Here is a 60,948-nt window from a genome sequence, read left to right on the forward strand (position 1 = left end):
ATTCATATACGATTTTTGGTTAACGGGCAAACAAACAAACATGGCTCTTGAATAAATATATAATCTTTGTACAAACAATATCTCCGTGAACTGGAATACATTTTTAAATGAAATCTATTTGATTCGATTCTTTTATCATCAGTTAATATATCAGCATCTCCACATAAAAGTAACTATTTTTGATCGAACTCGTTATATCAAAATTAAAACTCTTTCACAAAATATAAGGTAATGGGTGATCCGATGTGTGTACTTTTAACAAATCTTTTACAAGCACTTTCTCTGTTAACAATTTTCTCAAATTTCCTGCCAAATGTATTGTATTTTGTGATTTGGCTAAAGATTTAAGATCATTTTTACCAATATACTCGTTTTATAGAGGGTGGGTGGGTAGAACAAGGAACCACCATTTTTGTTGTGCCCAAAAATGTTATTACTCCTGCAAATTGGTAAGTGTTGCCTATAAATATAATGATGCAATAATTAGGTATGTAGTTATTACAATAAGAGGTCAACAATACTGATGTACAAATATATTCATAGTGCCAAAATGTCACGTTATTTACAATTCTTTTTTTTAATCAAACATTTATTTGTGTGAATGAACTGCAGTTTGCAATAACAATCAGAGACATGACAGTAAAACCAAATAAAACAGGATTCAGAAATGTTGGTCCACTCCAGAAAAGTCACAATGACTGTAGTGCAACTGAACGGTAGTGCAAATCAACATTTGGAAATTAGACATTTTCAAATGTATTTCTTAAACGTATAAACACTTAAAATACATAAGTAAAATGGTATATAATAAACATTAATTTGTGTGAACAAGAACTGGAGTGCAAATCAACATTTAGAAATTAGACATTTTCAAATGTATTTCTTAAACGTATAAACACTTAAAATACATAAGTAAAATGGTATATAATAAACATTAATTTGTGTGAACAAGAACTGGCAGAGCTGTAGAGCAAATAAGTCACAATGATAGAAGTCTAAGTGAACTGTAGTGCAAATAAACATATCTATGAAATGTACATGTTCAACTGTATTTCTTGAATGTATAAACATTAAAAAAATAACTAAATATAATGGTATATAATAAACATCTATAGGTGTGACTCAAAACTGGCAGAGCGCTCCTTCTGTGCTCTTCTTTCTCTCTTCTGTGCTTCGCTTTCAATTTTTTCCCTTTAGCATCTTTTGATAAGAGGTACATCTCCAGAGGTTCGTCTCGGACTGTTTTCTTTTGTTTAGATTGGACCTTGTCACGGCTGGTGCTGGATGATCCTGAAGACGTGCTTGCTGGGGCCTCCTCACTTTTGCTCACATCATTTTAGCAGAAATATTGCTGTGAACACTGTAAAGATAAATTTAGTTTTCATCAGAAACAATCTTTCACACTGAGGGCCATGCCACGATATCCATGAGGTCAATATTTGATTACAAATGTAATTTAGATTCATGGTATTTTATCTGGCTGAACAAATGCAGCAGATGTTACCTAAACACAGAACACAAATTAACCTCATAAAACCCCACCTTTGGTTTGGCTTGCATTTAAGATTTCTCCAAGCTATTTGGGGTTAGGAAAAAGCAATGAATATAATAACCAAATATTTTTCTTTGAACATGAAGCAGTGTAATTGTCCACTTTTGTGTACAACAGGTTCCAGTTACAAACAATGAAATACTATGGTGCAAACAACAAAACATGTGATGGTATGAAGGGAACATGACATGGTATGAAGTGTTCAATGTCAGTGCATTACATATCGTAATGCACCAATAATAATTTTTTATTACTTGCACAGTTATAATGTAGATTTGCACTACTGGTCTGTTCAATACATTAACGGACTGTCTATTTCATACTCCCTGTTCATTTGCACTGCTGGACTATTTGAATTGCATCGTTTGCACCCCTGTGTACTGAATATTAGAATAACTATTCACAATAACTTAAGCCATTGCACTCTTAACTGTTACAATCCAAATTCATTCATGCACTACTTAAATATTAATTTTTACTACTGTTCTGTTTAGTTTATGTACACATCCATTTGTACATTTCTGTAGATTATGTTCATAGTATTATGTTCATAGTACCACCCGTAGTAAGTTGTTACATCGTATTACATAATCCTGCACCTATATGCAATTATTATTGATATCCTGCACTTTTTATACTGCTTTTGCACTTCTGGTTAGACCTTAACTGCATTTCGTTGCCTTGTGCTTGTGTAATGACAACAAAGTTTAATCTAATCATATGGCACACACAGCTATGTATTGTAATGTTCTAATATATATCACGTTACCTTCGAAATTCAGTCGATGATGTGAGGAACTCCGACACCTTCATAAACCTCCACAGCCTCGATGCATCTTCTTTGTGTTTACCTGTTCCACGTGCCCCGCAAGACCATTTTGTGCTTGAGCGCCGCCAAGTCGTGTTTTACTGGAACTTCAGCAGCGCCAGGCACGTGAACAAAAGCGCCAATCTCATTGGTCGGCCAACTTTTAACGCCCCGCGTCAAACCAAAAAAACGCGTCCGAGGCGTTTTTCTGAAAATGACGCTTTTGCGCGTCGCGCTTTTCGCGTGGGTGTGCGCACTCACATTGGCGCTCGTTCTTGAGTCACGAGACGTTAAACGTCGACGATAAACGCGCCCGAAAAACGTCCCGGTGTGTAAAGACCTTTAATTTGCACTTTCCAACCACAGCACTGCCATTTCCAGTGTTTTAATCCAGAGAGGGAGAGACAGAGAAAATAATTCACAGCACAACTAAGTTTCAATTTCAACAAACCACCATCATGGTGATCTGTGTTTGCACTTCATCCGCTCATTTGCATTTTAAAGGACACACCCAAAACTGCACATTTTTGCTCACACCTACAAAGTGGCAATTTTAACATGCTATAATAAATTATTTATATGATATTTTGAGCTAAAACATCACATATGTGCTCTGGGGACACCAAATATTTATTTGACATCTTAAAAAAAGTCTGGTGACATGGCCCCTTTAACATTTCTTTGTAAACCTGCAATGCTGTGTAGAGTAAGCCAACATTGCAAACAATCCTTCAAACAATTTAAAACATCATTTAAGAAGTAATTATTGATTAATTAATCACTAATTATAATTTCCATACATTAATTATATGAATTCATTATAGATATTTCAAAAAAATATCCAGAAGTGGCACAAATGCATACTTAAGAAATGACTTCAATATATTAAATAAGAAATAACAATAGCTGTGTCATATTCATAGCTGTGAATGATCAGAAATGTATATTTCATTGCAAATAGTACACTCTGACTGCAGAAATGGATGATCTAAAAATATTACCCTAGCGTTTCTACTTTTACCATTAAGTGACAAATCAACCGTTTGGTTGAGCATGTTTTTGAAAAATTATTCAAAACATACGAAAGTTTTTTCATGGCACCAAGTAACATAATTTTGTAAAGTTAGGGCTCTTACAGTGTAATATGTCAAAAAAATATGGTTTCCTTGCAAAATTTCAACAAGAACAGTTCATGTAACTATAACAGAAGTGATTTTTTTCTTTCTAAAATCCACATAACAAGATGTGTTGTGACAAGTGCTATTGATTGACACATTGATATCTAGTGGATTCTTTTGGCAAAACATATCTTACACAAATAGTAGAGATGGCTCAATCAGCTTGAGTTAAGTTAGGTACTCCTCTCAATAAAATATAGGGACTCAAAATGTGCTCAACCGTTTGGTTGAGCTGGCAGTTAAAGGGTTAATTTTTTTAACTTTTTTTTTAAATGTCTGGTCCTGAAAATTGCCTTGTCCCTTTGATCATACATGGAAGTTGAACTGTGAACTTATTATTTAAAACCATGTTATTATTTAAAACAAATCAAATGTACATTTACCTTTAACCCTGTATGAATTTACTACAACACTGAAATGGTAAAAATACACTATTAATGTGAATAATATCAAATAAATATTTGTCCCCCAAATTTATGTCATTGGTGTTACCCTACCCAAAGCACTTTTACTTTGAAACAATGCATCCGCTCTTTGAAGTTTTTCATGGGTCAAGAGGTCAGATAAAGAAGTGGAGGAAGGCAAAAGGTTTGTGAGTTGTCTTACCTTATTTGTCTAAAATATCATGATATATCTAAGAATTTTGAGATAAGATTTTTTGGACGTCATAAGTGTTACTCTTTTTTATAGCTGGGAGTGTTAAGATCTTTACATAAAAATACATTATACTGAATAGTATGTGATTGTTACATCCCTGATGAAATGGCACATGGCTAATGGCAGCCATTTTGTTAAAATATTATTTTTTTCTGTGAATTGTCATTGGTGTTGCCGTCATTAGTGTTACTTCTCTAATGAGTACTTCCTAAGCACTATTCCTTTAACTGACCAACATAAAAGCATACAAACAAAACAAGATGTAAAATGTTATGAAAGTTTCTAAGTTTTATTGTATTCATTATTTATTATTATATTCTAATTTTGTCATTGGTGTTACATTGTGTCATTGGTGTTAAACCAAGTTTTGGTGTTATGAATGTATTTTTTTGTACTTTCTAGTAATATTTTGTTGTTGATATGGGATGCAAGACATTGTTGATATTTCAGTCTTGGCATCAAAGCCTTTTTGAATATTTTTGTATTCTTGTTGGTTTTAAAGAAAAAAGTCAAACTGAGAATCAAATCACAGGTAACACCAATGAGAAAAATAAATGACTCATGGATTCTTTATTAAAATGTATTAATAAGTTAAAAATAGATTAAGCTCCCCACTTTGCGGATTCATAGATTTGACAAGTTAATTAATGTAATTAAAGAAGTTTTGGGTATGTGGAAAGAAGTTCATTTAAGCAAATTTTCATCACCCGAATTCCACCTTTTCTGTAGAATGACCCATCTGAGGCAGTTCACAGTCAAGCTTCACATACGTTTACAAAAGATTTTTACCTCATTATTCATTCGACGATTGTTGAATATGTGATTATAATATAACAAAAATGATGTAGCCTTATTCCTGAGAGTGAGAGCTTTCATTTGATATAAGACTTGCCCATGTTTGTCATACAATATGAAATATGTGAATATTAAATTATATAAAAAATATGGGGGGATAGTGTAAATTAAGTGTAAATAGGTTTCTTACAGTAAAATACATGTCAAAGTGATGCATATCTGCAGAAAGTAGAGATTCTAAGCTTTCAAACAGTATCTCATATGTGATGCTGAGTCCATGACAGACCATTAAAAATTAAAGGAATATTTTATATTAAGTCATAATAATTAATTTTGGACCCGGTTCAGGGTCCACAGAGTTAAATTAGTTAACAAACAGATCTTTATTTATCCGATAAAGGTTTTTTGGAAAACAATATAAATTTCAATTTTTTTTCTATTTTAAAACATTGTCGACTGAGGTGTAAATTTGGGGTTTAAATAGAAAAATAAAAAAACAATACATAAAATGACAAGATAAAAAGATGTGTGGTATTAAGTGATTGGGAAGAACTGGCGCATCATATGCACGCCAAACTGGATTTTGGCATATGCATTGCATGGCTTTTCAAATTTATAAGAAATTCATGAGAATGGGTTCGCATACCTGTTCTTTAAAGGATGTAATGTAGGAGAAAATGATTTTAAACTACACTGTAAAAAATTTGCTGTAATTTTGCAGCTGGTTGCCAGTAACTTACTGTAGAACATAAATATCAAAAAATGTTTCATGTTCATTTAACTTTGAACAAAATGTTGCCAGTAAATAACAAATGTAAAATCTACAGTATTTGCCAGTAATACCCATTAATACTGTAATTTCTACAGACATTTTTACAGTGTATCCATGTGTACTGTGAATATAAAAATGATCATTAAGTACAATAATTACACATACTTTCATCAGTTGCAATTTTTAAGCTAAGTCAACAGCTGTGTTTAATGTAACCTGATTAAATAAACAATATTCCAGTATCTCAAGAGTGTTCCAGAGTTCTGTCACTGAAGAAATGATTGAATAAAGTGTTCATGGAAAAACACTTTCTGAGAAGATACCTGCCCTCAGTTCATGAGCCAACAGGTCAGTGCAAAAGCAGATGAAAGCAAAAGCAGCAAGAAGAAACATCTGGATTGATTTCCAACTACAATTAGAAAAAATCCTTAATATGATTAGTCTTCATGTGAAATTATCTTTTGATATTGCAAAAAAAAAATGTTTTAAAACTTTCCAACATTTCAACAGCCATGAACTTCAACCCACTCCACAAACTAACACGTTGCATTTATCATAAACTTAATGCACTCGTTGTGTTGGTGCAAGTATGACAAAAAATTCTCAGAAAGATGTTTACTGTTCTGAGAAAGCTCCCTCAGTTCTTGGAGAAACTACACACCTGAGGCAACACGCTCATACGGTTAAACCATATATGTGAAAAGAGAAACTAAAAAATGCAAACCGGTGCTTAACAGAAACATGTCTGAACAGAGACTGACCTGAACAAACACTCATTCTAAAGACATAACAAAATAATTCATCTACAGCACAAATTCAGTGTCTTTTCTTTACTCCGATCCCAGAATTGTTATTTCTTTATTTGAATCTTCTTAGTTATTGGTCTAAACTCTTTCTATCTTAAGGATGTACACTCATAATCTGGCAAGAAAACAGCAGATAAAATTTAGTAAAACACTGCAATAAAGTTCCATTTGGTAACGTTATACTGTAGTTAAAGGTGCACTGTGTAACTTTCAGAAGGATCTCTTGACAGAAATGCAATATAATATACTATCATTTATAATTTATTTTATTAGAGGTGTATAAAGACCTTCCATAATGAACTGTATTGTTTTTGTCATCTTAGAATGAGCTGTTTTTATCTACATACATCGCGAGTTTCCTGCATGGAAGTCGCCATCATGTTTCTACAGTAGCCCTAAACGGACAAACTGCTGTATTTTGTCACTATGCTGTGATGACGTGTTTGTCCTGTGGTGGCAAAATGGTCTCACGGAAAGTCGTGTCACGAAAAATATGATACATTTTTTTGTAAAACTCGCACAAAGTTCTAAAAATAGTTTTTCGTGTCATTATATGTATTGTTTTCTCGCTTCCCCCCCTATTTTTAAATAATTATCGTTTGGGTTTGGGGTTAGATTTGGGGTTTGGGTTAGGATGTACTTTTATGTATTTTCTTACACTTTTAAAACTATTCTCGTCTGGAGTTGGGGTTAGAGTTGGGGTTGGGGTTAGGATGTCTAAAAATGTATGTAACAGAAAGTGATTCTGACCCCAACCCCAAGTGACGATGGTAAGAAATTAGGAAAAAACTATGAGAACAATACATAAAATGAAACGAAAAAGAAAGTTGTGCAATGGACACGAAAAACGTATCAGACTTTGCATGACTAAAGCACGACTTTCTGTGAGATCGGTCTGATGGTGGCTACCGTAGCTTCAGTTTGCGTTTTAAAAGGAAGGGGTGGAGCCGTTGGTTGCAATTCACAATCTCACCGCTAAAAGTTCACACAAAATTTGTTAACATAAACCAATAATTTACAGCATTTATCACTGTAAAAAAATTCCGTAGAAATTACAATGTTATTGCAGCTGGGTTGCTGGTAATTTACCGTAGATTAAAATGTATGTTATTTACTGGCAAGAGTTTGTTCAAAGTTAAATACATTTTTTAGACTAATGAACGCTATCTATCGATCTGTGCTCGATTGCTCTTCCTTCATTCTCCAACTACCCGGATGTCTGTCTCAGGCTGAATCCCAAACTGCCTCCTTCCATACTATATAATACGCAAAGTATAGCGCTTTTTACATACTATATAGTATGGAAGTAGGCGGTTTGGGATTCAGCCTCAGTAACTTGAAATTGAATTTGAGAACTGAATCTGAATTATGAGAAGTGAATGTGAAGATATATATAGAGTTTAATTTTCAGTGAGGATCAAATTTGATTAGACTTTAGTTACAAACTAATAAATTCAATTTCAAATGAAACAATTCAAATTCAGTTTTTCAATGCAATTATTCAAGTTTAGCGATTCAAATTGAAATATAAATGATTAAAATTCAGTTTCTGGTGGCACATATTTCAGCCCATAGTTAGCTTATGAAAGCATAACGAAACTAAAGTATGTTTCGAAATAATAATGCTAATCTTATTTTGACTCAATCATTATTGGCTTCTGTAGATGTACATCAGAAATGTTTTGTGCAAAGCAGGGAAAGGGAAGCAGAAAGGAGAGATGAAGAGTTTAAGGGAGGTAAGACAAACTCCTCAACCTCAGGTCTCAAACATTAGAGGAAAAATCTCAGGAAAACCTCTTGTCAAGTCTATAGAATTGCATTGTTGCTGAGAAAATCAACAGATGTATGTGATATACTGTTCTGTATTTTCAGATATGAAATTAATATTTAGTTTACTAATAGTTGACTCTAGGACACTAACTTACATAACAGTTAGCAGTAACTATGACTGAGATTATTTAGTATAGCAGTCATAAAATGACTGGTTTCTTAAAATATTCTTATAAAAATATTCTTATAAAAATAAGTTATTAATCATTGCTATCATTGTATGATGTAGAAAATATTTCTCTGCTGTCATTATTTCCAAACATGTAATGCCATTCATGCCTCCAAACATGTTAATAATGGTATGATGAAGATTACACTTGTATGTATCTTTCGCAGTAACGGTTGCACTGTAGAATAGTGGGTTAAGCAAAGGACATTGTATAGAAGTGTTGCACACTTTTTGCACACAGCAGGTTTTCAAAAAAAGTCAGCAAAAAATGGGGGGCCTGTGCCACAGTAGAGCTTTATGTCTAGCAACGCCCCTGTTTGGACCCATGACGTAAATTCTTGAGATATAAATATATTTACTTAGATATAAAACATTTTCCTTGTGTGACAACTAGCCCCAGTCTCCATTATGTTTCCCCCCTCCAGTCAGTGTGGAGCATCATTCTTACATGCTGCCATTTCAGGTTTTTTTTAAGATGACTTATCTATGTTCCAATCGATAGGTTTCGATGAGTTGCGTGGAAACACGAAGAAGTTGGCCTGACAACAATTGTCACTCAAAATCTTAAACAAATTTGTTCAGTATACTGACGTTTAAAAGGAACAGGGTTAATATTACACTTACCCTCATCTCTTATCACACCCCTTTCAGAACTTCTTCCTTGTTTGCTTTTTTAATACAGTAAGACTAATAATTACAGTATGTAGATAAACAACTAATAAGCATGATTTATAGGCATTGTAACAACTCAGAAACATGTTTACAGACTCACAAAGTTTACCATAGCTTCAGATGTTATTCGAGCGGACAAAAGCCTTCTTGTTTTATTTGAGTAAAGCTGTTCTGTAAATAAACAAAGTCTGTTGCTCTTGGGAGCCGGAGTATTTCATCAGTATCGGTAGAAATGTAACAACACAATATCAGTTTGTCATTCTTATCTTTTGACTTGTGATGACTGTACACTATTTATTCGATAAACATATCGAAACCATCAGGTGTTTATGATTACGAAAAGGGCCATTAGATAAAATATGGTCTAAATGCATGTTTATATAATGTTTTCTTTCTCATTTTCATGTTATTTATATTTTCAGTCTCTCAAATTGGGAAACAGTCATAGGCTTCTCTCATAAGCATGTATTTGTTTTATTTTGGTGAGGTTACAAAATTTGTTTTAAATGATTATTTGGTGGCATAGAATGATTGAACGTATTTATCCTTGTTCTGTGATGTGACATGTAGACAAACTTTTTTTGTTTGGGTCTGTAATGCCTTAGAAGCTTCCTAAAAACCTCTCTAAGAAAGCTCTATTAGGGTGGGGGATTTTAAACAAGTGGTTTTGCACCTATTTGGCTCCCCCTACTGGCTTAACTTGCAATCTCATTACTGATTGGCTGACTTTGCTGCCACTCAAAAAATGTAGCCAATTATTTTAAAGTGGAGGGGCAGTTAGCTGCCTGTGATGTCATAAGCATCAGTTTTTCAGATTGGGCTGTTTTCTGGCTGACATTTCTGAAAGAGGAATTTCTATGAGACTAAGATGTTTAGCATGTTTAGCACTTTTTGTATGTTTGTGAATGTGGGTAGACTACCATTATTCAACAAAGACAAGGTAAAAATGGTTGTTCATTCTCTGTCCCCTTTAAAGTCTAATCAAAGGGAAACTAACAAACTAACAGGGAAACGCTCCAAATTAAAGCATTGAATGTTAAATCTGATACAGATGTGGAGTAAACCTCTTCCTGACCCTCATAAAATACATCAGAGTGACTCATGCTGGGTGTTAAAATTGAAATAGTGCTTGTGCACAGCCTCAGGTCACTGATTTACAAAGCTTCACTTTATTGGTTTTCCTAGCTTATTTACTGCAGCAGATAATAAATAAGCATTTCTGTTAAAAAGATTCATATGTAGTACAGTAGGCAAAGGTTAGGTTCAAATTTGATTTTATCTCGCTTTGCCTGCAACGTTTTTTTTAAATGTGTGTATTATGTGAAAAAGCAAGCTTCTGTTTAAAATCACGACCACAAGCCATGGGGATAATAAATAATAACCCAATGACAAAAAAGAAAGCCCTAGTAAACATGAAGATCAATCCTTGCTATAAGTTTTTGATCTCTTATATACTTTTATCCTCTGGCAGGCTCAGAAAAATGTGTTTATCTCTGTTTTCTGGAACAGAAATGATTTGTGAGGGATTTCAAAGACAAAAGGAGTGTTCACCTGTTGACTTTCCTATTGAAGAGAGAAGAAAAAAAATGAAAACATCTTGGTTGAATTGACATGGAATTTCAACGGGCAAACAATATCAGAGAATGACACGAGGCATGTGGCTGTTGCTCCTCTTTAAGACAGAAAAATATACATGTTCAGACCCCTAAACTGTGACACCCCTCATTTAAAAGCGGGGGTGAAAAGGTGATGTGCACCTACAAATTAGTATAGGCTAAAGGGCTCGTTATAGTCGTGCGTAGGTCCTACGGCGTAGCAGCGACGGCGTAGGTTCCGCGTCGGTTTTCATTTATACTTTTGCGTCGTCGTCCGCGCCAACGTGCAAACACACGCGCGACCGCTGGTGGGCAGTGTAACCACAGTTGTAGCGTGACCGTCAGAGAAGAAGAAACCGGGCAAGTTAACCCACAAACGAAGAAGAAACAGCAACTTGTTGTGTATAATTTGAGAAGACCAGCAATGATGGAAGTAAATAAACAGTGACTTTTGTTGCAGTTTGAGTTAAATCACTCCTCAATTTGGCTCATCTTTGTTTTCACCGTCGCAAACAGAAATACATATGACGCAGTTTTTTTTACCTGACGGGAGGGGTTCTGGTGGACCAATCACAGCGCTTGCGGTCCGCGTAGAACTGACGCGCTGTTAAAAATTTTGCGAGGTGCGCATCAGGCTACGCAGAGCTACGCCGTAGCTACGGCGTAGAACCTACGCACGACTATAAATCGCCCTTGAGAGGCTGATCACACCAAACACGTTTATGGCAGTTGCAGGCGCCTTTTTTGAAAGATTTTCCATGAACAGTGAGCGTTATGCGCGCTGTTTATGCGTGCCGAATGCCTTGCATTTTTTGCCGCCTGTAGCAGCATGCGTTTTTTAATAAAAAAATATTGCAGTAAAGTATATATTTTATATACAGCAAAGATAAAAAAACACATGTCTCAACTAATTTTGATCCAAATTTCAAGTTTAAATCACACACAAATTTTTTTATTGTCACACTTTTAGTGGTTTTACCAACAAAGGCCACTAGGTGTCATTGGTTTACTGCATAATATTGTCACAAATTAATAAATTACTGTCACTGCATTATTATTACTGCAAAAAGGTTTTGAAATATGAAAACTACATTCTAAGAGCTTTCCAATGACATATATGACGCGTGCAAGCGAAATCAGAATGCGCACATTGTAATTTTGAGCTACAGAAGAAAGAAAGTATTAAAGTCGATTTTGTTCGAAATTGAGCTTTTCATAAAAAATAAGTACAATAAGCTCTCGTCTAGCGATCCCAATGCTCTACATAGTCATTAAACATCTAAAATGTTCTTTATTTGAGCATTTTATGAAACGTTTACTGTCCTTAATGCTTAACCTCAGTATACAAAAGACATTGAAAACGATCTTCCTTGCGCTAACTGACAGATCTGAAGTATGCGCACATGCGTGAGCGCACAACCCCATATATGCACAAAATTATAGTTTTAGAAATATCTAATCTGTTATGATATAATCTGTTATGTCTAAAGTGAATGTTTGGTTAACTGTTGAGGAAAAATATCTGATGTGTTACATTATATACAGTAGATTTCAATGTCAGTTAAACAATAAAAGAAAGAAAAAAGTTGAACATATATCTTTCCTATAGTATTGTTTTTGACTTTGTGTGTGCTAAATCTATTAGTTTAACCAGTGATTTAAAGCTATGGATGTGGTGATTTTGCTTTTGTACCCCGAAAATTCTTAAACTCAATTTTTATTAACCATATATAATTTAGATTTTTATAGAAACGTCAAAAAATAAATAACTTATTTTTTATTATTTATTTGCTCTTTCTGACTCACGAGTCAAACAGAGTTGGTCAAGATTATGGTTTAGAAAAGGGTAGTGTTACAAGTAAGGCATAATAGGCAGAAGGTTAATAAAAAACCTGACATTGTGATCAGGACCCGATGCGAAGCAGAGAGAAGAGATGCTTAAGGCACATTTACATTATAAGCGAATTTTGTTGCTGTGTGTTGCTCATCTCTTTTAAAAGAACACACCCAGATTTTGAGAATTTAGCTTATATACTGTATCCCCCAGAGTTAGATAAGTCCATACATACCTTTCTCATCTCCGTGCATGCTGTAACTCTGTCTGACGCAGCCCCCGCTAGCTTAGCTTAGCACAAAGACTGAAAGTTAATAGCTTCAGCTAGCATACTGCTCCCAATAAGTGACAAAATAACGCGAACATTTTCCTATTTATGTGTTGTGATTTGTATAGTCACATCATGTACAAATAACAAGGTGATATGAGACACAGTGATCTTTTAACAGTATACATTCAGGGAACTATATTCTCAGAAGACAAAGCACTGCTACTTGGGCGGATCAAAGTCTGTAGTCAATGTCAAGCAAGTTATTACACGGTTATTAACCTTATAAGGAAGTTAAGGAACATTAAATATTGATTTGAAATATTTAATTTGCTCATTTTTAACAAATGCAGACCTTTTGCGATGTTAACCTGTTTACTTCAAATGTCACAAACCATTCATATGTAAAGCACTTTGAGTACTGAGAAAAGCCCTAGTAAAATGTAAGGAATTATTGAAAGACATATTTATATTTAATTTATGCACTGTAAAAAAATCTTTGGAGCCTTACATTTTTTGGTTTAATCAATATTGACATAAAGTGAAGTTGACTAATTATAACTATATTTTATAAGTTATTACAACTCATCATAAATAATAGTAAGTTAAAAACATTTAAGGCAGCAAATTATTTTTACACTGTGTGTAGTATAAAACTAAACCTGTCAAAATGATTTGCAGCATCCGGGTGATCGTATGTTATTGGTTTCAGGCAGTTGTTATCTTGGAATAATATACCTTGGGATTTTGCAACTGGCCAATCAGAATCAAGCATTTTACAGTGCTAACAACGTGATATAACTTTAATAACCGGCGCATAACATTCACATTAAAAAAATTATCAAAATGAAAATGATCACTTCAGCTAACATTTGATATTGCTAAACAAAGCACTGCCGCCCTTAAACAATATATAAACTTGCATGACAAATCATTTTCCTGCTAACAATTTGTAATAATTTCCTGTAATAATAGACAATGTAACCACATACATGTAAGTCATGCATGTATAGGTCAAATGTCAAACTGTTGAAACTCTGGTTTCCCTGTTATATGTATTTAATGTTTATATACAGTACAAATGTATTTGTATGCTCAAGCAGTCACGGTGGCAAAACTATAAAAGGCTCTTGAAGGACCTGACTTAAGTAAAAAATTATCTTTATCAACTTCATAAATAAACATTTGCATGTACTAAGAATGAAAATGGGCAATCTTTGTGCATAAGTTAACAGAGATTTCCTGATAAAACATATCTATTTGTCTCAGCAAATGAGTGTCTTGATCAGCAGCTGAAATGGTGTCAGTTTGTACCAGTCAATCAGGTTTAGCTATAGGCTCATACTCGGGTGGGTGGCAGATCTACTGTAACTGTCATGTTCAAGGATGTGTCAAGAGATTATTTGCATGAAATTCCTCGATTACACAATATGCTGTCTGTACATTGTATTGCTGTCGAAAAGCAGAGCATATGTATTCATTGCATTGCAAAAGATGTAACAGTTCAGCTGCAATACATGTTTGGCAAGTATGGTAACCCATATGTAAAATGTGACCTTTGCATTTAACCCATCACAGTGAGCAGTGAACATACAGAGCAGTGGGCAGCACAACATGGGGGCACTACAGTCACAACCTGTCAGCTGTGAGACTTAAACCAGCGGCCTATAAGCGAACTACTAAGCTATTACTGATTTATTGTGTAATAAATTAATCAACAAATACTGTCTAAAAGAACAAAAATTCCTGTCACTTTGTTCTGACCAAACATAATAACGAGGTAAGACATCTTTATAATAAAGGCCAGAAGAATGTGAAATATCTGTTTAAAATATCCAAGAGACCTGAATAACTCAAAACATGATTAAAGCTGATACAAGATATCTGTTTTGAAACCTTCAGGGAACAAAAGAAAGAGATGAAAAACGTAAGAACTTTGCAATGAGGTATTTGGAGGTGGGGATTTGTGCGGAGTCAAGTGCACATTTGAAATAACACAGAACATGCAGTTCAGAACAGCAATGACTAAAACACACTTTCTGGGTACATTTGCACAATTTTGTTCCTGTCAAGGGAGTACAGTATAAATTATAGATAGTGAGTAATGAGATATAAAAAACAGCGCAAAGTAATCAAATTAGCTAAAGGGGTTATTCTGTGTTGGACTAAATTAAAATGTAACTTTTTTTGTGAACATGCTCAGCTAAGGAAGATATGTTTCTTAATCTCACATAACTGAAGTCTGTTACATGTGGCCAACATGATTAAACTGAATCTTATTGGCATAATGGCATTACAGAATGGCATATGGAATCGAAACCCTTGTTTCCAAAACTTAAAAACAGTGAAGGAATTGGATTATTATATTTATATAATTTATAATTTTTATATAATAAAACAAATCTATTTATTTATTTATATTATATTTATATTAACTTTATAGGCCTGTTATATTTTCTGTTAACTGTATAGACAAGTCTATAATTTATTGAAATCTCTGATCGATTATTCAGATTTAGGGGAAGTAAATTTTTTAATTTTTTTTGAAGGACTGACTTTTAACTATATTAGCAGCTAGTCATATACTGTAAGGAGTTTCATGAATTAACTGTCAATCATAGATGTTTTGTCTCCCCCTTCTGGTTATTTTAATGTGTGCAACTAAACTGTACTGTGTATATTTATGTATGTATGTATGTATGTATGTATGTTATATATATATAAACTAGTCAACATTTGAAATGGATCAAAACCTTTTATAAAAGTTGTCCTAAAACCAAAATGTGCACCAATTCTTGTCATAGGACAACTTTAATGAACCTTTCAATGATCCACTTCAAATGTTGACTAGTATACAGTTGAAAGAAAAAGTATGTGAACCCTTTGGGCTTACTTGGATTTCTTCATAAATTGGTCATAAAATGTGTTAAAGTCACAACAATAGAGAAACACAGTCTGCTTAAACTAATACCGCACAAACATTATACGTTTTCATGTTTTTATTGAACACAACATGTAAACATTCATAGTGCAGGGTGGAAAAAGTATGTGAACCTTTGGGTTTAATAACTGGTTGACCCTCCTTTGGCAGCAATAACCTCAACCAAACATTTCCTATAGTTGCAGATCAGACCTGCACAACGGTCAGGAGAAATTTTCGACCATTCCTCTTTACAAAAGTGTTTCAGTTCAGCAATATTCTTGGGATCTCTGGTGTGAATCGCTCTCTTGAGGTCATGCCACAGCATCTCAATCGGGTGGAGGTCAGGACTCTGACTGGGCCACTCCAGAAGGCGTATTTTCTTCTGTTGAAGCCATTCTGTTGTTGATTTACTTCTATGCTTTGGGTCGTTGTCCTGTTGCATCGTCCATCCTCTGTTAAGCTTCAGTTGGCGGTGGTCTTAAGTTTTCCAGCAAAATGTCTTGATAAACTTTGGAATTCATTTTTCCATCAATGACAGTAATCCGTCCAGGGCCTGAGGCAGCAAAGCAGCCCCAAACCATGATGCCCCATCCACCATATTTCACAGTTAGGATGAGGTTTTGATGTTGGTGTGCTGTGCCTTTTGTTCTCCACACATAGCGTTGTGTGTTCTTTCCAAACAACTCAATTTTGGTTTCATCTGTCCACAGAATGTTTTGCCAGTAGTGCTGTGGAACATCCAGGTGCTCTTTTGCAAACTTCAAACGTGCTGCAATGTTTTTTTTTGGACAGCAGTGGCTTCCTCCATGGTGTCTTCAGATGAACTCCATTCTTCTTTAATGTTTTCCTTATTGTAGATTTGTCAACAAAAATGTTAGCATGTGCCAGAGATTTCTGCAAGTCTTTAGCTGACACTCTAGGATTCTTCCTCACCTCATTGAGCATTCTGCACTGTGCTCTTGCAGTCATCTTTACAGGACGACCACACCTAGGGAGTGTAGCAACAGTGCTGAACTTTCTCCATTTGTAGACAATCTGTCTTACCGTGGACACATGGACATCAAGGCTTTTAGAGATACTTTTGTAGCCCTTCCCAGCTTTATGTAAGTCAACAACTCTTGAGCGTAGGTCTTCTGAGAGCTCTTTTGTGCGAGGCATGGTTCACATCAGACAATGCTTCTTCAGAACAGCAAACTCAAAACTGGTGTGTGTTTTGTATTGGACAGGGCAGCTTTAATCAACACATCCAATCTCATCACATTGATTGGACCCCAGGTTGGCTGACTCCTGGCTCCAATTAGCTCTTGGAGAAGTCATTAGCTTAGGGTTTTACATACTTTTTCCACCCTGCATGCACTATAAATGTTTACATGTTGTGTTCAATAAAAACATGAAAACGTATGTTTGTGCGGTATTAGTTTAAGCAGACTGTGTTTCTCTATTGTTGTGACTTAGATGAAGATCAGAACACATTTTATGACCAATTTATGAAGAAATCCAAGTAAGCCCAAAGGGTTCACATACTTTTTCTTTAAACTGTATATACATACATAGCCCTAATATATGTACATACATATATACTAAATATCTACTTGCCAGATATTTTTTATTTAAGTATATATGTTAACTTTTACAGCATCAGTGCTATTGTAACAAAAAAAATAACAAAATAGTGGTTTTGTAAAGTTCATTTAGGAGTAATGTGGGTTTATAGGCTTAACTCGAATTTTCTTCGATAACAATTTACATTTACATTTATGCATTTTAGTATGTGTGTTTCCTAAGGATCAAACCCATGTCATTTGCATTGTTGACACAGTGCATCAAAGACCTTTGGAAGACCGTTATCGCCAACTACAAATGAAGAGATGTTTTTTTTTTACTTTTTTAATTGTTTGGCTATAAGTCTTCATTAGATTTGAAGAAAAGCCTCATGGACACAACATGAAAGAGCAGTAATTCTTGTAAATGCAACACACAATGAGTAATTTATACTTACCAATACAATGGTAAGGTGGAGGATAAGGCTGTAATAACTAAGTTAGTGCTGACACATAGATGATAATTATTAGTCAAGTTAGTCAATTTAGTCAAGTTTGTACAAAGTGTAATTTTCTATGTCGCGAAAACAATGTCCACACCCAAAACACGACTATCTATAGTGGTCATGTGATCCTTGTCTTTAAATGTTGTATTTGATTAGAGGTGGAGATATGGGAAATTCCAGACTTAAACTATGGGAAGACTAGTATGGGCTAGACCAAAATTAAAATAATGAGTTAAATTATGGGAATGGAACATCAGAGCTATTTGGTCTGACTCAATCCTCGCTTATTATCGATGAATGTCTCACTAATAACCCCGGGCAAAAATACTGTAATGTATGATTATGTGCAACAGAGATCATAACAGATTTATGATGTAATTTTGACATACATGGTGAATGTCATACATTTACATTTGACATTTTATACTACAATAAACACAACACAATGCTTTAAATTAGAAATATCTTTTTAATTTATTAAATAACAAGCAACTACGTTTCAAAATCTGCTTAATAAGATCTTGTGCTGTAGGAGAAAACTATATAAAGTCACGTTGTGTCAAACAAGGTTTATTATCCTATAAACAGCATTCAGCATTGTACCACAAAAAGTCAGCAAGTTCAGCATTCATGTTATTCCAACGGCATAATTTATCTGTTTACATTATTTACAACTTGCCTTCAAAAATGTACATTTGTCTATAGTCAATCTTGTATTGTTTTTAAAATAAAGTGGTGGTAGCTGTGAAACATTTTAGCCATAAATTCAAAATAACAATAATCTCTTGCAACATTTGGATAAATGAACATTCATGGGGTAAAACTTTATAAACACCAAAAGGATGCAGTGTTTAAATTGTACATTTGCGGACGTGTAAATCGGATCACATAGATTACAGACTTTCAACTTTGATCTCAACTTGCATTCACCTCCTTATCTTGCGTTTTAAATGGAAGGTTTTATTATGGTCCTTGAAAAACACAAAACAGTTGGATTAAAGGCAGGAGAAATGCATCATTCCCATTAGGGTTGATTCTGGTTCACGCAATGATATTTGATGGGTTAGCTAATGGCATTCATAAAACACTGCTGAAAGAGTGGTGTTAAAAAAAATCTAATAAATAATAGGACATGCCAATGTTGCATAGTCAGCTCATTTTATCCCAGCTTCCTTCAGACAAACTTCCAAACACTGGGAGTTTGGCTCAACAATAGAAGTAACAGTGAAATAAAAGTGTTTTCATGTAGTTTCAACTGTAGGCCCAGGGCCACAGGGTACATTTCTTTAGTTGCCAGTGAAACATGTCAAAACAGCAATAGGACATTCAATGAAGGCTGGATAAAATCGGATGCAAACGACAACCGAATTTCCAAACATCACGAGACAAAGGAAGTAGTTTTAAAAAACAAACTCAGAGATGCCAAAACATTTCATATTTAACTCTGTATGTGCTTCATTCAATATTTTATCCATGTACATCTAAATAAATCAATCAAGAGAAACAAATCTAAATGAACACTAAATAGCATCAATACGAATATACTCCTATAAAAGCCATAAGAATAATGTTAAAGAAGTTTTAGAGCAACAGTTGTGTTTTATGTACAAATTTGAAAGTGGACATATCAGGCACTTAAATAGTGTTTAAGATCACGTCAACAAAACTTTAATATAATTCCACTACGTCCTTGACCTATGGATGGGTTGTGGCTTATCGAGGGCTAAGTTTTTGGAAACAGCCGATTTCCATCTCCGGGGAAACATTCCCACACACAAAACACACGGAGAACAAAGCCAGGCTCTCTGTATATAGAAACTGAAAAAGATGTGCTGATAGAGGAGCGGATTTATCTGTCCTTGGAGGTGAGCTTCTCAATCAGCTCCTGAAGGGGTGCAAGTTCCTTCCTGTCAATCAAATTGAACTCCTAAAAAAGAGAAAATGTGATATTTTATTAGGAAATCAAAAACAATGTTCAAATGATCATATGTAAACAGACCAGGGACCAGCTCACCCAATCTACACAGCAGATATTTACTAATTATTCAATTTATTATTTAACTATACTGTAATATTAACACAGTAACCAAAATATATTCAAGTCACAATGAAATTGAAATTAAAAAGTTTACATTTTTAATCTAACCTCGAAACAATCTTTCTTTATCTCCGGTCACGAGGATTTGCAAGAGTATGGGGCCCGGAAAAAAATCAAAGCAATTAACAAATAGCTACACGTCCCAACTTCCCATTACCAAATTAATTCAAAATAGACGAATTTAAGATCCGCCCAACCTTTCTTTCTCATTTCAGAGATCGCTTCACTATGATATCCTTCACGAAAGGGAAAATAAAATAATCCCTATTTTAGTTTCATTGTGACTTTGATGAACCAAATGAATAATTCCTTTAATGTAAAAGACCACAGACACCTGAACAAAGAAGATAAAGTGCTTGAAAGAGGTGTTGAGATGCGCCTCCTCCTGCAGCTGGATAACTGAATCAAAGTGCTGGTGGTAGATGTGAGCGTAAACACGGAAAAGTCTCTTCAAAATTGTCTTGGCTACCGACATGAAGTTCTTTGGGAAAGGAACCCCTGTTAGAGACACACAGAGAAATCAGATTTATTAGGCAGTTTACCTTCATAATAAAAACCTACATTTAAAAACCGCATGTTGTGATTATTTGTGTTATCTTTCATTAATATTTATATTTAAATATAAAAAAATCAGGAAGGAGGAAACACTTTACACAACACTTTACATATCCTAAATTTCATAATTAGATTTACATGAAATTTGCTAAGGCAATTATTTCTGCAGATTTGTTCAGGTAGTTATTTCAGGATAGACTATTTTAAGACCAAAGAAAACCTACATCATGCAAGATCTATAAACATGTCATGAAAAATGGACCCATGAGTCAAAGAGTTTTGGAAAAAGTAACATTTGTTGTGCTATCTGGACATCTACAGTGAAATGAGCCACCTATTTTTGAAGGGAAAAGTGTCTCATCGTCAAGCTGATCCTGGACCCAAGTCATCAGGTAATCGATGTACTTCGGAGCTGAACATTTTATTGGCTTTTTTATGTTGGTTCCATCTGCCCAGTGATATTCATACCTGTGGATAACAGATAAGAAACATTTACGTTACACCCGTGCAAAATTCAAAATGATTTGTTGTGATAATGCCCTGTTAAAACTCACTTGGGTCCAGCAGACATCAGTGGGCAGCTTTCCTCAGTGCAGAAGTCTGTGATGGTCCCATACAGCATGTTGATCTGGTTGAAGAAGTCAACGGCTACCAGAAGAAAGCACATGCAGGGGTACATCATAAATGTATGGGTACATCATAAATGTACCTATTTATCTGTTTTGCACAGACAAGTTGTCTAACATTCAGAAGACTGACTAAAAGCCATTATACTGTATGTAACACTTTCTGTGAAATCAAGGCAAATATCTAAACAAAAGATTAGGAGCATCAAAGTTAGTGATATAGTAGTGGTGGCTGAATAATAATGAAACTTATAGGTCATATAATGGGTATAGTAATTAATGGTAATTCCAATCCCCTCATTAAAAACTGCCAATAACTTCAGGTAAAAGTAATATTGATTCAATTTACATTAAATGTACAATCTTAAAAAAATCGAAAGAGGTTTTGAAACCCCCAGTTGGGGCTCGCTGATAATTATACTGCAGAGGGCGGGATACACCCATCTTTACATGAGCCTTAGCAATTAAATGAAACTCAAAACCTTGGCAACATCAACACCACCGGAGTCTATAATTCACCCTTTAGTCCCTGGGGCTAATAACTAAAGACAGCTCCGCTCTCATATCTCTATTGTTATAAATTGAAGCAACCGGAGGCTATGAATCTAAGGTTGCAAAGCTGCCCTCATATAATGGATTTTTAATCAAGTCAATTATTTGCTCATTAAATGTAGGCTTCAGGGTGCATACAATACTGTTTTTGGTTTCACTTGTATAAGGTGCATCCTAAATACTGAGCACAAAACACCAACTGAACTCACCTAAGAAGTGGAGACAAAAGCTGAATCACTCTGAGCAAAACAGGAATATCTCTTTGAATAATGTTAATCACAGACCTTGTTTAACTCATAAACCAAAAACTGCTATTTAAAGTCCCGATTGGTGGCTAGTGTGTACACTGATTAAAGTCGCATGCTTACTGTTGACAGCCACCCATTCATTAAGATCTTCTCCATCGGGCAGCATTACAGCCATGCGCAGGTTTCCGCTGCCCAGCGTGGCCTCTGCATGCTTCAGGAGCTCGTATTGATGCGAGCCCTCAGGAATGTTTTTTTTCGGCTTGAACGTCTTCGATGACCGACTACCACTGTGAAATAGCGGAGAAAGAAAGCAAAGGCAAATTATTTTTAGCAAAGCACCAATTACAAAGTTTAAAAATACACTGTTCAGTTATGCAAAAGTTTATTATATTCAATCCTTTCGGTAAATAAATTATAGTATAGTGGCTTATATGATGGCTTATAATGCCAGCAGCACTGTAGGGAAGACTTCTATAATATTAAGCTAAATATTAGATGTCCACTTTGCTTTACACAATATATGTGGCCTTGTTTTCATTCTGACAATTTTTAAGTATTCAAAAACAGGAGGATATTTATGCTTTGTTTCAGAACACAAATACCCAGTTTCAGAGACAAGTCTTAAGGCTAGTCCTAGACTAAGACACATGTTTGAGATGTCTTAACTGAAAATAACTTTTGCTGACAGATCTTAAAATATGCCAGTGGCATTGTTTTGTCTCAAGATACACCACGTCTTTTTCTAAGGCAATGCATGGTTAGTAGGGCTGGGTATCGATTCAGATGTTCCAGATCGATTCGATTTCGATTCACAAGCTATCAAATTGATTCAATTTCAATGAATATTGATTTAATACCAATACTATATTAATAAAAAAGAACAGTGAACAGCAGTTTACAAGTGGGTAATTAGATGAAAGTTAATCTTACGTTCAGTGTTTGTGGAAATAAATATGAAAGAAAAAAAACGATTCTGCTCTTTGAGAATCGATTTTTATTAGACCACGTTTTAAAAAACGATTAATCGGAAAATCAATTTTTTTTTGCCCAGTCCTAGTATCTTCCAGAGTGGAATAAATGAAGGTGTCAGATGCAAAACCCTCTAAGTGCGTCAGGCATGGCAGGGAACTACACTAACCTTTTCCACTGGTGGCACTTGCGCTACCAACTTTTTCAGTTACTGGCGCAAAATATGATTTGGTCGCACATATTTTTTTCAAGTTATATTAAGGCGCTCTGGTTAATAATGAACAATAATGAAACTGTATTGCATACAGATATGCTTTTTATTTTACTTGCCATCTTTTAAACCACATGCCGCCTTGTTTTCTTAAACGTTGCAGTCAGTGTTTCCCACAGATCTGAAATTTACTTGGTGGTGGTAACCGGTAAAAAGGGCAATCATTACCCACTGACAAATAATGGTCTACACATATGACGAAGAACTAATAATGTGTGACACAACACAATACTTTGATTTATTGAAAATTAATATTAATTTCACATTATATTTCATTAATCTAAACACTCCAAACTTTCTTTGCCATTAACAAAGCTGACACTGTTTGTCAAAGCACCATGAAAACACTTACTGTTTTTGCACTGATATATGAAGCAATTAGACCCCTTTTATCAAACTCAATATAATACAATACTATGTATAGTATATGTTATAATGGTAATAATTTCTATTAAATAGGCACTTTTACTGCTTCTGCTCTATCTTTCTATTTCTCTCTTGCCGATATAAAAAGCTTAATCCACTTATTATTTCAATAATATTATTCCACTTATTTTATTTTCAAATCTACTTGCTGTCAATGGGCATGACATTAGCACTGCTAAAGATTGAAACGCAACGAAATCCTCGTCGAGTAAGACGTCCACTGAGGTAAATGTCCTCAAAACACTGGTTATAATAAGATTATTAAAAACACGTGAGAAAGAAAACGCAGCGCGTGGTCGTAACAAGAACCATCGCCATAGAAACCGAAGGCACGCTAAACTGCACTCGAGCTTTAGCGCGGTAGCGCTCATGGCCGTTTTCCGATCGACTCGGGTTATAAACTCAATATTAATCAGACTTGGGACCCAAAGTAATTAAACTAGGACCTAACCGGACCCGACAGACCATTTAAAATATAAACCCAGAACCATACGGGTCCCGCGTCCTCAGTGAAGAAAGACCTCTGCTCAAGTTCAGAAACATGGAAGACACTGCGCTTGCGTCGCGTCGCACCCAATTCATTGAGAAACAGCCGAGCACGCAAACGCACACTGATGGGGAGAGACACGACGTGCTTTCACGCAAAATGAAGCCAACGTGTTAATGGCTCAGAGCACGCCACAAAACGCATTCCCAAAATCCACATCCATGTTCCAATAAATGCTTATAGTAAATCATAGCATATTGTCTAAAACATTAGGTAGCACATTTGCGACCTATTAAAAATTAGGGTCGCAACGGCAGTTCAAAAGGTCGCATATGCGACCATTTTGGTCGCAGTGTAGCTCCCTGCATGGTTTCTTGTTCATTAGCATATTTCTTATCAGACTCTTGATGGATTCTGAATAAAAATCCATATTTCTAAATGGTTAAAAGTCGAGCACACCTGGACTTAACATCCACATTTCTTGCCGACGTCCTTAAATTGCCGACATCCTTAGCACACCCTAATGCCTAATGTGCAACAGTACTGTTGTTTAAGAAGCAGCTTCAGTTTGACGTCGCCTAATGCAATGTTGTTTGGTTGTGAGCAACTTCGCGACTGTCAGCTTTTGCCACATATGTAAAAAACAACAAAATACGGACCGTGGATATAAAGTTATAACACACCATTGATTACAAATACAACACTGAACTCGAAGCGAGCCACATGTAACTTCTGCTTTCTCCCGAAATTTTGATACTGATATGTGAATGATGTCTTGAAGACAGAACGTCACTGCGTGTGTGAACAGCACATTTTTGTATTTACTGATAAATTCATTCTGGTAAATTCATGGTAATTTTTTTGACGGAGGTGGCGTGTAGCGGCTTTTGCATCTGTGCTTTTCAAATGATTACATTTTAAAGCCTTATGTGAAATGTCACAATCAATCACCTTTATTAAAACAGTATAAAATAAAAATTTAATTCTAAGACAGGCTTTCCTCTCTGTTCAAAAACATATAGCCTCACAACATGTGAGCGGGTTGGACTGTTTATGTCTGATCTCGGTGTACATTTCTGGCTGAGCTTCTATTGCAAAGGAGTTTCAGATCAGACGGTATAGATGGATATAGATGGTATCCATCCGATATAGATGGTATTGTCTCATTCGATATCTCACTGGGGAAAAACAATACATTACCAAACTTCGATATACGTGTCAATATTTTGAGGACATTTAAAACTGGATGTGACCTTTACTTTCCAGATATGTTAAAAATATTCACACAATAATTTATACAAAAAAGGGTACCACTAAGTACTGACTTATTACTCTCAGACTCTTTGACTTTTTTAAAACTCCTTATGACTTCAACAAGTAAACTATCAAGACATCTACACTAACGTGGTCAACCATTCTCCTAAAAACCTGGCATACCTTCACATTTAAACACAGGTAAAGCCTGCAGGCAGCTCCATAAAACACAATCTAATATGCACAGTGGAGTTCAATTGTGGCTGATTCACTGCTCTTCCTCAGTTGACCCAACAACTGAGGAAGCCTACAATACAGTGTTTGCCTTTGTTGTTCTATCAACAACATAAAGCCTGTCTTTACCGATTCAACAGCTGCTCTGCTTAGTGTGTCCACCTGTTTAGACAGAATGTGGGTTTGTATGGTAAGTGATGAAAGGATGCTGCAACTAATGAAAAACAAGAGCTGTAAGCAAATGAACCATGAAATGCCCTGCACAGTGTCTGTGATGTTCAATACCCATAATAAAATGACTGACTGCAATGATGACATTATGTAACTGTGGAAGTAATTGAAGTCTACTGAAAGTTACACTCACCTTAAAAGCTACTTTACATTCTTTAGTAGACAAAATGAAAAAAAATCTCACATAAATTATGAGGTAATGAAAAAGAAAAACATGCTAAGGACATTTAAAATAAGTCATATTAGATTACTTAGATGATTAGATGACTAATTAAAAGGCGTATCTACTAAACAAAATTATCTTGCAGCCCTGATGACATTTCGTTGAGTCAGACCACAGCAGAACTAAGATAGGAAATTCAAGTCTCCATAAAAGTCAAAAACTCATGAACTTAAAGGCCTAATCTAAGCACAAGCTAATTTTTTAAGATGAATTAAGCACTAATTAGAGGCTTCACTAAAAGCTTTAGATCTGCTTCTGGCAAGTAACTTAACCCCTTAAATGCCGGTGTAGCGTGGGAGAAACACTGCATTATTATTTTACAGAAAACTTCATCAAATACAACTCAAAAACAAAAAGCTAAACATGTCACATATCCCTGGAAAGCTGAAATTCGTGAGATTCGAATGATCTAAACTGTTTTAAGATACAATCCACACAGCAGGTACAATTTGTGTCGTTTTTAGGCATTTTTTATCCTTTATCAGGAATGCTAAGGGATGATTTTACTCAAATCACATGTGTCAACATATTGAGGACATTTAAAACTGGACTATAAATCATACAGCATGAGTTAATGCCTACTTCCGATTTCAATAGAAAGCAGAAGACAATTGTACACTTTAAACTGCTGACACTTTATATTTTTCCCTTTACGCCAACATACAATTATTTGGCTATCCTAACCCAATTTAATTCGTTCCTAAAGACTGCTAACGCTGAGAGATATCCAATGCACTACACGATTTATTACATGGGGTTTATTACCTGGATCATCCATGCTCCAATTTAAAATTGCATATTAAAATACAATAAAAAACATTTTATTTTCAACTTCTTTAGTGTATTGATTCATTTGAGGAAAGAGGTGGTTCCTGTCAACTTAAGAAGAACCGCTTTACACGATATGGGGAATAAAGCTCTGTTCTCAAGTTTACGCTTAAAAGATGAGTAACCAAATTCTGTTACATGCAGCTGTCTCATGACCTCATGTAAGTTACAGGCTAAGTATTATTCATTAGCCAGACTACAGTTTCATGTTATGATGGCTGCGTACTAACCTGCTGCAACAGCGACAATATCAGTGTTTAAATACTATTAATGCACATCTCTAATAAATTAAGAATGCGTAACGAATACAGGGTCGGACAAAAGCATTATTTTCAGCGCTTGCTAACTAGCTATCAGTGTTTTCATTTACAGAAGCCATTCATACTCACAACAAAAAGCTCATTGCTCTCAGAAAAAAATTCGCTGTACTTCAGAAATCGATTTTGGTCCGTTATCTTGCCCGCCAAAGGGTAAAAAGAGAGATATGTCAGGAACAATGTCCTTAACGATTCAACAACACAGATCCCGACCGTGCAAAAGTTCTCCTTTCCATCCAAAGTCTCCACAAAATCCAAAATCTCGCGATATTACGATAGACGGCGCTCTGTGCATCATTTTTTCCCACATAAGAGTCACGGTATACCAGATTGATTTAGTTTTGTTTTTGACTTTAACATCCAAAAATATAATAACATTTTCATTCTGCAATACGAGCCATAAGTGTAAGCTAAACAAATTTTATATATGTGTACGGGCTTGAACAATTAATTCTAAAATATAAACTTTTTTATTTCTATTTATTATTCTATTTTATTTCTATAGTGATTTTTCCGATTTTGCATTGTTGCAAGCAGCTTTTAGTACAAACATTAGAGATATAAAAACATGTTTAAAAATAAAAATGAAAGAAAATGATAGAAAACCAAAAATAAATAAAATACATCGAATGCATAGTATTTTTTTCAAATTCATAAGATTTATATTTGCGATACTGACTGCGAAACTAACTGTAATAAACAGCTTCAACTACTGTGTTTTAGTTTACCTGTATGTTTTGATTGAGAACTACTATTTTGAAAGGACTGTCATGTCCAAGGGCACACGTGTTTCGTACGTCATGTTGTCCTCTGATGCCGTAGGTCAACGTGTGTTGAATGTACGTAACATGTCGCTGTAGAGCAGCTTATGTTGTTGTAGATTTAAGTTAAATTATAGAAAGATTTGTAACGCCACAATATGTCTGCATTCAGCAGGAGCGCGGTTGTATTTTTGCGTTGTGTTAGGAGACAACAGTTATCATGTGTGGAATACATCAGATCTACGCAGTTTACAGCAGCAGCACCACGAGCTCAAAGAAATCATTCCTGGTCAGCGAGATGTTCAGAAAACTATAAAACCAAACTGATCTGGACATCATACCAAAGAAATCTGTCTTCTGAGGTAACATAAGTGATTCATAAGCGTAAACATTTCAGAGCATCTCTAAACATGTCTCAGGAGATGTTTTACATAGCTAGTTGGCTCCTTCCTATATTTCTTTTTTAAAGGGGACATTTCACAAGATTTTTTAAAATGCAAAAATAAATCGTTGGTGTCCCCAGAGTACATATGTGAAGTTTTAGCTCATAATACCATATAGATATTTTATTATAGCATGTTAAAATTCCCACTTTGTTGGTGTGAGCAATGTGAAATTGAAACTCAATTGTGCTATCAATTTTTTTCTCTCTCTCTGCTCTTATTGGCAGTGCTGTGGTTGGATAATGCAGATTAAGGGGTGGTATTATTATAATAAGATCCCCTTCAGACATCACAAACATCTTTTCTAGTCTTACTTTATTTAATTACACTTTATTCTCGCCATTTATGTAGTCTTAGAAGCTAGTATGGCATTTAAAAGAAAAGAAAGAAAGAATAGTTTACCAAAACTAAGTTACTGGGTTGATCTTTTTGACATTTTGTAGGTTGGAGACCCAATTATAGCACTTAAATATGGAAAAAGTCAGATTTTTATGGTATGTCCCATTTAAATGATTTTTAGGCACCATCTAAAGAGGATGAGTACCCACCTTTACCAGAATACACTGCCGATAAAGAGATCCAGGCGAAGGAAGTGTTCGTTATCCGGGCCAGGGGTCTACCTTGGTCGTGTACTGCAGAAGACTTGATGAACTTCTTTTCTGGTACTTTCATTATTATTATTCACATCATCAGATTATATGATTTTATTTCAGTATGGTTTCTGCCTATGTACTTCACTTACTGTACATGATCTGTTCATCTACTCATCATAGAGTACTGTTTACATTGGTAGATTGTAGGATACGTGGTGGAGCTCAAGGAATCCATATAATTCACAACAGGAACGGCAGGCCGACTGGACAGGCGTTCATTGAGTTGGAGCACGAGGAGGATGTTGGCAAAGCATTGGATCAGCATAAACAATACCTAGGGCAGCGCTATATTGAAGGTAAAGGGGAATTTGGAGAAATATCCTTCATTTTAAATAGATATGGTTTGTATGTGTATAGATGATATGCATTGTGTGCTCATTTTAACCTGTTATTGAGATAAAATATCATATTATGTTTCAGTGTATGAGGTCACAAACAGTGATGCTGATGCCATCTTGAAGGCTACAGAAGAAAGTTCAGAGTCAGATGGCGTGGTCCGACTGAGGGGTCTTCCTTTCAGCTGCACAGAGAAAGATATCATTCAATTCTTCCCTGGTAAAATCCTTAAAAAAAAGGCTAATTTGATTGTAGTTGCACTGATAAAGGATGTTTTTTTTTTTCATTTGAATGTTTTAATATTATCTAAACAGGGTTGAAGATTGTGGAAGATGGGGTTACAGTAGTCCTGAACAGGAGAGGTAGAAACTCAGGTGATGCTTTTGTGCAATTTGCCACAAAAGAAATGGCAGAGAAAGCACTTGAGAGAAACAAAGAGGTCATGGGAAACAGGTGGGTAAACCATCAAGTACTTTTTTGGTGCAGAATATAATCAGTATGCTTTACAGTGAATATTCACTAATATTATTATTAACTCTTTCCTCGCCAGTGATGAGTTATCTCATCAATTAAGAAAAAACTTCCTAATGAGGTTTTATTTTGATCTGTAATTCCGTAATTATCCAAAGAATTGAAGCAAAAAATTATTTACTCATTTTAAACTCTGTGTATGTTTTGATAATCGTTCTGAATCTGATCTCTAACAAAATTCCTTCAAAAAAATGCAATTATTTCAGCTTTTTGCAATTTTTTTTAAGAAAAATACCCATATTTAAGAGTTTATAAGCAGAGAAAAAAATATATAGATAGGATGAAACGTTTTTTTTTCCCCATTTTGTTTGTTTGAAAGCAGAGGGTCTGTTCTTTCATTTGATATATTTGTATGTTTATATATTTATAAAAGAATATTTTCCTGGAAGGCATTTTGTGAAACTTTTGTGAAAATCACAAAAAATGTTGGCGGCCAACTTTAAAAAAAAAATAGCTAAATGGGAGATAAAACATTTTTGTATTTTGCAAACACTTAAAAGAGACTTAGTGTATTCCAGGTATACATTTTATCCGCATGTTTGATTCTTGCAATTAAATCCTTGATCTTTGTCTTGCAAGCATCATGCTGGAACATACTGCAGAGATTTATATTTTTAAATGCAGGTGCATTGTTGTGTTTACTTGTGACATCTATAGCATCCTACTACTGCAAAATAGTCACTACTGCATATATGAGTAGTGACTTTAATAAATGGAAAACATATTCAGATGCAGAGTTAGGTGTCTATGAAGCAGTTGTTTTGCACTTGTTTAACAGACATTTTTCACTGTATTTGCAGGTACATTGAGATTTTCCCAAGCAGGAAAAGCGAAATTCAGGCACAGTATGGAAGAGGGCGAAATGACATGTCAGAAACCACGGCAGGTCCTGTGGACACAACCACATTACGCAAGGCGAAAACTGGTGAGATTTTCTGTGAATATAAAATGCATTGTCAATTTCATCCGAGGCTTGCATACTATTTACGGTTTTTAGCAATCCTAGTCTAATATCCATATCTTTATTCCCATGCACAGCATACAGTAGCCCTGTGTCAACTTCACATCAGAATTCATCTAAGCCTGATAACCTTATCCACATGAGAGGGTTACCCTATGAATGTACTGGAGAGGACATTGTTAAGGTAGTAGTATTTGCAATTTAAGATGTGATATACAAAGCTTTTGATTATCATTTTCCAACTCAAAATGATTGTTTTTTAATACGATGATATTGTTTTATGTTCAACAGTTCTTCAATAACATTTTAATTTGCTTTGTATGCCGAATAAGTAAATGTTTTTTTTTCCGTTGCAGTTTTTCTCTCCCATCAGATTGGACAGGGTTCTTATAGAGTATGGTCCTAACGGACGACCCACTGGTGAGGCAGCCGCCTACTTTACAACACATCAGGATGCAGTAGCAGCCATGTCCAAAGACAGAGAGTATATAAGTAAGTAATTCAAAATAATATATTTGTGTTAAATTTATGTTAACCAGGTAATTGCATGTAACGTTTCAGCCTTTTTCAATCCTGTTATTGCAAAAATAAAATAAAAATTGACTGTGTTTTCTGTTGTGTGTGTGTCATCCAGTGGAGCGATATATTGAGTTGTTCCTGAATTCATCACCATCCATGGAGAAGGAATAAGATAACAGTGAACTTTTTGTAAACTGTCATGTAACGTTAAGGTCTGTTGTAATGAACATTAAAAGAGATGTGTTACTAAACTGCCTTATTTATTTTTAATTAAAACATACTAAGGGTAAACCAGAGTTAGGTTTAAAAACATTAATGGGTGGTTTCCCGGACAGGGATTAGCTTAAACCAGGACTAGGCCTTAGTTGAATTAGGAAATATTACTAGTTTTAACAAACATGCCTTACTAAAAACATTACTTCTGTGCATTTTGAGGCAAAAAAAAAGGGCCCTGATGTATTTTAAGATATGTCAGTGCAAGTTTTTTTTTAGTTTGGACAGCTCCTACATTTATTTTTGTCTAGGACTAGTCTAATCCCTGTCCGGGAAACTGCCCCTATGAATCTTTTCCAAGTGTTCAAAAATAGTTATTGTTCCGTTATACCTGGAATGCGTTGTGTAGAAACGCTTTATCATTCAGAATGTTGTTTACTTACACTATATTGCAAAAAATTTGGGGACACCCCTCCAACCCCTCGGGTTGGGCTTGGCCCCTTAGTTCCAGTGAAAGGGACTCTTAACACTTCATCATACCAAGACATTTTGGACAATTTTATGCTCCCAACTTTGTGGGAACAGTTTGGGGATGGCGTCTTCCTGTTCCAACATGACTGTGCACCAAAGCAAGGTCCATAGAGACATGGATGTGCGAGCTTGATGTGGAGGAACCTGCACAGAGTCCTGACTTCAACCCAAAAGAACATCTTTGGGATGAATTAGAGCTGAGACTACGAGCGACCAACATCTGTGTCTGACCTTACAAATATGCTTTTACTGTAGAAGAATGGTCGAACACACTCCTAAACCTAGTAGAAAGTCTTCCAAGAAAAGTTGAAGCTGTAATAGCTGCAAAGGGTGGGCCAATTCCATATGAAACTCTATGGATTAAGAATGGGATGTCATTCAGGTCCTTGTGCATATAAAGGCAGGAGTCCCAAAACTTTGGGCAGTATAGTGTATGCATCAACAGAAACAGCATCTTAAGTATGCAAAGTAATTTCTGTTTTCTGCTCAAATTCAGTTAAGATTAAATGTTTTCTTTAATATTGTACTCTTTATTATCCGCATTAGTAGTTTACTTTGTGAATAGCTAATGCATACTGGATTCCCACGGGTCCTTAAAAGTTTGTGAATCTGGGGGGAAAAATTCAAGGTCCTGGGAAGTTTTTGAAAATATACATACATAGATACAGGTCATTGAAAGTGCTTGAAAAAATCCATATTATTCCCTGTGTAGTGTAGGATAATATCATAAAAATTCTAGACTTTAAGCACACGTGCTAAATTGTTCGCTTCAAATGCTTATATCTTCTTTATGCGAATGTTGATTTATACCAAAATGCTTTTTTGCATAGTTGTTTTTGACAAATGAAAATGTCTCGGGTTACGTATGTAACTCTTGTTCCCTGAGAAGGAAACGAGGCGCTGCGTCTCCCTTGCCATACTTTCTGCGTCCCTGTAACGCCGCCTTTGGCAATATTTCAGATAGCGATATTCTGGCTCCCGCGTCACCCTGTCTTTGTCATTAAGCCTCATTATTGGTTGAATTTGATATACACATATTCAGACGCACTTACCCTTGGAGGCGTTCCCTCGAAAGGGAACACAATGTAACCTTGTTCTCACTTGAAATGTGTCCCCACATTCAGTCCTTGAATTTGAGGGTATCGGAACTGGAAAGTCCTTGAAAGGTCCTTGAATTTGAAGTTAACTAAGGTGTGGGAACCCTGTGCATAGCTTGGTCATGAACTATTTTATAAATTATTTTAGATTAATTTAAAATTCATTTGAATGTGCATGGGAGTACAGAATGTCATGATATCACCTCAACTATATAAAAATGAACAAACTGGGAAATCCACATAATAATAAAATTTATTGTTCAGATGACATATTAAAAATGTTTACATGCTAGCATAAAACTATTTCATTTTCATTTTTTTCCACAATGACATTATTTTAGAGTAATTATGCTCTTAACTGTGCACAGCTTCCAGTTATGAAAAATATGTTTTTATCTTAAATATGTGTGCTTTAAGCTAAAAAATATTATACATTGTCTACAACCTCTTGGTTTAAATAAATCAGGAATTTTAATCAGGACACAGTGTTACATCGGCACTTGAAAAAACACATGAATTACACATGAAGAAGACCTTCATAAATCCACTTGGTGGACAGCTTCAGTCACTTCTCCTCAATGTTGATATGCTCTCATGAAACAATCTTAAAGCATTTTAAACAAAGCTACTTAAATCATTCCATCTTTGGCAAACACTAGATGCAAAACAAGTAATTGAGATGATGTATAATTGCGATGTTGATATTGATGTTATCCAAAGGGTATCATTTTAAATAGCACTTTTTTAGATTAATAATCCTTTATTGGTGTTGACAGAACAGTTTGTGGTCTCAGGGTGGGGTGGAGGCATACTGCTGCAGTAACTGCAGGTAGCAGACATCACACACATGTTCAGGGTTGATGGAGGAAGGCAGAGGAAGTTCATTAGCCATGCAGTTCTCACAGAAGACACCACTGCAGTTCTTACATTGCTTCTGAAACGATTTTAGAAACAAGACAATATGTATGCATCTCAAGGACATCAACAGTGTTTGGGTATTTTGTAAAATACAGTACATAATTGGTTTTCAAAATCTTAAAGGTGCAGTGTGTACATTTTAGCGGCATCTAGTAGTGAGGTTGCGAATTGCAGCCAATGGCTTAGTTCACTGCTCACCCCTCGCTTTTGAAACACATAGAGAAGCTACGGTAGCCGCCACCGGACAAACATGTCATCATCGAAGACGAGTAACGAATATGCTTAGTGGAAATATATCGAAGTAAAAGTATACATTTTATCTAGAAAATGTAGTGGAGTAAAAGTGAAAGTTGACATAAATTTAAATAGCGAAGTAAAGTACAGATAGGTGAAATTTCTACTTAAGTACAGTAACAAAGTATTTTTACTTTGTTACATTACAACACTGAAGACAACTTAGTAAAAAAAGTTCCATGTAAAGGGACCCTCGGTGTATGTAGATAAAAACGTCTCATTCTCATAAGGTAATAAACACACAACGGTTCATTATGTAAGGTCTTTATACACCCCTGATAATATAGTTATGTATATTATTTTGCATTTCTGTCAAGAGATCCTTCAAAAAAATTACACACTGCACCTTTAAGATTACTTAAAATTCTGGGGTGTAAAACTTAAATTTTAACCAGGATAAAATGTTTTATAACAAATAAATAAATATTTTTTTAAATTCTGCACTATATCTAGGATTAATAAAATAAGCAAATTTGTGATCTTTTAACTCCTTTGTAAATAAAAGTCAAAAGAAACTGCTTCTATTAATGCCTTTAACAATTTTTAATTAAAAGAATATATGAAGAGTTTGGTTCCAAGGCGCGATGAACGCCATTTTTGAAGAAGATGAGTTACTGCCGGGATCGGTATTATGTCGGGTTAGTAGTTGAAGGTAAATAATTAATTTTACGCAGAGTCCAATACCCGCCGTGGTGTTCTGTCGTCTTTTCTCCCTTTTTTCCCAGGATGCGGCGGGCGCCACTCCTCCTTTTTTGCAGAACGCAATGAATCCATTTCTGGTATTGCAGCGGACCATTCACGCAATGTAAACAAACATGGCGGCGCGCTGAGTACACGGAATCCTAATTTTCCTCATCTACTTTGTACTTCGTGATCAACAAACAAAACAAAATAATACTTTAATAGCATTGCCAAACCTGTGATGGTTTTCTGTGACGGGAAAGAAACGTAAGCCATCAACAGCTAATAATTTCCGCGAGAGGCACTCGGCTGCTTGTTCTCCAGACAGCATCAAGCTTCTCATGCTAAAACATTGTGTTCTTAATATAACAAAGTAAGTGTTTTGGTTAATGCCATTAATGTTTATTTTTTAATCATTGTATACCACTAGTCAACTAAATAAATATAAAATGGTAAAGATGAATGCACATTTATACATTGATTTAATAGATTTATAGCATTTTGAAATAAAAAAACTGTCATGGATTTATTGCATTTTGTGGAAAAAAGAATTAGTTTTATAATAAATATTTGAAAATCAAGTTATGGATTTGAATTTTTTATGTTTTTATAACCTAAAGATGCTATGTGAAAGTTTGTAACAGAAAATAGTGGTTTTCATCTTGTCACTTTCTTGGTATAGAAAACACGTTTTTACCGAAATTGTCAAAATGGATTTATTGCGTTTTGGAACCAAACTCTTCATATTAACAAAAGGCATTTTCATTAGTGCTCTCAGATTTTCAACTGAATTTAAAGATTGAGATTAGGTTCTGTTTTAGTCATTCAGTTAAAACATACCATTATAAGAAAGCATACTGTTAAATTGCACACACTTATAAGGCATATTCAAATAATATTTTTTAAAATTCTGCTAAGGCTTGTTTTGCTTTGGTACCTTGGGTACGGTCAATGAGTTCTGGTTTTCACACAAAGAGCAGATTGATGGGTCTATGTCTTGATCCTACAGTACCAAAAAAAGTACAGTCATTAATTAAAATCTCAGTCAATATTAAAACGTAAAAAGAAAAATAGGATAACTGACAGATAAATGTAGCACCTGTTCGTCATCATGTGACAGTGTCCTGAGAAAAACGCATTGAAATAAAACAAAATATTGACATTAATTTTGGACAAGATAAATAGAAATAGTTTCATGTACTGTATGTTTCAGACTTACAAACTTGAACCAAGACTTGACTTTTCCTCGATCACAGTGCGTAGTGTGTCATTTTCTTTTCTGACACTTTCTAACTCCTAAATAAATCCAAAATACTGAATTTCAGAAAACAGTAAACTGCATATACAGGTGCTGGTCATATAATTAGAATATCATCAAAAAGTTGATTTATTTCACTAATTCCATTCAAAAACTGAAACTTGTACATTACATTCATTCATTACACACAGACTGATATATTTCAAATGTTAATTTCTTTTAATTTTGATAACTATAACTGACAACTAAGTAAAATCCCAATCAGTATCTCAGAAAATTAGAATATTGTGAAAAGGTTCAATATTGAAGACATCTGGTGCCAAACTATAATCAGCTAGTTAACTCAAAAGGCCTTTAAATGGTCACTCAGTCTAGTTCTGTAGGCTACACAATCATGGGAAAGACTGCTGACTTGACAGTTGTCCAAAAGATGACCATTGACACCTTAAACAAGGAGGGCAAGACACAAAAATTCATTGCAAAAGGGATTGGCTGTTCACAGAGCTCTGTGTCCAAGCACATTAATAGAGAGGTGAAGGGAAGGAAAAGATGTGGTAGAAAAAAGTGTACTAGCAATAGGGATAACCGCACCCTTGAGAGGATTGTGAAACAAAACCCATTCAGAAATGTGGGGGAGATTCACAAAGAGTGGACTGCAGCTGGAGTCAGTGCTTCAAGAACCACTACACACAGACGTATGCAAGACATGAGTTTCAGCTGTCGCATTCCTTGTGTCAAACCACTCTTGAACAACAGATAGCTTCACAAGCGTCTCGCCTTCAAAAACGAATGTACTGCTGCTGAGTGGTCCACAGTTATGTTCTCTGATAAAAGTACATTTTGCATTTTCTTTGGAAATCAGGGTCCCAGAGTCTGGAGGAAGAGAGGAGAGGTACACAATCCACGTTGCTTGAGGTCTAGTGTAAAGTTTCCACAGTCAGTGATGTTTTGGGGTGCCATGTCATCTGCTGGTGTTGGTCCACTGTGTTTTTTGAGGTCCAAGGTCAACGCAGCCGTATATACCAGAAAGTTTTAGAGCACTTCCTGCTGCTGACCAACTTTATGGAGATGCAGATTTCATTTTCCAACAGGACTTGGCATCTGTACACATTGCCAAAGCTGTCAGTACCTGATTTAAGGGCCATGGGATCCCTGTTCTTAATTGGCCAAAAACCCGCCTGCCTTTAACCCGATAGAAAATCTATGGGGTATTGTGAAGAGGAAGATGCGATATGCCAGACCCAACAATGCAGAAGAGCTGAAGGCCACTATCAGAGCAACCTGGGCTCTCATAACACCTGAGAAGTGCCACAGACTGACCGACTCCATGCCACGCCGCATTGCTGCAGTAATTCAGGCAAAAGGAGCCCCAATTAAGTATTGAGTGCTATATGTGCACACTTTTCATGTTCATACTTTTCAGTTGGCCAAGATTTCTAAAAATCCTTTCTTCTTAAGTAATATTCTAATTTTCTGAGATACTAAATTTGGGATTTTCCTTAGTTGTCAGTTATAATCATCAAAATCAAAAGAAATCAACACTCGATATACATCAGTCTGCGTGTACTGAACGAACACAATACACAAGTTTCACTTTTTGAATGGAATCAGTGAAATAAATCAACTTTTTGATGATAGTCTAATCGTATGGCCAGCACCTGTATATAGATCAATAAACACAAGAGAAAGAAACACCAACGAGAATGACATAGAAATCACAAAGCGACTTTCACCTTTTTGATTTCTTCCACATGTTGCCTCAAATCGTTCTGTGGTGGGGTCTTTCCTAACAAAACTTCAGGACTGTGGTTGCCGTGATGCTCTCTCCATTTCCTCAGCTCCTGCTCCATAACTGATCTATGGGACATAAAGAATAGAGAATGGCTTGTTGGCACTAGAACACAGTAAGATTATGTTTGAGGTATATTACCCCATCATAAGCTGTAACTGTACAATTGTTGTACATCCTCATTTGGGTAAGTTAGGCAACAAAGTTATAACCCAATCTCAACCCTAAACTACTCTTTAAAGTGGGGGTGGTTTCTCTGACAGGGCTTATACATGTTTGAGTTGCTTTAATTTAAAAACATCTTGCACTGACATATCTTAACATATTTTAGTGCCATTGTTTTGTCTCAAGATGCACACCAGTATTTTACATATGTAAGGTTCAGTATGTTCGCAAAAACTACGTAAAGGTGCAGTGTGTAAATTTTAGCGGCATCTAGTGGTGAAGTTGCGAATTGCAACCAACGGCTCAGCCCAACCCTCGATTTTAAAACACATAAATAAGCTCCGATAGCCACCACCGGACAAACATGTCATCGTCGGAGACAACTTAGTAAAAAAGCTGTCCATTAAGGGCTTTTGTAGATAGCCTTGCTGCGCCCTCCTACGCACTTCCGCTCAATTTCATTTTCCTTCAGTACTACGTCTGGGATTTCGGTCTATTCTAGCGTTTTGAGAAATCAAATTTTTCTAGGACCAATCAGCGAACAGAGGGAGTGGCTGAGAACGATGACGTTGTGCGTCAGTTTGAGTTGTAGTTCAGTAATGACAGCAGAGAAAGACGTGAGAAAAGCTATTCGGTCCAGTGTTGCAAAACTGCCGAATATACAGAAGTTAAAGCCGGAGCAAGATCAATGTTTTCTAAGTTGTGTTGGTCTGATCATTCGGACTTCCATGATATACGTCACAACCACACGTTAGCGATTGCCAATGGCAGATCCTGAGTGACTTTGGGCAGATCCAATAGTGTTGAACTTTAACAGAGAACCCGCCTACAATGAAGTAAACGTTTCTCAATGGAGAGAGGCCAGACTCTCTGTACAAATGAAATGTACGAGAGTCTGGTAGAACCAGGCTATTCTGTAGAAACATGGTGGCACAAAATGGCGACTTCCATGTGAGGGGACCCTCTGTGTATGTAGATTAAAACATCTCATTTTAAGGTTATAAAAACATAACGGTTCATTATAAAAGGTCTTTAGACACCACTGATAATATAGTTTTGTATATTATTTTGCATTTCTTTCAAGAGATCCTTCTAAAAATTACACACTGCACCTTTAAATGTCCTCCTATAAAGAAGGCCTAGTTCTAGGCTACCCGATATACCCACAATGACAGGGTAGGATTCAGAAAGTCAAGCCCTGGGACAAAACATGGGGTTAATTATCATTTTTTTAGAAGACTTTGACAAAACTGTCAAAGATTAAAAGTGTTTAATTTTATTTTATATGGATTTCATATGTCCTAAATGTACTCTACAGTATATCAGCCATATGACAGCCTCTTTAGGTCATCTGAAAACATTTTGTTCAACTAACTGATTTAATGTCATGCCAGGATACCTTTGCTTTCGTAACTGTTCCACCTCTTGCTGCAGACTTTCAATCTTGTCCCCGAACTCCTGCTTGAAGAGTCTATTAGCCTCATCCGCCAGGTCTCTCTCTCGTTCTGCCTTCTTACATCTGAAGTTGGGCCACATTAACTTAATGAGGTGAAATGAAAACTAAAAGCCATGCAAAAGGATAATGTATTAAATAATAAGGAATACAGTAAAACTGAGGTACGTAAAAGACAGGCGGAGAAGACAGGAGGATGCACTCGGCTAACGATAAAAAAAGCAAAGCAGTCTGACAAGTGTCTGATTTGTTTTTTATTAAGCTAGGTTTACTACAGTTCACATCTACGTTATGTTTACATACACTTCAGTTCGCTTACAATTTGAATTTCATCATCCAAACGTTTGTAGAATTTGTAAAGCGTGATATCAAATTCTTTTACAAACATCTTGACATTTGGTATCGACTCCCAGTGTGTCAAATGCAGGATTCATTTAAGCTAACATTAAGCTTTAAAATAATTCAGGCACGCAATCTTGCACTCAACATCATTTCTTGCAAAAATAGCTAACGTAACCTTCTGAATATGCTTTTAAACATCATACTCAATTAGTTAGCTTGAGCATCCATCAAACCACTCAACATCATTAAACTTACACAGGTCCAAGGTTTTGAAACTGTAACATGGTCAAAGAGAATTAACAAATTAACCTAATAATAATAATATGGTGTTGCATACTTTCATATTTATATATATAAAACGATTGTACGTTTTTTTAGGAATGTATCCCTTTTTATGATGTATTGAACTGGTTTATGGTTTTGATAAGGACCAACTTGATGCAACATCCTGCTAGCCTCTTTAACAGTATTGAAAGAGATATATTAGATAAGCATTTTCACTTAAAATGTACATATCTGACCCAAAACCACAAGGATCTGGGAACAGACCGTTTGTAAGACCGGCCAAAACAGCTGCATTTTACTTCTGCTAAATCACACATAGGGAGACTAGAGACAGGAGCACTGAATTAGCTGTACAATATTGAAAGATAATGCAGGGGGACACAGAAGCGAAATCCGTAGTTTTCAGTTCATAACAAAATAACGGCAATGGATTTTAAACCCGGTAATAAAATAAATACCCTAAGTCATATATGTTATGCAAAATTAAACCGAATTTCTGATTTTTTTTCCATTTTTGGAATCTATCCGGGAGTTTGCAATCATTTTATTGCTGCCTCTGCAGGAGTTTTCCAGCAGTTGTGCTCAAGTTTCGTGCCTGTTTGGCCATGTCTTTCTCGCTGCTCAGGGCACAAGTAGTAGAAACAGAAGAAAATGAACATGGGAGAAAAGTCAAATGAAGAAAAAAGACCAAAGAAATGATTGACAGAAGACAGAAATGAGGAGAGAAGTTATTGTAGGAATAGATTATTGTCACCTATGGAAAGAAGCATCATTTCTGAAGATTGAAAAATAGTTAACCTGTCCCTCAAGCTCTCTGATTTTTTGTTGTATACAATAAAGATTGGGATTTGCTCAAATAAAGCTAATTATTAACTCTTTTCCAGCCATTGACGAGTTAACTCATCAATTAACTCTTTCCCTGCCAGCCAGCGCCAGCATTTTTCATGATTTTCACAAAAGTTTAATAGCTTCCAGAAAATGTTCTTCTTTAAATATATAAACAAACAACATATCAAATAAAAGAACAGACCCTCTGATTTCAAACAAAAAAAACCCGTTTCATCCTACCTTACAGTAGTTCTCTTTTTATCACCTCTCAAATATGGGTAGGTTTCTTCAAAAACACCCAATTTTGAGCAAAAAGCTGAGATAATTCAATTTTTCTGAAGGACTTTTGATAGAGATTAAATGCAGAACGATCTTTAAAACATACACAAAGTTCTTTCTCTTTCACGCGAGGCGTCACTTCCAGGTTGTATAAGGGGCTGTTTACACTTGGTATCAAGATGTGTTTTCATCGATTGGATCACAAGTGGACGAGAGAGACACATTACGTTTACACCTGGTATTTAAATCCGTCTCTTTTGTCCACTTTCGACCGCTTCTGTCCTGAATACTGTGAGGGGGGGTCTGTGAGACGGTGGGCGAGTCTCTTCGCTGTCATTCAAACGCGAGCGGGAGTAATTATGAGTTTATATGGATGCAAACTAATATTATGTCGGAGTCCGCTGCTTGTTTAGCAAGTAAACATGCTGCACAGTGTTTTGTCCATGTATATGTTAGAGCTTTCTCTGAAATTTCAGCGCAATTGATGAAATAAGATCGCTCAACTTTCACACGCTTTCAAAACGAAACTACGGAGATCAGCCGCTTTAGTTGTATCAATGAACAGCTAAAAATAGCGCTGTTCACCGTATGTTCACGCCAGAAGTAAAAAAAAAGACGTAAAACTTGTGTTTAATACCTCAGATTAGATAAATGGGCGGAGAGAAGGCGGTCGCGTGTGGCTGTTCGAACACATTCAACCACATGTTGTGCGTTCTGCAACTCCAAAGCGATCCGATCGAAAGTGGTTTCGACTACCTCTGGATGTGGTTGAAAGTGGTCGAAAGTGGACGAGCTCAAAACGTTTTGAACACCGTTTACACCTGGCATTAACGTCATCCACTTGTGATCCGATCGACGAAAACGCATGTTAATGTCAAGTGTAAACAGCCTCTAAATTGCACAAGTGGATAATAGCGGTATTGTTGAAAGCCTGAAATTCTCGTCATTGGCATGGAAGCGTTTTCTCTTAATTGACGAGTTATCTCGTCAGTGGCGGCCAAAGAGTTAAGAGAAAACGCTTCCCTGCCAATAACGAGTATTTCCGGCAATCCGTAATACCGCAACTTATAAACCCGGAAGTATTGCCCTAGGGCAAACAGCTGTATGTCCGTGTATGTTTCGAGGGTCGCTCTGAATCTCATCTCTATCAAAAGTCCTTCACAAAAACGCAATTATCTCAGCTTTTTGCTCAAAATGTTGTGTTTTTGAAGAAACCTAGAATGAGGTAGGAGACGCACACTGAATCCAAAAAGACTAAGAAGGTCTAGAAAGTACAAAATTTATTAAAGTGCATAGTGCAAAAATTTGAATTAAAACCAGAGAAACACGAGCAAACGTTTCAGCAGTGCTCAATGTGCAAACCGTTACTATGTTCCTGTAAACTACAAACTTTCTCAAGTCCAGTATTAAGCCATTTATTGGGATAACCACGTGATTTAAAATCTATGTGGGCGTTAGCATCAAAATCCTCTTTCCTAGAGCAAATACGATGAAGTCTTAAAAATTGACGTTTTAAAGGAGTAAGAGGGGCACTGGTAGCATGGAGGAGACTATTCTTAGCTGTGTCTTTTCTATAAAAAGAGAAAACGATTTGGTTTATCAACAATTGATATACAAGTATCCAAAAAAAACGGACATTTGTAGTTTCCAACCTCATGAGTAAATTTAATCGATGGTCTTAAACAATTCATGTATAGAACTTCAAAATCACCTGTAGAGCCTTTGAAAATGACAAAACAATCATCAATGTACCTCTTAAACTAAATTATATTATCAAAAAACAGGATTGTTATTGAAAACATATTTATCCTTCAAAAAACCAAGTTATAAATTGGCATATCCAGGCGCCATATTCAGGCGCCATGGCCGGGCCCTCAATCTGCAAACAATACTGGTTTTCAAATAAGAAATAATTTTTCGTGAGAACCATTTCAGCCATTTCAATGATGAATTTGGATGGAGGCCATCATCTTCAACACGTGAATCAAGGAAATATTTTAAGTCCAATAGACCTTCATGATGTGGAATGTTAGTACGGTATATAGTTAAGTCACATCCATAGTAGCAAGTATTACATCCTGTTTAACATTATGAATAGTTGATAAACACTGGAGGAAATCTGCTGTATCTCTAAGATAACTTAGAAGGGATGTGACTAATGGGCTGCGTTCCCCTCCAGTTTTAGACACGCACTCGCAAACTTCCCTAAACACTTTCCGTCGGGGAATCCCTGTCGCCATTTTGAAGTGCGTTCCACTTCTTCAAGTGAACGAGGGAAGTTTACATGGACAGATCCATCTTCTTCATATGTACAATTCAGGCAGCTCCATATACCACAATGCAACACGTTCGTGACGTCACTTCAGCAGCTTGCGCTTTGCACAGTTCAAATGATTGAGGGGGCGGTCTCCACTTTCCGTGTGATCGAGGGCTTAGGGCGATCCATTTAAACCCACTTCAAGTGTTCTAGCAGAAGTGGGCACTCGTACAACGTAAGCAATGAACAAGACTGAAGGAAGTTAGCGACCAGTCTTAGAAACGAACTGGAACGCAGGGTCAGACGATGGCCTTCCCTCCGCATTCATCATTGAAATGGCTGAAATGGTTCTCACCAAAAATTATTTCTTATTTGAAAACCAGTATTGTTTGCAGATTGAGGGCCCGGCCATGGCGCCTGAATATGGCGCCTGGATATGCCAATTTATAACTTGTTTTTTTTTTTTTGAGAATAAATATGTTTTCAATAACAATTCTTTTTTTGATAATATCATTTTGTTTAAGAGGTCCATTGATGATTGTTTTGTCATTTACAAAGGCTCTACAAGTGATTTTGAAACATTTGAAGAGTTTGGTTCCAAAACGCAATAAACGCCACTTTTGAAAAAAATTAGTTACTGCCAAAATCAGTATTATATCAGGTCAGTATTTAAAAGTAAATTCTTAATTTTACGCAAAATACAATATCCGCCATGTTATTCTGTCATCTTTTCTCCCTTTTTTCCCAAAATGTGATAAACGCCACTCCTCCTTTTCTACAGAACGCAATAAATCCGCTCCAGAAATTACAGCCCACCATTCCACACAATATAAACAATTGCGGCACGTTGAGTACACGGAACCCTAGTTTTCCTCATCTACTTTGTACTCCATGATCAACAAACAAAACAAAATAATACTTTAATTGCATTGATAAACCTGTGATGTTTTTCTGTGACGGGAAAGAAACGTAAGCCATCAACATCTAATAATTTACGTGAGAGGCACTCGGGAGACTGATGTTTATCTCCCGACAGCATCAAGTTTCTCATGCTAACACATTGACCCCAGGGGATCTTATTAAAAACTTTACATTATTTTACTCAAAGTCAACGAAAATCGAGCAGGACCAAAAACATTTTACAGTTGATCGCTGTGAAAAATGTTTAGCGGCGACGTCAAGTATAACCGCAGCAATGACAGTGATCTTAATATGACAAAGTAAGTGTTTTGATTAATGACATTAATGTTTATTTTTTGTCAGTGTGTACAACTGTTCACCTAAATGAATATAAAATGGCAAAGATGAATGCACATTTGTACATTGATTTAATAGATTTATAGCATTTTGAAACCAAAACTGTCATGGATTTATTGCATTTTGTGGAAAAAGTAATTCGTTTTTATAATAAATCTTTGAAAATCAAGTTATGGATTTGAATTTTTTATGTTTTTATAACCTAAAGATGCGATGTGAAAGTTTGTAACAGAAAATAGTGGTTTTCATCTTGTCACTTTCTTGGTATAGAAAACACATTTGTCAAAATGGATTTATTGCATTTTGGAACCAAACTCTTAATTTGTTCTATATATAAATTGTTTAAGACCATCGATCAAATTCACTCATGAGGTTGGAACTACAAATGTCCTTTTTTTTGGATACTTGTATATCAATTGTTGACAAACAAATCGTTTCCTCTCCCCATAGAAAAGACACAGCCAAGAACAGTCTCCTCAATGCCACCAGATCCCATCCCACTCCTTTTAAAAGTGGGTTACCCTATAATCAATTTTTAAGGGTTCATCATCGTATTTGCTTCATCGTATTTTGCTTTTAAATCACATGGCTATCCCAATAAATGGCTTGATACTGCACTTGAGAAAGTTTGTAGTTTACAGGAATGGGAAGAAAGCAAATTGATTGTAAATAAAAGTAAGAAAAGCTATTCTTGGGAAACAAATAGTAAATTGAGAGCGCAACAATTTTCTCTATACTTTGAAGAAACCTACCCATATTTGAGAGGTGATAAAAGAGAACACATGTTTTTTTGAAAACAGAGTCTGTTCTTTCGTTTAATATATTGTATATTTATATATAAAAAAATGCTTTTGGGGAAAGAGTTAAAGGACAAGGGTGCAGTAATAAATACTTCAATTAGGCTAATTACATAATTAATAACTAGAACATTAAAAACAGCAATTAATAAATAAATTTAATAGTATTTCTATTAGTAGCCTTAGATCTTTAAATTTTATTGTAAACAGTGATTTCCACCATATTTTAACTGCTCAGTTTAGAATTACTTCTGCTTTGCAGTATCTGTGCCAGTGAATGATGTGTATCGTCAGACGATCTCACCTGTTTTCCAGCTGTTTAATGACATTCGCCATCTGGTTGGTTTTCTCATCCAAGCGGCTGATAATGTCACTCTTTTGTTTTGCACCGGCCTCTGTACTCTACAATTCAAACACACACAAAAATAAACCAATAACATGCTGCATCAGCTGCATAAAACACAGTTATACTCTATTTGCTACCAGTTTTAATATTCTTATAATTTCTTAATAATCTTAATCTCTGTGCATTTGACTTGTGTAGACATACAGTAAATAAATCTCATAACAGAAGGCATCTTGCGTCTCTCATACTCTGTGACTTGACGGAGAGCTCATGATTAATTGTACGCATGTCATCCAACTGCTGTCTGAGCTCCACCAGGGCATCATGTTTCTCGCAGATGTCTTTCTCCAGCATCTTCATGGACAACTCCATCTCCTGCTTCATCCCTATCTGCACCTCAAGCTCCTTCTCCACATCCTACACAAAACATAGTGTTTCTAGGAATGTGGCATATCAAGGCTTTATCTTAGAAAGAACATGCTTTTAACGTTTCATATTCCTCAGAAATGTAGGACAATGTGCTTGTCATGAATAACGCACACACTGACAAAAGCATCGAAAGATCAATTTCAACAGAACAAAGTAAAGATTAACAGGGGAAAAAAATTATTTAAAGCTAAACAAATACAGTAACACCAATCTGACTTGCACCTTAGGTGATATGAAAAATGACCAAAAAATAAACTATGAAATAATAACTACATAATAAATACTTATATTTGTATAAGAGTTTCAAATGATTTTGGACTGCCACTGGTGCCTCCCCTACAGTTACAGGAGCATGAGACCCCTGAACAAAGACATTAATGTTTAAGGGCTGGCTATTTCATGCATTTTGACTTATTAAAACAGTGTTGGATTAATCATGCTTAACATGGCCAATGGTTCAAATAACTATTTGGTAGTATAACAGAGTATTTCTGTGCCGAATGCACATCCTCAGGGTTTGTACGGAAAGTTTTCTAAAGTGTTTTTGACTACTGAATCGTTGCGCAAGCAGTGCATGAAGTACAGCAGAAGTCCTTATATGGGCACTTCACCGGGAATAGCACACATCAACCAAGAGCCGACACAAAATCAACGTCATCAAAAAAGTATGCTCAGCTTCCCAATTAACCCAGCATTATGGGAACAATGGATATAGACCAGTTCAAGAGATGTAAACAACACTGGTCCAGAAGCACTTCCTGTTTCCGTTTTTTAAACCTAGATAAACGTTGGGATAAAATAAACCAACAGAACATATAAACCTGAAATAACTGAAGTTAAACAAACATCTTAAAGATAATAATATATGTAAAATAAAAAAATAACTGTCACAAACTGTAACAGGAAGTGTTTCTGGACCAGTGTTGTTTACATCATTTGAACTGGTCTATAGTTTGTTTATCTGGGGAAGAAGCAAAGTTGTGCAAGTGTGTTTAACGCTGGGTTTTCAATGAAATGGGGAGGTCCCAGTGATTAAAACAACCGTGTCAGTCGTAAACGGTATGTAAAACTGCATGAAATGTCTGTGTTTTGTTGAGAATTGGCACGTAAGTGCAAATAATGTAAATGACACGAACGTGTAGTGAATCATAAGATATCCAGAGATAGTGGGATAATGTTTGTGTGTGTTGCATGCTTATGACTCGCTCTGCCCGCCGTATGCCTTCAGTACAGCTGATCTGTCTTTTATAAAACTGAAGACTCTTCAGAAATATGTGGGATGCAATAGACCTCTATAGGTACTCAAGATTAACATAAGATTAGCAGAAACAGTGTGTTTTATGTGACCTTTAACCCACCAGCCTAAGCTGAGTCTCCTCTTTGAGCTGTTTGCGTGTTTCTCCCAGTACTTGACCATTCGCAGTACCCTCTGCTCTTGATGCCTTTAAAAGAAACACACACCACAAATCACAACCACTCCTACTGCAAAAAAATTCCCAGTTCAACATTAGCTTGTGGTTTTGCTACGAAACGAGTAACAATGACGGAGTCATTGCAATGCGAGTAAACAATCCATATTTCAATAACATTGCTGTAGGTTAAAAACAAAGTTTACCTTGCGACTCGACTCAACTAAATAAGAGCTTTCCTCCTTCACTCTCTCCAGTTCCTCCTGCAGGGTGATGATCCTGTTGTTTGCGACAGCAAGCTAAATGAAATGAGAAAATACACACAGATTGAGCTGCCTAAAATCCCATGAACCTGGTACATCACTACACCACATTATACTACTGTAAGTTATAAATATTACCCACTTCCTCTGAAAGTTTACTGTTGGATTTTTCCAATGCGTCTACTTTGGCCTGCAGGTTATTCACTGACGCACTGTGAAAGGGGAATTTCATTAAGATTAGTCATGCAGCTAGTCAAGAACATGCCCGTGTGCTAAAGAATGATGTTGGGTAAATTTGGACGCACTTAAATGTCTGTTCAGTTCTTCCACATAGTTTTTCTGGTCAAGAATAGCTGTGATCTGTCCATCTCTGCAAACAAAAAAGACAGCTTCTGTCAAATCTTACCTGTGCAACTGTATTAAATGAACACATCTGGCCTAATGTGGACGTGAAATGTAAACTCACCCCTCTGTACTTTTGCTGCTGTGAGCTCCATCTTTTAAATACATGGAAAAATCTATGACTCCAACCTAAAGAAAGGCCAGAAGAAAAACTTAATTCTCCACAAAAACAAATATCTAAATTGAAATTTGTGGACATTCATTGACTCAGTTAAGAGTGCAATAAAGAGTAACTAACAGATACCTGTGAGTCTAAATCTTCTCCCTTCATGCACAAGTTAGCATCAATGACATTTAGCCCCACCAACAACCCAGCAATCACTGCTCCTTCCTCCTCCATCATAAGAGCGTTAGACTCATAAAATTCACCGAGGAACACAAAAGCAGCATATAACATCATTCCAAAATGGTGCACCATGACAAGAATTGAAGAGCTCAGATGCAAAAGCCACTAAACACCACCTCCATCAAAAATGAGAATCATATTAACCAAATGCTCTCAGCCCGTATTATACGTTCATGAAAACCTTCATTTCAAATCCGCTAAATCCCCACCCACCTCAGGCCATTCGGGAATACAGCTTTGTTGGCAAAATTTGCTAAACGCCATGTCGATTTTTTTTAGCAAAGTCCTTTTAAGTGCATGGAACATGAATTGAAAGAAAGACAGTAGTTAAAGGCGGAGTCCATGATGTTTGAAAGCCAATGTTGATATTTGAAATCACCTAAACAAACACGCCCCTACCCCAATAGAATCTGGACCTTCTGTTGATAGACCCGCCCCACACATACGCAACCCGGCATTTGATTTGATTGGCTATAAGTGTGTTTTGGTAGTCGGCCCGTCTCCTTTTCCAACGCGTTTTTCAAACATCGTGGACTCCGCCTTTAAACAACCGTGTTTCACATTGAAACTTGGGTCCCTTTTGAATCTGACACAACCTGATTGTGGCAGTCACATGGATCACAGCTGGATTTTTACACTCTGACTTTCATCATTTGCAATGTTTCTAGTTGCATCTAAGTGATTTTGCAACTATTTACCATGTCTCTCCAAAGAAGTGGATTTTTTTAAGTGGATGTTTTTGCATTAGACGGTTTTACGAAAGAGAGTTAAATTTGTTAAAGGGACACTCTACTTTTTTTTGAAAATATGCTCCTTTTCCAACTCCCCTAGGCTAGACATTTGATTTTTACCTTTTTGGAATCCATAATCCATAGATTATGCTAAACTATGCATAATCCATTGAATCTGATTAGACCATAAGCATCGCGCAAAAAAATAACCAAAGAGTTTGGATATTACGCAGCAGCCGAAAATAGTCCCCTTAGTAACTTTCAATGGCTGGGGAATATTTTCGGGCAGTGCGTAATATCATTGCACCTCCTGCGGCCATGTTACGGCAGCAAAGTCTTTGATTATTACGCCAGAATGAGAGTATAGTTCCTAGCCATATCTGCCTAGAAAATAGCAACTTTTAATTTTCTGTCTGTCTTAGTACACGATGTAACTACAGAAGAGTCAAGTTTTAAATAGGAAAAATATCGAAACTCTTTGGGTTTTTTTGTGCGATGCTAATGGTCTAATCAGATTCAATGGATTATGCTAAGCTAAAAGTGGTAGCGCCAGACCCAGAGATCAGCTGAATGAAATCCAAAACGGTAAAAATCAAATGTTTAACTCTAGGGGAGATGGAAAATGAGTATATTTTCAAAAAAAAGTGGATTGTCCCTTTAAAGGAACAGTATGTAGGATTGTGGCCAAAACTGGTATTGCAATAACAAAACTAGTGGCTAAAACTCGTACTGCAATCATACAACTGGTGGCCAATACACAACATGACAACATAAACATCAGTTGAGGGCTGCAACTCCACTTTTTAAATGACAATATCCTGGCCAGACCACTGTTGTCAGTGATATAAGTATTTGAAATAAAAAAAATGTCTTAATGTCTAGTGACATATCAGGGACATTTTATGATTAATTGATATACATTTCTTACATACTGTTCCTTTAAATACCAATGAAATTAAAAGTGACATTTAAGAAAAGAAGGCATTTCAGTAACTGATTAATAACCCTTTTGCTGCTATTAAAGTGAAATAACTAAACCTGACGCTCATCTACAAGAAAAAACATGCCAGACGCACTTAGATGGTTTTGCATCTGAACTCCTGAATTGCAATATTAAGAACAGTACCCGAGCAGGTCTTTTCGGTTGATGATGGTCTTCATATAATCTGAGAGCTTCTTCTGCATCAAAGCAAGGCGAAGCCATGCTCTGCCTCTTCCTAATGGGGTTCTGACATAAAACAAACAGCTTTAGAGTCATAAACAAAACATATGTGAAGGAAATAATATGTTGGGGTAAAGGTGTTTTCTTACTTGAGTCCAGGAAGGTCTTTGACACTGGCTGTGATCTCCCCAGCCTCTGGTGTCAACTTTTCTACCAGCTCCAAAGGACCCCAGAAAGACTTATTTTGACCAAGGAATGTCTTTTTACCTTAGCAACAAAAGATATTAAGAAAACAAATAAATTAAAATTAATAAAAGATACAGATGACAAAGAATTAGGTTTCAATTACGATCTGGTTTCACTACAATAACTAAACTACTGTTTGGTTTCACAATAACTATCAAAGGTTAAAACCAGTTAACTGGCGCTGTCCCGTGAGCGGGACACCTGAGTTTACTTTAATATTTGCATGTAAATGTTAATCTATCACAACAAACTATATATTGTTGAAAAGGTCTAAGATGTAGTTTTCATAATTCAAAACCTTTTAGCAGTAATAATAATGCAGTGACTGTAATTTATTAATTTGTGACAAGAGTATGCAGCAAACCTCACAGCAAACCAACAAAAAACTCACTTTTTTGATACTTTTATGTATAAAATGATACTATATTGCATTCTTTTTATTTATTAAAATAAATTTAAACTGCTATAACAATTTTTTGTTTAATATTTTCACCTCCAGACACTTCCGTAAAACATTAAAGAGTCTTCTTTAAAACAAGATCAAAATTAGGCTTCTACACCAAAAAATACCAGGGTTATAACAACTTTTCATCCACCCCTCATTAAAAAAGGTCTGCGCCAGGTAGAGGGTTAAGCATTACAAAACAGCACATAATGGTACAGTGTTTATACAGGTTAACAATGGGAGTTTATTTACACAAAACACTTCAAATTAGCCAAATTATAACCTAGACTGTAACTCATAAACCCAATAAATCTTATCTAGATGAGAGTGACTTTGAGTTAAGAATTGTTGTACTTACTTTTAAGCCCATGTTTTAGGCAATGCTCCATGACGACAAAAAACTGCTGCAATGGGGCGTAGTCGGAGTCTAGTGTGCGTCCCAGGTTTAATGCAGACTCTATCAATCCCTTGATGCTCAGCTTGGCCATGTTCATCAGGTTAAGCCTCTCGATGGCAATAGGATCTTTTGGATCTTTAAACAGAAATGTTCTAGTTATGATACAATTCTCTCACTTTGATTTTTCGGCACAGTATATTACAGATTTGCAAACTGAAAAAAGCAGTGTTTGAGGATCTGGCCAGAAGAGACTTCATGAGATCTTTAAATTGTCTGAGGCTATATGGCTTTCTTCTTATACCAGCAATACCTGGTAAAAATGTTCATCAACTTTATTTCAAACAGCAGAGAGCTTTTTTTCTGAATTATAAAACTCACGCCAAACTCAAAATGCATCAGTGAATTTTAGGTTTCTGTTCTTACACCTCACCTTAATGTGTTAGCCAACAGCAGTGACTCTATATAGTGAAAGCTCACTCCAAACTATAACAAACATTAGTTTCGTTTCCCTTAAAGGGGACATATCACAAGACTTTTTTAAAATGTCAAATAAATCTTTGGTGTCCCCAGAGTGTGTATGTGAAGTTTTAGCTCAAAATACCATACAGATAATTTATTATGGCATGTTTAAATTGCCATTTTGAAGGTGTGAGCAAAAATGATCTAATCTCTGCACTGAATGGCAGTGGTGTGGTAGTATAGTGCAGATTAAGGGGTTGGTATTATCCACTTCTGACATCACAAGGGGAGCCAAATTCAATTAGCTATTTTTTCACATGCTTACAGAGAATGGTTAACCAAAACTAAGTAACTGTATTGTTATTTTTCACGTTTTCCAGTTTACCAGAAGCACTAGGGACCCAATTATAGCACTTAAAGGAATATTCCATTTTCTTTTATGTTTGAGGAAAACATTGCAGGATTTTTTTCATTTTAATGGACTTTAATAGACCCCAACACTTAATACCCAACTCAACACTTAACAGCTTTTTTCAACGGAGCTTCAAAGGACTACAAACGATCCCAAACGAGGCACAAGGGTCTTATCTAGCGAAAGGATTGTCATTTTTGATAAGAAAAATAAAAAATATCCACTTTTAAACCACAACTTCTCGTCTAGATCCGGTCGTGATGCGTGATGTGACCCCACGCAATACGTCATGACGTCAAGAGGTCACAGAAGACGAACGCGAAACTACGCCCCAGTGTTTACAAGTGTTCAGAAAGAGGACCGTTCCGAAGTTGTTGTATGTCAACTGATACTAATTAATGTCTTTGTGTCAGTTTATTGTTTAAAATGGTCCGCAAATTTGCATTTTATATATGTAAACACGTGACCTCCCTACGTCACTACGCATTTACGTTAGGTTGCGCTGGACCGGACCTAGACGAAAAACTGTGGTTCAAAAGAGCACATTCTCCATCTTTCTTATCAAAAATGACAATCGTTTCGCCAGACAAGACCCCAATGCCTTGTTTGGGATCGTTTATAGTCATTCGAAACTCCGTTGAAAAAAAACCGCCAAGTGTCGAGTCAAGTACCAAATGCTGGGCTCCACCAAAGTCCATCAAAATGAGAAAAATCCCGAAATGTCCTCCCCAAAAAACACCATTTCCTCTCGACTGAACAAAGAAAGACACCAACATTTTGGATGACATGGTGGTGAGTAAATTATCTGGATTTTTCTTTTAAGAAAATGGAATATTCCTTTAAACAAAAAAAAGATTCTTATGATATGTCCCCTTGAAAATAGTTTTGGTCAGTGCCAAAAGAAGTTTGACTCGGTGTCAAATGAGCCCATATTTTCAGTGAATTCTCACTGCACAAAATCATCTCTTATTTTACATCTTAGGCACTAAGACAAGGAAAACAATCTAGGACAAGATAGCAGCACTGTGAAAATTGTGCCATTAGAGAGGCTATCAATGCACATCTTGTTACCAAAAAAGTAATTGATACAGGAATACTGTATTGATAATGAAACCACTATAATAGAAACTCAGAGAGCATCTTAAAAACAAATGTTCCAAAAAGGGTCTTTGTCAGGTTGTATGGTTTCATAAAAAAACTTACAACATCCACAGACCTTTCTGTTGCACAAAAGGTTCTTGGGGAACCAAAATGTGTTCTTCTCTGGTATCACTACACAAAACACTTTATTATAAAGTGTAGCTAGCTCCACACCTATGCTAAGGTTGATTATGGAACAAATATTGTTTTAGCATTATTTAAGAAAAAGACAGAATTTATAATAAACAACATACATTATAAGATATAATGTATTAAAAACATCTAATGGCAATCAGAGTATCTCTTAAAGGATACACCTGAATAACTATAAACTGATAGCATGAAATGCTGCTAACATCATGCAATAAAAAAGCCAAATCAGCAACTGAATGGGATGCAGCATTCAGACAGCCAGTGGGGGGGGGCAAAACAGGCCATTGAAGAGCAATCCAGTCAAATGGGTATACAAAGATATTTTGCAAGAGAAAAAAAATCATTAACATAAACAGAAAGAAAACATTAAAAGAGACAGAAAAAGAGATGCAAACAAGGCTAAGGGCTAAAGTATCGAAAGCTGTAGTGCTAATGTGCCGTTCAGGGAGGTTGTTCAGCACGACCACCCCTGCTGCTGTTTTAGGATGGTGCCCGAGGCGGGGATGAGGTGGACTGGGGAGAGCGAAGCCACCATACGCACCTTTAAACTCATCAAGCATTTGCATTTGCTCCACCAAATCTGTGAAATCCTCCCATGAGTCTTTGCAAAAGGTAATGGAAAACAGAAAACAAAGCAGAAGAGGATTGGGTCATGCACACCATGGGAGTAAACCAAAGCAATAACAAAAGGGAATACATCATGTTTTAGAATATTTTGGTGTTACGGTCCGTTTAAGCTCTAGCACACTGTCATACAATTGCCGCAATGCTTTTCTCGGTGATGGTTGGGAATAATAGCAACTTAAGCGTTGATAGTCATTAAAGCTGTCCCAACGTGTCAAAAATCTGGAACCAAAAAACGCTATGAGAAATATGTGGCGAATCAGCCATTGATATTTTAGACAAGACAAAGCAGCATATTTAACAATGCTCTGTTTGTTCTGCAAGTCTCAAATGGCAACTTATATAAACTTTGTCTAACAGAATGCCTCAGGGAAGAGTTTTTCCCCATTACTAGCAACAGCAGTCCTTTGGTTGTACATTCACTCACCTAATGAATTATTAGGAACACCTGTTCAATTTATCATTAATGCAATTATCTAATCAACCACTCACATGGCAGTTGCTTCAACGCATTTAGGGGTGTGGTCCTGGTCAAGACAATCTCCTGAACTCCAAACTGAGGCCCAATCCCATTTCTCTCTCTTCCCCCTTCCCCTTCCCCCTACTCCTTAGTTTTGCATGTTCACGAGAGCGAAAGGGCTATCCAGATTGGTCCTTACTCTCACGTGAACATGCAAAACTAAGGGGTAGGGGTAAGGGGTAAGACAGAGAAATGGGATTGGGCCTAAATGTCAGAATAGGAAAGTAAGGTGATTTAAGCAATTTTGAGCATGGCATGGTTGTTGGTGCCAGACGGGCCGGTCTGAGTATTTCACAATCTGCTCAGTTATTGGAATTTTCACGCACAACCATTTCTAGGGTTTACAAAGAATGGTGTGAAAAGGGAAAAACATCCAGTATGCGGCATTCATGTGGGTGAAAATACCTTGTTGATGCTAGAGGTCAGAGGAGAATGAGCCGACTGATTCAAGCTGATAGAAGAGCAACTTTGACTGAAATAACCACTCGCTACAACCGAGGTATGCAGCAAAGCATTTGTGAAGCCACAACACGCACAACCTTGAGGCGGAAGGGCTACAACAGCAGAAGTACCACTCATATTCACTACAAATAGGAAAAAGAGGCTACAATTTGCACAAGCACAGCAAAATTGGACAGTTGAAGACTGATAAAATGTTGCCTGGTCTGATGAGTCTTGATTTCTGTTGAGACATTCAGATGGTAGAGTCAGAATTTTGCGTAAACAGAATGAGAACATGGATCGATCATGTCTTGTTACCACTGTGGAGGCTGGTGGTGGTGGTGTAATGGTGTGGGAGATGTTTTTTGGCACAATTTAGGCCCCTTAGTCCCAATTGGGCATCGTTTAAATGCCACGGCCTACCTGAGCATTGTTTCTGACCATGTCCATCCCTTTATGACCACCATGTACCCATCCTCTGATGGCTACTTCCAGCAGGATAATGCACCATGTCACAAATCTCGAATAATTTCAAATTGGTTTCTTGAACATGACAATGAGTTCATTGTACTAAAATGGCCTCCACCGTCACCAGATCTCAACCCAATAGATGTGGTGGAACGGGAGCTTCGTGCCCTGGGTGTGCATCCAGAAATCTCCATCAACTGCAAGATGCTATCTTATCAATATGGGCCAACATTTCTATAGAATGCTTTCAGCACCTTGTTGAATCAATGCCAGCAGAATTAAGGCAGTTCTGAAGGCAAAAGGGGGTCAAACACAGTATTAGTATGGTGTTCCTAATAATCCTTTAGGTGAGTGTATTACTCATATGCACAAATTATTTTTTATGTGGCTTGGCTGTGGAAAAAAATCAAATCATAAATGACACTTCATGAGGCATTGCAGACCAAACACCTTACAAAAAACTTTTCCATGCAGTGAAACAGACCATCACGTACTGTACCAGAGTAAATGGTGATACAAGGCAAAACATCTGCTTTGTAATACTGATCAATATGCAATGTAAAACATCTCCAAAGTACATCATGAAGAAATCTCTTAGTAAATATACGGTATAAAGTCAGTTTACTACACGTGAGAGGGCTTTTTATAGCTCTAAAGGTAATATAGTATGGGAAACAAAAGAAAATCCTTTGGGAACAAATACTAAAGTCTACAAATGTCTTAAAACAGTGCAGGGGAAATACACTAGCTGGGTGATTCTCACGAAACCATTGAAACACCACGGCACTAATGATTTTAGCTTTAAAATGTGTAATATAGTAACATTAAAAAGCATCAGAATTAACACAATACTGTGTTCTACCTTGCACAATGTGTGATTTCAACATAAGAATTTATAATTGGAAATTTTATCTCATTTTCTGCTGAAATTCTCATTACCGCAATGTGTCCGGCTGTGTTTGAACATGCGTTATGTTGTAATTTAATCAAATTAACACAAAAATATTAAGAAAAAAAATAAATGGATGTTTTGCTAGACTACTTTAGATGACAGAAAAAATATTTACTGAATATTCATGTATAATAATAATGAAGAAAAATTAGGAAAATGATGTGTCCATGCCTGATGTTCTCATCCTCCGCAACACTTTTTGAGAACAGTTTAAGCACACATACAGAATTTTAATAAAGTTTGATTTTGAGTGACCAAGCACATGGACCAGTTACTTCAAGATGGCTACCAAGTAGGATAATTTTTTTACAGTTAATTTGAAATATTGTCTTGTCAGAATGCTTACACGACATTTTGATTATCATTACCGCAACAGATGCTTATTAAATGTTAATTTAATTAATAGAAGCATAATACTTTGATTTTAAATGCATGTGCAGAATCTCCAAATTATGTTCTTTCAGGTTTGTCATGTCATTTTGAAAATATGTCAGTGTTGATGTTTTCTGAGTGTTGCGGTAATGAGATTTTTTAGGACTAATTTTTTAAATTATGTTACAAAAAGTGTTAAATGATAAGTAAAAGTTTTTAAATTAATGTTCCCATTTACTCCAGACTTTGTTTTTCAATATCTGGTGGGAAAAAAAGTAAATTTAAGCAATTTTTACATTTTCATGCTTGACATTTTTAAAACCAAGTTTTCGTGAGAATCACCCAGCTATGTTGTTCATTTGGCGGTTGGTCACTTTTCATTGCTGTCAGTGATCAATCCTTTCAAGCAATTTTAGACCATCTCCCGAGTAACATTACCGTCTCCACATGATTGTTTATCCTAGTATACTACACCTAACATTTGGTACAATAAACACCTGCTCTACTACAGTAATGGCAGGGTTAGCCAAACATAGCTCTGATTCAAATAAATAATATATTGCATACTTTCTTCTTTAAAATTACTGAATAAATAAAAAAACCAACGAAAAAAACTATTTGCCATTAAATTGTATAAAATTTGTTAAAAATGTATTATTATTAAAATCTGAAAAAAAATCACTGCACATTAGAAAGTCATGTATTTCTCTTATTATTTTGTATTATTTGAAAGTTGATGCTTAGGTAATCAAAACATTGGTACAATAATATTTATAGTTTGAATAGAATCTGTCAAAACCAAATGGGTATCATCAGTTTAAATTCTGACTTAATTTGTTTAATGCAACAACTGTTAAATTAGAACAGCTCCACAAAAACTACATTTCCAAACAAGCCTGCAGGAACGCTGGGAGCATGATGGTGGAGGCTGGGCCAGCACCGCCCAGTATGGTAAAAGAGCCACTGAGGCCTAGTGATGCTGCGCTCGCCTACCTTCGTGAGCCGGCTCAGGATCGGGAGTGAGCGAGATGTCGTTAAGCTCACGCAGGCACAGCCATTCCCCGTCCACCGACACACGGAAGTTGCACAGGTAGATGGTCTCTCTGGCAGCCTGTGTGATTTTGTCAGTAGTGGGGGTGGGGACCTCACTCTGGGGCGTCAGATCAGACATGGTGACTCAGCTGATAGCTGCGACGACAATAACAATCACGATGGCGGCCCTCAGCAAGCAGACAGGCACAGTGCAAAACACCAATAGGGGATAGAAATAAATATCCGAAAAATCCAGTCCAACCAACAGTCTTCTCTGGTACAAAGGAGGAAGGAAAACAAAGAAGTAGGCAGGGGGAGATCCGAAAATATCAAACAGCAATCCACGGAAAATTTGACAGAAAGGATGCTATTCTTCTTCTGGAGCTCAGCAGCTTCGTCTGGTGAACAAGCAAGGACAGCTAAAATCCAGTTTGGGAATAAAAGGCTTCCCTGGTCTTTGGCTCGGCACAGCCAGGGGATTGAGATGCTGTGTGAGCTGGGCTACAATCAGAGATGTCTCTTTCTCTCCGACTCCCTCCCTCACAGCCCCCGCTTGCATTCGTTTGATTGGCTGCACGCACTGCAAATGGGAGGGTGTTGACCAAGATGGCTGCCGTGATGCTGAGGATGATTATGGGATTCACGTCAGCAGATTGTGGGAGTAAGGAGAGCACATCACCCAAGGGGACTGCGAAGGTAGGGGAGCTGTAGTCATGATCCACAAGAGAAGGATGAAGGCCTTACTAATCGAGACTTGATTCAGATAGGTGCTGATAAAGCAGCAGTAAATGTTTTTGTCAACTATGCATTTTGCTGATGAAGCAAAAGACACTTCACTAATGTATCAACCTTTGCACAGTGTTTCAAATTATGGAAGAAAACATTTGGGTATCTGATCATGTGGGTTGGTTTTGTAAAAAAGTGTGAAACATATTAAAATATGATTTAATCCTCAGTGTATGTTTGTATATCTATTAATTCTAAAAGCACCAATGCAAAAATACAGTGAATGAATGAACACATTGTGTGAAACATCCATAATGCTGTTAACTGTAAAATAGATTGAAAATGACTGTAATACTACAACTGATTAAAAAAATTAAGGTTGTTTTTCCAAAATCTGACCTGTCTTCTTTAAAAAGCAAACATATTTTTTTAGCAAAACATGTGCTGATGTTTATGATGCCTAACATGCTGTCTAGGTAGTCTGCTCACAAGATTTTGTGACACAGCCATATGGTACAATTTAAACATCTGATACTGTCCACAGCCAAAACGGAAGTATTTCAACACTGTTGTAAACATCCCAGCAAACATTGATGCATTACTGTTTAAAAAACTCAACATGCGAGCCTAAATTTATAAATTCAAGAGAAAACGCTTACTTTATAACTGGGACTGTTCTGCACATAGCAAACGTGCGTAAACACCCTACCTGTCATTTTGCAATGTTGTTGACATTGAAACACAAGGGAGGGAGAAATGCTGGACAGGTTTGAGCTGAAATATTGCTTAATGCTCATGTAAGCAAACACTGCGACAGCAAATAAAGAAATGAATAAACAATCATATCATATACTCACTTCTCGTTTTCTTGGTCTTCTCAATCTGGAAATCATAGCGAACTGGTGCGGTGGATGAAGAGCTTGTCTTTGAAAACTGTATACTTGAGTTATAAGTTAGCGCCTCCTTAAAGTAAATGACCGAGGCCGGAGAAAGCGACTCCTCTGGGCTATTGGCTATATGTCCATCGTTTTTACTCATTTGGGGTTTGAGGAATTCATTAGAGGAAACCAAAGTTTCAGTAACTTCAGCAATCTGGTGGTGCTCCGATGCGGCTGAGCTGTGATCCGCCATCTTCAGTTCACATTCATGTGACCACTCTGCGTAAACACACCTCTGCGCTCATCGTTTTAACATGAATCGCTCGTATGCAGCGACATATTCACATATACTCTAAGAATATGTTGGACCATAATACGAATCCGCATCTTTCCCTCAGGTTTTCTCAGTCGAGAAATGAAAAAATAAAATTTGCTGTGTTTGACATGATGCGGCGATGCGCAAATCCATCGGATTTTGATGTATATGTACCGCGAGAGCAATTCGAATGCCGAGTTTTTGGCTTACTCTCGCGGTACTTTGACGGAGTCCGTCGGTTAATAGCGCAGCAGAGTTAATATGGACCTAAATACATAAAGTACATAAAATCTCTACAAATATCTGCAATGTTAAAAACTGTAACAGTGTATAGCAGTATAAATTATTTTAATTTTCCATAACATTTATATCATATTGTTAAAGAATATATAGCAGCAACACTGAC

General features: G+C 36.2%; 3 protein-coding genes across 11 annotated transcripts; 1 reads left to right on the top strand and 2 right to left on the bottom strand.

The window, feature by feature from the left end:
* Window positions 1-18,460: 18,460 nt before the first annotated feature.
* Window positions 18,461-27,496, bottom strand: mob1ba (MOB kinase activator 1Ba). The gene is made up of 6 exons (XM_055200052.2): window positions 27,298-27,496; window positions 22,106-22,272; window positions 21,114-21,207; window positions 20,894-21,027; window positions 20,339-20,502; window positions 18,461-19,833 (listed from the first exon to the last, which is right to left on the bottom strand). Exons 1-6 carry the CDS (start codon window positions 27,309-27,311, stop codon window positions 19,756-19,758), a joined length of 651 nt encoding a protein of 216 aa, XP_055056027.1. The 5' UTR covers window positions 27,312-27,496; the 3' UTR covers window positions 18,461-19,755.
* A 516-nt stretch (window positions 27,497-28,012) lies between these two features.
* On the top strand, window positions 28,013-31,680 carry grsf1 (G-rich RNA sequence binding factor 1). The gene is made up of 9 exons (XM_055200051.2): window positions 28,013-28,348; window positions 28,950-29,091; window positions 29,223-29,378; window positions 29,503-29,637; window positions 29,733-29,871; window positions 30,750-30,874; window positions 30,988-31,094; window positions 31,267-31,402; window positions 31,545-31,680. The coding sequence occupies exons 1-9, from the start codon at window positions 28,145-28,147 to the stop codon at window positions 31,598-31,600; spliced, it is 1,200 nt and encodes a 399-aa protein (XP_055056026.2). The 5' UTR covers window positions 28,013-28,144; the 3' UTR covers window positions 31,601-31,680.
* Window positions 31,681-33,505: 1,825 nt separating this feature from the next.
* Window positions 33,506-60,642, bottom strand: rufy3 (RUN and FYVE domain containing 3). 9 transcript variants are annotated; one of them, XM_073861241.1, is made up of 19 exons: window positions 60,206-60,642; window positions 54,755-54,814; window positions 52,011-52,184; window positions 51,111-51,228; window positions 50,926-51,027; window positions 48,967-49,090; window positions 48,787-48,851; window positions 48,619-48,690; window positions 48,463-48,526; window positions 48,264-48,356; window positions 48,007-48,090; window positions 46,465-46,636; window positions 46,178-46,271; window positions 39,775-39,894; window positions 38,155-38,278; window positions 36,383-36,459; window positions 36,263-36,287; window positions 36,101-36,166; window positions 33,506-34,204 (listed from the first exon to the last, which is right to left on the bottom strand). In XM_073861241.1, the coding sequence occupies exons 1-19, from the start codon at window positions 60,477-60,479 to the stop codon at window positions 34,061-34,063; spliced, it is 2,052 nt and encodes a 683-aa protein (XP_073717342.1). In that variant the 5' UTR covers window positions 60,480-60,642; the 3' UTR covers window positions 33,506-34,060. The 9 variants fall into 9 exon arrangements, with proteins under 9 accessions (XP_073717342.1, XP_073717341.1, XP_073717344.1 ...); XM_073861240.1 differs by having other exon boundaries at window positions 36,248-36,287; XM_073861243.1 differs by lacking the exon at window positions 60,206-60,642 and adding an exon at window positions 58,584-59,261 and having other exon boundaries at window positions 36,248-36,287.
* Between the last annotated feature and the right edge of the window lie 306 nt (window positions 60,643-60,948).

The sequence above is a fragment of the Misgurnus anguillicaudatus genome, chromosome 22, assembly GCF_027580225.2.
Source record: "Misgurnus anguillicaudatus chromosome 22, ASM2758022v2, whole genome shotgun sequence".
Lineage (NCBI taxonomy): Eukaryota > Metazoa > Chordata > Actinopteri > Cypriniformes > Cobitidae > Misgurnus > Misgurnus anguillicaudatus.

Excerpts from the sequence above, each read along its gene's own strand:
- rufy3 (XM_073861240.1), bottom strand. The coding sequence starts at position 60,479 with ATGGCGGATCACAGCTCAGCCGCATCGGAGCACCACCAGATTGCTGAA. Across the intron at positions 51,229-52,010 it reads CCTAAAACATGGGCTTAAAA|GTAAAAAGACATTCCTTGGT; the intron begins GTAAGTACAACA and ends TTTGTTGCTAAG. Across the intron at positions 34,205-36,100 it reads ACTCATTGACCGTACCCAAG|AAGCAATGTAAGAACTGCAG; the intron begins GTACCAAAGCAA and ends AAATCGTTTCAG.
- mob1ba (XM_055200052.2), bottom strand. Across the intron at positions 21,028-21,113 it reads CTGATGTCTGCTGGACCCAA|GTATGAATATCACTGGGCAG; the intron begins GTGAGTTTTAAC and ends TGTTATCCACAG. Across the intron at positions 20,503-20,893 it reads ACTTTTCCCTTCAAAAATAG|GGGTTCCTTTCCCAAAGAAC; the intron begins GTGGCTCATTTC and ends TGTCTCTAACAG.
- grsf1 (XM_055200051.2), top strand. The coding sequence starts at position 28,145 with ATGTCTGCATTCAGCAGGAGCGCGGTTGTATTTTTGCGTTGTGTTAGG. Across the intron at positions 31,095-31,266 it reads CTGGAGAGGACATTGTTAAG|TTTTTCTCTCCCATCAGATT; the intron begins GTAGTAGTATTT and ends TTTCCGTTGCAG. Across the intron at positions 31,403-31,544 it reads CAAAGACAGAGAGTATATAA|TGGAGCGATATATTGAGTTG; the intron begins GTAAGTAATTCA and ends TGTGTCATCCAG.